Source organism: Coregonus lavaretus (genome assembly GCF_964263955.1).
Source record: "Coregonus lavaretus genome assembly, chromosome: 36".
NCBI classification, from domain to species: domain Eukaryota; kingdom Metazoa; phylum Chordata; class Actinopteri; order Salmoniformes; family Salmonidae; genus Coregonus; species Coregonus lavaretus.
Window position 1 is genome coordinate 21,850,087 of NC_140023.1, and position 72,089 is coordinate 21,922,175.

Consider the following 72,089-nt stretch of genomic DNA (forward strand, 5'->3'; position numbering starts at 1 on the left):
AAATTATTTTTTACTCATCAATCTACACACAATACGCCATAATAACAAAGCAAAAACAGTTTTTTAGACATTTTCAGACCCTTTGCTATAAGACTCGAAATTGAGCTCAGGTGCATCCTGTTTCCATTGATCATCCTTGAGATGTTTCTATAACTTGATTGGAGTCCACCTGTGGTAAATTCAATTGATTGGACATGATTTGGAAAGGCACACACCTGTCTATATAAGGTCCCACAGTTGACAGTGCATGTCAGAGCAAAAATCAAGCCATGAGGTTGAAGGAATTGTCCGTAGAGCTCCGAGACAGGATTGTGCAGAGAAACAGATCTGGGGAAGGGTACCAACAAAAGTCTGCAGCATTGAATGTCCCCAAGAATACAGTGGCCTCCATCATTCTTAAATGGAAGAAGTTTGGAACCATCAAGACTCTTCCTAGAGATGGCCGCCCAGCCAAACTGAGCAATCGGGGGAGAAGGGCCTTGGTCAGGAAGGTGACCAAGATCCCGAGTTCTTCTGTGGAGATGGGAAAACCTTCCAGAAGGACAACCATTTCTGCAGCACTACTCCAATCAGGCCTTTATGGTAGAGTAGCCAGAAGAAGCCACTCCTCAGTAAAAGGCACATGACAGCCCGCTTGTAGTTTGCCAAAAGCCACGTAATGACTCTGACCATGATAAACAAGATGCTCTGGTCTGATTAAACCAAGATTGAACTCTTTGGCATGAATGCCAAGCGTCACTTCTGGAGGAAAGCTGGCACCATCCCTAAGGTGAAGCATGGTGGTGGTAGCATCATGCTGTGGGGATGTTTTTCAGCGGCAGGGACTGGGTGACTAGTCAGGATTGAGGGAAAGATTAATGGAGAAAAGTACAGAGAGATCCTTGATGAAAACCTGCTCCAGAGCGCTCAGGACCTCAGACTGGGGTGAAGATTCACCTTCAAACAGGAGAACGACGCAGGAGTGGCTTCTGGATAAGTCTCTGAATGTCCAGCCAGAGCCCGAACTTGAACCCGATCTAACATTTCTGGAGAGACCTGAAAATAGCTGTGCAGTGACACTCCCCATACAACCTGACAGAGCTTGAGAGGATCTGCAGAGAAGAATGGGAGAAACTCCCCAAATACAGGTGTTCCAAGTTTGTAGTGTCATACCCAAGACGACTCGATGCTGTAATCGTTGCCAAAGGTGTTTCAACAAAGTACTGAGTAAAGGGTATGAATACTTATGTAAATGTATATTATAATATTACAGTTTTTTTATTTGTACAAAACCAGTTTTTGCTTTGTCAATTTTATCCATTTTAGATTAAGGCTGTAATGTAACAAAATGTGGAAAAGTCAAGGGGTCTGAATACTTTTCGAATGAACTATATAACACTAGGTTGAAGGTAGTTTTGTGTTATATAACACTAGGTTGTTTTGTGATATATAAAACTAGGTTGAAGATTGCCATTTCTGAGACTCACTTAGATAATTCATTTGATGATACAGCAATACAAGGATAATACATCTATACAGCGAGGGGAAAAAAGTATTTGATCCCCTGCTGATTTTGTACATTTGCCCACTGACAAAGAAATGATCAGTCTATAATTTTAATGGTAGGTTTATTTGAACAGTGAGAGACAGAATAACAACAACAAAAATGTTATAAATTGATTTGCATTTTAATGAGGGAAATAAATATTTGACCCCCTCTCAATCAGAAAGATTTCTGGCTCCCAGGTGTCTTTTATACAGGTAACGAGCTGAGATTAGGAGCACACTCTTAAAGGGAGTGCTCCTAATCTCAGCTTGTTACCTGTATAAAAGGCACCTGTCCACAGAAGCAATCAATCAATCAGATTCCAAACTCTCCACCATGGCCAAGACCAAAGAGCTCTCCAAGGATGTCAGGGACAAGATTGTAGACCTACACAAGGCTGGAATGGGCTACAAGACCATCGCCAAGCAGCTTGGTGAGAAGGTGACAACAGTTGGTGTGATTATTCGTAAATGGAAGAAACACAAAATAACTGTCAATCTCCCTTGGCATGGGGCTCCCTGCAAGATCTCACCTCGTGGAGTTGCAATGATCATGAGAATGGTGAGGAATCAGCCCAGAACTACACAGGAGGATCTTGTCAATGATCTCAAGGCAGCTGGGACCATAGTCACCAAGAAAACAATTGGTAACCCATTACGCCGTGAAGGACTGAAATCCTGCAGCGCCCGCAAGGTCCCCCTGCTAAAGAAAGCACATATACAGGCCCGTCTGAAGTTTGGCAATGAACATCTGAATGATTCTGAGGAGAACTGGGTGCAAGTGTTGTGGTCAGATGAGACCAAAATCGAGCTCTTTGGCATCAACTCAACTCGCCGTGTTTGGAGGAGGAGGAATGCTGCCTATGACCCCAAGAACACCATCCCCACCGTCAAACATGGAGGTGGAAACATTATGCTTTGGGGGTGTTTTTCTGCTAAGGGGACAGGACAACTTCACCGCATCAAAGGGACGATGGACGGGGCCATGTACTGTCAAATCTTGGGTGAGAACCTCCTTCCCTCAGCCAGGGCATTGAAAATGGGTCGTGGATGGGTATTCCAGCATGACAATGACCCAAAACACACGGCCAAGGCAACAAAGGAGTGGCTCAAGAAGAAGCACATTAAGGTCCTGGAGTGGCCTAGCCAGTCTCCAGACCTTAATCCCATAGAAAATCTGTGGAGGGGGCTGAAGGTTCGAGTTGCCAAACGTCAGGCTCGAAACCTTAATGACTTGGAGAAGATCTGCAAAGAGGAGTGGGACAAAATCCCTCCTGAGATGTGTGCAAACCTGGTGGCAAACTACAAGAAACGTCTGACCTCTGTGATTGCCAACAAGGGTTTTGCCACCAAGTACTAAGTCATGTTTTGCAGAGGGGTCAAATACTTATTTCCCTCATTAAAATGCAAATAAATTTATAACATTTTTGACATGCGTTTTTCTGGATTTTGTTGTTGTTATTCTGTCTCTCACTGTTCAAATAAACCTACCATAAAAATTATAGACTGATCATGTCTTTGTCAGTGGGCAAACGTACAAAATCAGCAGGGGATTAAATAATTTTTTCCCTCACTGTATTAAAATCAGATCCAACAATAATATCAAGGGATTAGAAATCCAGGGCTTTAAAACAAAGGTGTCATTGTACGCTGATGATTCATGTTTTCTTTTAAATCCACAACTTGAATCCCTCCACAGCCTCATAGAGGATCTAGATACATTTTCTAACCTCTCTGGATTACAACCAAATTATGATAAATGTACTATATTATGTATTGGATCACAAAAAAAATACAATTTTTACATTACCATGTAGTTTACCAATAATATGGTCTGATGGTGATGTGGATATACTCGGAATACATCTCCCAAATGAAATAAATGATCTCACTCCAATACATTTTAATAGAAAGTTAGCAAAAATAGATAAGATCTTGCTACCATGGAAGGGTAAATACCTGTCTATTTGTGGAAATATCACCCTGATTAACTCTTTAGTATTATCCCAGTTGACCTATTTGCTTATGGTCTTGCCTACGCCTAGTGATTTTTTTGTAAAAATTATATGAGAAAAAACATTCCATTTTATTTGGAACGGCGAGCCAGACAAAATTAAACGGGCCTATTTATATAATGAATATGAATTCGGAGGACAGAAATTATTAAATATTAAAACATTAGACCTATCACTAAAAGCTACAGTTGTACAAAAATTATACTTAAATCCGAACTGGTTCTCTAGCAAATTAGTAAGATTGTCTCACCCCATGTCCATAGAAAGTTGGTTGCAATTTCAATGTAATCCTCCAGAAACGACAGAACAAATAATGCAACAAATATTGTGGTTAAACTCAAATATACTAATTGAACCGGTATAATCTTCGTAAAAGATATCAAAGGTAGGACTGGTGGAGTCATGTCGCACAAAAACAAAAACATATGGAAAAGTCTGCTCTACCCAAAATTACAACCAAATAATTGCAGCATTTCCGCAAAAATGGAAGAGGAAAGTGGGAAGGGGAAAAAGTAAGGAACTTGTCTGTCGGCCCTGCATTAAAGAACATATTTGGTTGGGATATGACCTCAATCCTATAGAACATTTGTGGACAGAACTGAAAAAGCGTGTGCGAGCAAGGAGGCCTACAAACCTGACTCAGTTACACCAGCTTGTGGAAGGCTACCCAAGTTAAGCAATTTAAAGGCAATGCTACCAAATACTAATTGAGTGTATGTAAACTTCTGACCCACTGGGAATGTGATGAAATAAATAAAAGCTGAATAAATCATTCTCTCTACTATTATTCTGACATTTCACATTCTTAAAATAAAGTGGTGATCCTAACTGACCTAAGACAGGGAATTTTTACTAGGATTAAATGTCAGGAGTTTAAATGTATTTGGCTAAGGTATATGTAAACTTCCGACTTCAACTGTATGTGTGTGTGTATATACAGCTGCGGAAAAATTAAGAGACCACTGCAAAATTATCAGTTTCTCTGGTTTTACTATTTATAGGTATGTGTTTGGGTAAAAATAAAAAAATTGTTTTATTCTATAAACTACTGACAACATTTATCCCAAATTCCAAATAAAAATATTGTCATTTAGAGCATTTATTTGCAGAAAATGACAACTGGTCAAAATAACAAAAAAGATGCAGTGTTGTCAGACCTCGATTAATGCAAAGAAAATAAGTTCATGTTCATTTTTAAACAACACAATAGTAATGTTTGAATTTAGGAAGAGTTCAGAAATCAATATTTGGTGTAATAACCCTGATTTTCAATCACAGCTTTCATGCGTCTTGGCATTGTGACGACCCTCCCACTCTGTCTGCCGTATTCTCTCTTTGCTCTTGTTTCCTTATTAGGATGCCGGTGGGCGGAGTTGGGAGGGTCGTCAGCTACATGGGAAACACCTGGGCCGGGTGTGTCCCAGCATAAATGGACCTCTTCCACATTCATTGACGAGACTCTCTCACATTTACATTTACGTCATTTAGCAGACTCTCTCCAGGCAGATACTTTGACTTTGGTTGTGGTATTTTTTGTGGCTTTTTGGTTGTTGCTTTGGCACCTCTCAACACCTTTCCATATTACATTTATGCATGCAAACACTCACTTACACTACTGATTACTGATTACACACACCATTGTTATTTGATTTAGTTTACTTTAGTTAATAAATATATACTTTGAGTATTCCTTGTCTCCACGTGTCTCCCTTTTGTTACGAACTTGAGCCGGTTCGTGACAAGTGGGGGCTCGTCCGGGATCTTGAACTGGTTGTGTTTGGGAGAACGTGGAGTTAATGTCAAATTCTGTAGGGTCTTTCTTTGTAAATTTTGTTAGTTTGTTTGAGTTTGATAGGCCCAGTATTGGTTGCCTTTGGGTTGTGTACTGCGTTGGAGAGAGTACATTGGTTAGTTTCCAGGCCCTGCCCAGCCTGGAAACTCTTGCTCTACTCGCTGTTGGGACATCGGTCGGAGGTGAGTACAATCGGCTGTGTACCTCAGTGGGAGATTGGGTAGGGTAGTGACATTTTCTACCCGGAGCTATAGCTTTTTCCCCTGATAGGCTTAGTGACGTGTTTTGTTTTGGGATACATTGGGCATGGTTAAATGTTTGTTATTTTTATGTGGTGTCTGTGGACTGAGCAGTTGTCTCGGGGGCACATCCGTGGCTTGGGGGAATCTACCAGCGTGCTGGGGGGGTTAATTCCTTGCCAGCGGGCTACAATGTGTAATTACCCACAGAGAATCTGCACGAAGACTAGGGTTGAGTTATTGTAGGTTTTGGGGAAGCTCCATATCCCATCTTTCTTCTGTGGTGCTCGGTGTGATTGTCATTTCTCTTGTGTCTGGTGTGCTCAGCAGAGGGGTTGAGCGAGATTATTATGATATATATATATATTTTTTATTATGGCGTCTAATGTAGACGAGTTCATTCGCTTTCCATCAGAAGAACTGTTAGAATTATGTACTAAAGAACAGCTGTTGAATGTTGCTGAACACTACAAGGTTGAAATTAGTGATAAACGTCTAAAAAAATTATATTAGGTTAATATTGAAGGCCAATTTGATAGAAAGTGGTATTCTGGATGTTACCACTGGGGCAGCCTCTGCTGAGGACACGTTGTCTCCCCGATATGTTACAATGACCGCTCCATTGGTTAGTCATAGTAGTCTTCTTTTTGAACAGCAGAAAGAACTGCTTCTGTTACAGCTAGAGCATGAACAAAATGGACAAAAAGCTAAAATGGAGCATGAACAAGCTAGAATGGAGCATGATCGTGTAAAATATGAAAGGGAATTGGAATTTAAACAGGATATGGAGCGTGCTAAAATCAAGCTGCAACAAGAGCGACTAGAGTTGGTTAGGGAAGGAAAGCTCTCAGGGGAGAGTTTGCTCTGGGAAAGTGATCCAGAGTTACCTAGGGGTCGTTCCTCTTTTGGTCGTAATCCAGACACATTTGATATTGTTGGGAATTTACGGTTGTTGCCCCAGTTTAATGAAAAGGACCCGGAGACATTCTTTTCGTTGTTTGAGCGTGTTGCTAACACTAGGAGTTGGCCTGATTCTGATCGCACTTTGATGTTGCAGTGTGTGCTGACTGGTAAAGCGCAAGAAGCATATTCAGCTCTTAGTGTAGCCGACAGTGTTAGTTATGATAAGGTTAAAACGGCTGTGTTACAGAGTTACGAATTGGTCCCTGAGGCTTACCGCCAACGATTTAGAACTTTAAAAAGGGATGATCAGCAGACTCATGTTGAGTTTGCGAGAATATTATCTTCACAGTTTAATCGCTGGTGTTCCGCCTCTGCAGTTATGACTTTCCAAGGGTTGTGTGATCTGATTATGTTAGAACAATTTAAGGACACAATCCCTGATCGTATAGCGACGTACATTAACGAACGAAAAATAAAGACTGTCGCTGAAGCTGCGGTTTTGGAAGAATATGTGTTGACTCACAAAAATGTTTTTGCAGAACCCCGTATTCGGAGTGAGTGGGGGCGTTCGCAGAGATTTGGGCCTCGCTCGCCGAGATACTTCGGTTCCCGGGCAGAGTTTCATTCAACTAGGGTTGAGCCTGATCCCCGTCGTAAAACTGACTTTGGTCAAGAGTGTCACTACTGTCAAGAATTAGGTCATTGGAAAAATGAATGTCCGATTCTTAGGTCTAGGGGTAAATTCAGTACAGGTGCTTATGGTAAATCGAGGCCTACAGCGTTAGCAGCGCCTGTTCCACATCAGTTCACTCCTGACGCATTGTCTCATGCACAGAGCCATGTGAAAGTCTATATTGATCCCGACTATTTACCTTTCGTTACGGAGGGTTTTGTGTCTATGTTAGGAAGTAAGAACCTAGTGCCAGTAAAGATCCTAAGAGACACAGGTGCCTCTGAATCATTTGTGTTGGAATCTGTGTTACCCTTCTCTGCGGAGACTGATTCTGGGAATAGTGTTCTAATTAGGGGAATAGGTTTGAACACTCTGTCAGTTCCGTTGCATAAACTGATGTTGGATTGTGGACTGGTGAAAGGTGAGGTTGTTGTGGGGGTGCGTCCTTCATTGCCTATTGAGGGTATTGACGTGATCCTTGGAAATAACTTGGCTGGGGAGCGTGTGTGGCCTATCGTGTTTCCATCTTTAGTGGTTTCCACTAAGCCTTCAATTGTAGGGATTCCTGATGAGAGTGCGCAGAATTTCCCAGAGGTGTTCTCTGCGTGTGCAGTGACGCGTTCTATGATCCATGATGACTTGGTCACGGAACTGGCTAACGAGAATACCACAAAGAAGTCTGTTACTGTTTTCCCTGTTATCCCGTTATCTGTATCCCACTCCGATTTAATCGAGGCGCAACGGACTGACCCTACATTAGAAGAGTTGCGGGACCAAATTGTGCCTGTGGAACAGTTGGGAGATGTCGCACAGGGCTATTTTCTCCAAGAGGAGGTCCTGATGAGAAAGTGGATGTCTCATGGTAGTTGTTTTCTGGGGGAGGCGATTAGTCAGGTTGTGGTACCAGTTAAGCTTCGTCAGTTGGTGCTGACAACTTCTCACAACGACGTTGCTGGGCATATGGGTGTGAGAAAAACCTACAATCGCATATTACGACATTTCTTTTGGCCAAGATTAAAGAGGGATGTTTCTGATTTCATCAAAACTTGTCACACCTGTCAATTAACTGGTAAACCTAATCAAGCTATTAAGCCGGTACCACTGTTTCCTATTCCTGTACTCGGTAAACCTTTTGAATATCTGATTATTGACTGTGTTGGTCCTCTGCCTCGTTCTAGAAAGGGTAGTAATTATTTGTTGACTGTGATGTGTCAGACCACTAGGTTTCCTGCTGCCTATCCTCTCCGGTCTATCACGACTAAGTCTGTGTTAAAAGCTTTGACTCAGTTTCTCTCACTGTTTGGAATCCCTAAGGTCATTCAAAGTGATCAAGGATCTAATTTCACCTCTAATCTCTTTGGTCAGGTTCTCCAACAACTCCATATTAAACACAACTTGTCTAGCGCCTATCATGCCCAAAGTCAAGGAGCACTGGAACGTTTCCATCAAACACTTAAGTCTTTGTTGAGAGCTTATTGTACTGAGATGGATAAGAATTGGGAGGAGGGGTTGCCTTGGTTACTGTTAGCTGCTAGGGAGGTTTCACAGGAGAGCACAGGTTTTAGCCCAAATGACCTAGTGTTTGGACATAGGGTCCGTGGGCTTTTATCTGTTCTCCAGGATGACTGGAAGTCTCCCGAGCCTCCTCAGTCCCTGTTATCATATGTGTGTGATTTTCGGCGACGCTTGTATGCCACTAGTGAAATGGCTAAAGAGAAGCTATCATCTTCACAGGACAGGATGAAGAGCATATATGATCGCCGAGCTGAGCCTCGTCACTTTAGTCCAGGTGATCAGGTTCTGGCTCTGCTGCCAATTGTTGGTTCTCCTTTTCAAGCCAAGTTTCAAGGTCCATATACAGTGGTGCACCAGTACACTGAGCAAAATTATGGAGGAAATTATGGAGGAAAGCACACCAACTGTGCCATGTAAATTTGTTAAAACCCTATTATTGACGTTCCTCTGAGACTGAACAGGGGGGGGGGGGGGGGGTCTACAGAGGACGGTAAGGCTGTTCTTTTGGCTGATACTGTTTATTCCCTGGGTTCTGGTCATGCTAGGTCTGTGCAGGAGCAGGAAGATGTTTCTGGACCCGACGATTGCATACTGCAGGGTAGATTGAACAATTCAGAGACACTGGAGATTTTAGATAGCCTTCTTACTCATCTACCTGTTGATGGGCGGAAAGAGATGGTTGGTTTGATTCTGAAATTTCCAGGGTTTTTTTCTGATACACCTACACGTACAAACTTAATAGAACATGATATTGACATTGGAGATGCTGACCCCAATCGTCAACGGTTCTATAGAGTTTCTTCAGAGAAACTGCGTTGTCTGGATGCTGGAAACTGCAGGTACATGCTGGAGAGTAAAATAGCAGAGCCTTCTTTCTCCAGTTGGGCTTCTCCCTGTATCTTGGTCAGTAAATCGGATGGAACAAACAGATTTTGTACGGACTACCGTAAGGTAAACGATGTCACTAAGCCGGATTCATTTCCTCTTCCTCGGATGGAGGACTGCGTTGATCAAGTCGGCGCAGATAAGTTTGTGAGCAAATTTGACCTGTTAAAGGGCTATTGGCAGGTGCCACTGACGAGTAGGGCACGTGAAATCTCTGCCTTTATTACACCTTTTGGTCTGTACTCGTATTCGGTTATGAGTTTCGGACTGCGTAATGCGCCTGCCACTTTTCAGCGACTTATGAACAGGGTTGTCTCTGGTCTGGCCGGGCGCTCTGTTTATCTGGACGATGTTGTCATGGAGACCGCCGAGGCTGCTCCTCCTCCTTGCTCGGGCAGGCTTCGGCATTCGTCGTCCCCGGAGTACTAGCTACTACCGCTTGATGTTTTCGATGTTTGTTTGGTTATGTCTAGTTGGTGCACCTGTCTCGTATTCTGTCTTGATTATGTCTCCTATAAGTTCCCCTGTGTTAGGTTTGCATTTTGTGTGTTATTGACGCCTGTCTTGTATGTATAGGTTCTGTGACCTTGGCTTTTGTGGGTTTTACGCACTCGCGTATTTTGTTACGCCTCTTGTGTTTTTGGAGGCTGTTATTTTGTGTGTACCTTGAGAGGTATTAGTAAAGTCGTCTTGACTATTCCTCTGTGTCCTGCGCTTGACTCCACCACCGCATCCACATCAGAACCATGACAGAATAACACACCACCTATGGAGTCAGCAGGAGCAGCAGCGGCGGTGACCGAGTCACTGGAGGAGCGGGTCAGCAGCCAGGACGCCATGATCCAGCGACTCGGCGCCGCCATGCAAGAAGTCATGAACACCCTGCGCCGATTGGAGAGAGGAGGCTTGCCCACACCTCCTCCTACCGTACCACCACCATCGGCCAGCCCCATCATACCAGCTCCGGAGTCCAGTGGGATTCGGCTCTCGCTCCCGAGGGCATATGATGGCACCGCAGCCGGGTGTCAGGGGTTCCTCCTTCAGGTGGAGCTCTACCTGGCAACCATACACCCGGCGCCCTCGGGATACGAGAGTGTTTCCGCCCTCATCTCCTGTCTCTCCGGCAAGGCTTTGGAGTGGGCCAATGCCGAATGGAGGGGAATAGACACCGCCACCATCAGCTACGCGGAGTTCTCCCGCCGCTTCAGGGCTGTTTTCGATCATCCTCCAGAGGGTAAAGCGGCGGGGGAACGTCTGTTCCACCTCCGACAGGGGAAGAGGAGCGCACAGGAGTTCGCCCTGGACTTCCGGACTCTAGCGGCAGATGCGGGGTGGAATGAGAGGGCCCTCATCGACCACTATCGGTGCAGCCTGCGAGAGGACGTTCAACGAGAGTTGGCCTGCAGGGACACCAATTTAACCTTCGACCAGTTGGTGGACATGTCAATCCGTCTGGATACCCTGCTGGCTACCCGCGGACGTCCGGAGTTGGGGTCGTCCATTCCATCCCCCAGCACCTCCGAGCCGAGCCCTATGGAGCTTGGGGGTGCTGGCGCTAGAGAGAGGAGGAGAGAGATCTGGAGGGAGGCCGTACCCTGCACCAACTGTGGCCGTAGAGGACACACTGCGGTTCGGTGCTGGGGAGGGTCTCCAGGGGATCGAGGCAACAGGTCATGCACTGGGAAGTCATTCCAGGTGAGTAGGCGCCCAACTCACCCAGAGCTCTCTGTTGGTCACGTGTAAACCTGTAGTATTCCCCCAGGTTGCATCTCATTCCCAGCATAAGGCGCTAGTCGATTCAGGCGCAGCTGGGAATTTTATTGATCGTAATTTTTGTGTTAAGTTAGGGATTCCCCTCCGACCAGTAGATGTGCCTTTCCCGATTCATGCCTTAGATAGCCGTCCGTTGGGATCTGGGTTGATTAGGGAGGTCACAGCACCACTAAAGATGAAGGCACAGGGGGGTCATAAGGAGATCATTCAGTTATATCTGATCGACTCTCCTGCGTATCCCGTGGTGCTGGGGCTTCCTTGGTTAATCGCCCATGACCCCACCATTTCGTGGCAACAGAGGGCTCTCAAGGAGTGGTCTGCCCAGTGTGTTGGGCGATCTCTAGGTGTTTCCGTAGGGGCGACCACGGTGGAGAGTCCGAACCAATTGCCCGCACTGCACATTCCTCCTGAGTATGATGATTTGGCACTAGTGTTTAGCAAGACTAGGGCGACGCGATTACCACCTCATAGACAGGGGGATTGTGCGATAGACCTCCAGGCAGGTGCTGCACTTCCGCGTAGTCATGTGTATCCTCTGTCTCAAGAGAAGGTGGCTATGGAGACATACATAGCAGAGTCTCTGAGACAGGGATACATACGGCCCTCCACTTCCCCTGCGTCCTCAAGTTTATTTTTTGTGAATAAGAAGGATGGAGGGTTGCGCCCGTGTATTGATTACCGTAGTCTCAATCAGATCACTGTGAAATACAGTTATCCACTCCCTCTGATTGCGAGTATGACGGAATCATTACACGGAGCGCGTTTCTTCACAAAACTGGATCTCAGGAGCGCCTACAACTTGGTGCGCATTAGGGAGGGAGATGAATGGAAGACAGCATTTAGTACCACCTCGGGTCACTACGAGTATCTCGTCATGCCATACGGGTTAATGAATGCTCCTTCAGTCTTCCAATCCTTTGTGGACGAGATCTTCCGGGATTTGCATGGGCAGGGTGTAGTAGTGTATATTGACGACATACTAGTTTACTCTTCTACACGAGCCGAGCATGTAGCCCTGGTGCGTCGAGTGTTGGGTAGGCTATTGGAGCATGACTTGTATGTCAAGGCAGAGAAATGTCTGTTTTTCCAGGAGTCCATCTCCTTCCTGGGCCATCGATTGTCCGCGTCAGGAGTGGAGATGGAGATTGACCGCGTTTCAGCCGTGCGTAATTGGCCGACTCCAACCACGGTTAAGGAAGTGCAGCGGTTTTTGGGTTTTGCCAATTACTACCGGAGGTTTATCCGGGGTTTTGGACAGGTGGCAGCTCCCATCACCTCCCTGCTGAAGGGGGGCCCGGTGCGTTTGCAGTGGTCAGCTGAGGCGGACAGGGCGTTTGGTAAACTGAAGGACCTGTTCACCTCTGCTCCGGTGCTGGCGCATCCGGATCCCGCTTTAGCGTTCCAGGTGGAGGTGGACGCGTCAGAGGCCGGTATTGGGGCTGTACTGTCTCAACGCTCAGGCACCCCCCCTAAACTCCGGCCCTGCGCTTTTTACTCTAAGAAGCTCAGCCCGGCGGAACGTAATTATGACGTGGGGGACAGGGAGCTGCTCGCCGTGGTTCAAGCCCTAAAGGTGTGGAGGCATTGGCTTGAGGGGGCTCAACACCCTTTTCTCATTCTGACTGACCATCGTAACCTGGAGTACATCCGGGCAGCTAGGAAACTGAACCCTCGTCAGGCTAGGTGGACCATGTTTCTGGCACGGTTTGTGTTTAAGCTCACTTACATCCCAGGGTCCCAGAACGGTAAGGCAGACGCCCTGTCCCGGCGTTATGATGCAGAGGAGAGGTCCATTGAGCCCACGCCCATACTGCCGGAGTCTTGTCTGGTGGCACCGGTGGTGTGGGAGGTCGATGCGGAGATCGAGTGGGCGTTGCGCACCGACCCTACTCCTCCAGATTGTCCGGTGGGGCGGACGTACGTTCCGCTCGAGATCCGTGATCGTCTCATATATTGGGCTCATACGTCAACCTCCTCTGGACACCCTGGTATCGGCCGGACAGTGCACTGCCTTAGTGACAAGTACTGGTGGCCAACATTGGCTAAGGACGTGAGGGTTTATGTCTCCTCCTGCTCGGTGTGCGCTCAGTGTAAGGCGCCTAGACACCTGCCCAGGGGGAAGTTACAACCCCTACCCGTTCCACAATGGCCGTGGTCTCACCTCTCGGTAGACTTTGTCACGGACCTTCCCCCCTCCCAGGGGAATACCACTATTCTGGTCGTTGTGGATCGGTTCTCTAAAGCCTGTCGTCTCATCCCAATGCCAGGTCTCCCTACTGCCCTACAGACAGCTGAGGCTTTGTTTACCCACGTCTTCCGGCACTACGGGGTACCCGAGGATATAGTGTCTGATCGGGGTCCCCAATTCACCTCTAGAGTCTGGAGGGCGTTCATGGAACGCTTGGGGGTCTCGGTTAGCCTTACCTCGGGTTTCCACCCTGAGAGTAATGGACAGGTGGAGAGAGTGAACCAGGATGTGGGTAGGTTTCTGAGATCATATTGCCAGGACCGGCAGGGGGAGTGGTCGGGATATATTCCCTGGGCAGAGATAGCCCAGAACTCCCTCAGTCATTCATCTACTAACCTGACACCTTTCCAGTGTGTGTTAGGTTACCAGCCGGTTCTGGCACCTTGGCATCAGAGCCAGATCGAGGCCCCTGCGGTGGACGAGTGGTTTCGGCGCTCGGAGGAGACGTGGAATGCTGCGCACGTTCATTTACAGCGTGCCATCAGGCGGCAAAAGGCGAGCGCCGATCGCCACCGCAGTGAGGCTCCGGTGTATGCACCAGGAGACCGGGTCTGGCTCTCGACTCGAAACCTGCCCCTTCGCCTGCCCTGCCGGAAGCTGGGTCGGCGGTTTGTGGGGCCATTTAAAGTCCTGAGGAGATTGAACGAGGTTTGTTACAGGTTACAACTGCCTAATGATTATCGCATTAACCCCTCGTTCCATGTGTCTCTCCTCAGGCCGGTGGTAGCTGGTCCACTCCAGGACAGTGAGATACGGGAGCCTCCTCCGCCCCCACTGGACATCGAGGGGGCTCCGGCGTACTCAGTCCGGTCCATCGTGGATTCGGATGGGGGGTCTGCAGTATCTCGTGGAGTGGGAGGGGTACGGACCGGAGGAACGGTGCTGGGTGCCTAGGAGGGACATTTTAGATCCCTCCCTCCTGACGGAGTTCCACCGGAGTCATCCTACGCATCCTGCTCCGCGTCCTCCTGGCCGTCCCCGAGGTCGGGGTCGGCGCACGGCTGGAGCCGCGCGTCAAGGGGGGGTACTGTCACGGAGACCGCCGAGGCTGCTCCTCCTCCTTGCTCGAGCAGGCTTCGGCGTTCGTCGTACCCGGAGTACTAGCTACTACCGCTTGATGTTTTCGATGTTTGTTTGGTTATGTCTAGTTGGTGCACCTGTCTCGTATTCTGTCTTGATTATGTCTCCTATAAGTTCCCCTGTGTTAGGTTTGCATTTTGTGTGTTATTGTCGCCTGTCTTGTATGTATAGGTTCTGTGACCTTGGCTTTTGTGGGTTTTACGCACTCGCGTATTTTGTTACGCCTCTTGGGTTTTTGGAGGCTGTTATTTTGTGTGTACCTTGAGAGGTATTAGTAAAGTCGTCTTGACTATTCCTCTGTGTCCTGCGCTTGACTCCACCACCGCATCCACATCAGAACCTTGACAGATGTAGTGATATATGCAGATACTTGGGAGGAACATCTGTCCCGTATTCAAGCCTTGTTCGGCTGCGGGTCGCCTCACGATAAATTTGGCTAAATGTGAGTTTGCTCAGGCGACTGTTACATACCTTGGAAAGGTGGTTGGGCATGGTGAAGTGCGTCCTGTTCGGGCTAAAGTGGTAGCTATTGATGCTTTTCCACTACCATCTACTAAAAAGGAACTGATGCGTTTCTTGGGAATGATTGGGTTTTATCGTGGTTTTTGTAGGAACTTCTCTACTGTGGTCGCTCCCTTGACAGATTTGCTGAAAGCTAAGGCTGTGTAGGTATGGTCTTCTCGTTGTCAACAGGCTTTCGAAGATTCAAAGAGGTTGCTTACCTCAACTCCGGTACTGGCTGCTCCTTGTGTGGTTTTGTCATTTACCTTGCAGGTGGATGCTAGTCATGTGGGGGCAGGTGCAGTTTTGCTGCAAGCAGATGTCGCTGGGGTTGAGAGGCCTGTTAGTTTATTTTCCAAAAAGTTTAACCATTATCAGTTGAACTATTCGGTCATTGAAAAAGAAGCATTAGGACTCATATGGGCGCTACAACACTTTGAAGTGTATGTCGGGTCGGGAGTAGTACCTATTGTGGTCTACACCGACCATAACCCTCTCACCTTTTTGAGGTCCATGAGGTGTCCTAATCAGAGGATAATGAGATGGTGTTTATTTTTACAATCCTTCCATCTAGATGTGCGGCACATCCGGGGGACTGATAACGTGATTGCTGATGCGCTCTGTCGTGCGCCCTGTTCCTGAATATAGATGTGACCGACCATTGTTTGATTTTGTCATGTTCTATCCCTCCTAGTCTTGTGTTCTTCTTTCCTCTTAAAGGTTGCTTCCTGTGTAAAGGTTGCTGAGGTCTGGAGAGGAGGATGATGGTTGGGGCAAGTGGAGGTGTGAACGGGTACAATTTGTCGGTTTGGGACGCAGGGGCTGGTACGTTGGTCCGGGGTCCTTGTTGGTCCCCGGTTTTATGGGGGGGGGGGGGGTATTTTTTGTGGCTTTTTGGTTGTTGCTTTGGCACCTCTCAACACCTTTCCATATTACATTTATGCATGCAAACACTCACTTACACTACTGATTACTGATTACACACACCATTGTTATTTGATTTAGTTTACTTTAGTACTTTGAGTATTCCTTGTCTCCACGTGTCTCCCTTTTGTTACGAACTTGAGCCGGTTCGTGACAGCATGCTCTCCACCAGTCTTCCACATTGATGTTGGGTGACTTTATGCCACTCCTAGCGCAACAATTCAAGCAGCTCGGCTTTGTTTGATGGCTTGTGACCATCCATCTTCCTCTAGATCACATTCCAGAAGTTTTCATGTGGTTCAGTTCTGGAGATTGGGCTGGCCATGACAGGGTCTTGATCTGGTGGTCCTCCATCCACACCTTGATTGACCTGTCTGTGTGACATGGCGCATTGTCCTGCTGGAAAAACCAATCCTCAGAGTTGGGGAACAATGTCAGAGCAAAAGGAAGCAAGTTTTCTTCCAGGACAACCTTGTACGTGAATTGCTTCATGCGTCCTTCACAAAGACACATCTGCACGATTTCAGCCTTGCTTAAGCACCCCCAGATCATCACTGATCCTCCACCAAATTTCACAGTGGGTGCGAGACACTGTGGCTTGTAGGCCTCTCCAGGTCTCCATCTAACCATTAGACGACCAGGTGTTGGGCAAAGCTGAAAATTTGACTCATCAGAGAAGATGACCTTACTCCAGTCCTCTATGGTCCAATCCTTATGGTCTTTTGTAAACCTCAGCCTGGTTCTTCTTTGCTTCTCATTGATGAAGGGCTTTTTTCTAGCTTTGCACGACTTCAGTCCTGCCCCTAGGAGCCTGTTTCGAACCGTCCTCGCCGTGCACTTCACCCCAGCTGCCGTTTGCTATTATTTTTGTAGGTCACTTGATGTCATCCTACGGTTGTTGAGTGACAATCAAATGAGTTGGCGGTCATCCCAGTCAGTAGAGAGTCGTTTTCGCCCTCTGCCGGTCTGTAGCTTTGTTGTCCCCAATGTTTGCTGCTTGACCTTGTTCTTATGAACTGCCGTCTTTTGACATTTTAAGGATGTAAGCAACCTGACGCTCACTGTATCACTCTGTCAGTAAAGCCAGAATGGATTTCCTCACTCTCACTGTGGTGCAACGTGGCGTTGGTGGATGGAGCGAGACATGATGTCCCAGATGTGCTCAATTGGATTCAGGTCTGGGGAACGGGCGGGCCAGTCCATAGCATCAATGCCTTCCTCTTGCAGGAACTGCTGACACACTCCAGCCACATGAGGTCTAGCATTGTCTTGCATTAGGAGTAACCCAGGGCCAATCGCACCAGCATATGGTCTCACAAGTGGTCTGAGGATCTCATCTCGGTACCTAATGGCAGTCAGGCTACCTCTGGCGAGCACATGGAGGGCTGTGCGGCCCCCCAAAGAAATGCCACCCCACACCATGACTAACCCTCCGCCAAACCGGTCATGCTGGAGGATGTTGCAGGCAGCAGAACGTTCTCCACGGCGTCTCCAGACTGTGTCACGTGCTCAGTGTAAACCTGCTTTCATCTGTGAAGAGCACAGGGCGCCAGTGGCGAATTTGCCAATCTTGGTGTTCTCTGGCAAATGCCAAACGTCCTGCACGGTGTTGGGCTGTAAGCATAACCCCCACCTGTGGACGTCGGGCCCTCATACCACCCTCACGGAGTCTGTTTCTGACCGTTTGAGCAGACACATGCACATTTGTGGCCTGCTGGAGGTCATTTTGCAGGGCTCTGGCAGTGCTCCTCCTGCTCCTCCTTGCACAAAGGCGGAGGTAGCAGTCCTGTTGCTGGGTTGTTGCTTTCCTACGGCCTCATCCACATCTCCTGATGTACTGGCCTGTCTCCTGGTAGGCCTCCATGCTCTGGACACTACGCTGACAGACACAGCAAACCTTCTTGCCACAGCTCGTATTGATGTGCCATCCTGGATGAGCAGCACTACCTGAGCCACTTGTGTGGGTTGTAGACTCCGTCTCATGCTACCACTTGAGTGAAAGCACCGCCAGCATTCAAAAGTGACCAAAACATCAGCCAGGAAGCATAGGAACTGAGAAGTGGTCTGTGGTCATCACCTGCAAAAACAGTCCTTTATTGGGGGTGTCTTGCTAATTGCCTATAATTTCCACCTGTTGTCTATTCCATTTGCACAACAGTATGTGAAATGTATTGTCAATCAGTGTTGCTTCCTAAGTGGACAGTTTGATTTCACAGAAGTGTGATTGACTTGGAGTTACATTGTGTTGTTTAAGTGTTCCCTTTATTTTTTTTAGCAATATATCTATATATATATATTATCAAAGACACACAAATTTAAACAAATTGTGGCCTGCAGGTCAGCTGTAGGGCACAGATTGTGTTCAGTCAGTGTGCAGTAAGTACATGGTGTAAGCAGTGAGGGTTCAAACGTAGATCCCAGCTGCTCCCCACTCAGTCCTCAGTGTGAAATAGAGTCATCTAGTGCTTCAGGTCCTCATGAATATTCATTTACAGCTTTTGAGGGGAGATAATTTAAATGAGCCCAAATATGAGAGAGGGCAGCAACTGTTGAGCCGCCAATGACATATACAGTAGGTAGTCAAATTAAAGAAGGTTGGAAATGTAAATATTGGATGGTGATAATAAGTTTGAGCTTTGGGTCAGAGACTTACAAGACATATATTTTAAGTCACATGTACTTATTCACAGTTTACTCCTCAATAAAATATCAGAATTAAATAAGTATTAGGTTATTTAAGATAAAATGTGCTATCAGAATACATTTTGTACATTCTGGTTTTGTTGCTCAGATGAGCAATATTCGAATGAGTCTACAATATGTCACAACTTCCGCCAACATCTTTCATGCACCTAATGTGTTGTTTTCCTCTGATTGTAAATGCACTGTTTTTCTTGGGCGGTCTGGAGGGCAGAGAGCAATGATTGGGAAGTCACCGGTCCGATCAGGTCTGCAGACTCAACACAATGACAGGATGTGACGTCAGAGTGCCAGTGGGTAGCTGGGTAGTTGGCAGTCATGCTCCGGTTTCCAATCTGCAGCGTGGCATTTTGCTCCACACTGGGCTGCTTTATTGCTGCCTGGTAACCAGGCTCGACGTGGTAACCAGGCCCCAGTAAATTAAAAGGTAGGGAAAGTTCAGGCTCAAGTACTATTGGATGGAAGTAAATGTGGGGTCACTTGGGTTTTTATTTTGTTCCTTTTTTGTTGAGCACCGCCATGCTACTGAGCAAGTTCCTTCGTGTTTGTGCTTTAGGAGCTCAGATGTTTTGTGGATTGGTTGCTGCACTGCATGTCCTTACCCAGAGGGTAAAAAACATAATTTTATGACTTTAACTTCTGTTCCCTGAAGGAGGGAAACAAGGTACAACATACTGTGGGGAGACGAACTCTCGTGACTTCAGTTGAAGGATATAATCAGGCCAATAAAATCTGTGCCTTGCTGGAAGCTCTGCCTTCCACAGGTGATAAGCATGAGGCTCTGATTAATTCCTTCAATTTAAAACAGCTCTTCACCGAGCCCAGGAACGGGCGGCATGGTTTCCCTGCTTCAGGGAACAGTAGTTATAGTCATAACTTTACGTTCCCTTTCAGTCAGTCAACTTCAGTACAACATATTATGGGGAATTATAATCACGCCCTAAGTCGACCCCAATGGATACTAAATTAAACGGCCCATGGTAGACCACCCAGATCTGACCCCCGCCAGATGCGGCAGTCTGGGTATTAAGCACACGGCACGCAGCGTATTTACTTTACCCTGTCCCAGCTGTAAGCACACTTAAAAGGTAAGGACCTGAGAATGCCAGCCCCTGCTCGGAAAGCTCCTGTAGGAACATAAGGATGTCCCTCAGTCCTTTATCTTGGCACCAGAGCTCAAACGCTTGCCAACTATACGCATACAGCCCTCTCGTGGAGGGTGCCCTTGCAGACTGAATGGTAGCAATAACATTCTGAGGTAAACCTCTAGCCATCAGATTGGCCCTCACAGTGGCCAGGCCCATAGGAACCAAATCTCCGGCCTCGCTTGCCAATCCTACCCATGTGCCTGGGACAAGAGGTCCCTGCACAACGGGAGTTGCCACAGGTCCCTGCATGAAAGGCGAATGAACTCTGTGAACCAAGGCTGCCTGGGGCAATGGGAAGCCAAAATAATGAATGATAAGCCCTCACGGGGCACTCACACCAACGTGGGCTAAATCAGAACAACTGGCGGAAATGTTTAAAGGACGGTACGACGCCACTGGGGCACCAGAGCATCTGTTCCCAATGGAGCACTCGGGACCCTCATTGAAAAAATAGACGACACTACACATTTTCTCACTATACGTAAAGATACATACAGTTGAAGTTTACTTACACCTTAGCAAAATACATTTAAACTCAGTTTTTCACAATTCCTGACATTTAATCCTAGTAAAAATGCCCTGTCTTAGGTCAGTTAGGATCACCACTTTATTTTAAGAATGAGAATTGTCTGAATAATAGTAGAGAGAATGATTTATTTCAGCTTTTATTTAATTTATCAAATTCCCAGTGGGTCTGAAGTTTACATACACTCAATTAGTATTTGGTAGCATTGCCTTTAAATTGTTTAACTTGGGTCAAACGTTTCGTGTAGCCTTCCACAAGCTTCCCACAATAAGTTGGGTGAATTTTGGCCCATTCCTCCTGACAGAGTTGGTGTAACTGAGTCAGTTTTGAAGGCCTCCTTGCTCGCACACGCTTTTTCAGTTCTGCCCACAAATCTTCTATAGGATTGAGGTCAGAGCTTTGTGATGGCCACTCCAATACCTTGACTTTGTTGTCCTTAAGCCATTTTGCCACAACTTTGGAAGAATGCTTGGGGTCATTGTCCATTTGGAAGACCCATTTCCGACCAAGCTTTAACTTCCTGACTGATGTTTCGAGATGTTGCTGCAATATATCCACATAATTTTCCTTCCTCATGATGCCATCCACCAGTCCCTCCTGCAGCAAAGCACCCCCACAGCATGATGCTGCCACCCCCATGCTTCATGGTTGGGATGGTGTTCTTCGGCTTGCAAGCTTATCCCTTTTCCCTCCAAACATAACGATGGTCATTATGGCCAAACAGTTCTATTTTTGTTTCATCAGACCAGAGGACATTTCTCCAAAAAGTATGATCTTTGTCCCCATGTGCAGTTGCATCATCTCTAGGAGACAGAACGATTCTCATTCCTGAGCGGTAAGACGGCTGCGTGGTCACATGGTGTTTATACTTGCGTACTATTGTTTGTACAGATGAACGTGGTACCTTGAGGCGTTTGGAAATTGCTCCCAAGGATGAACTAGACTTGTGGGGGTCTACAATTGTTTTTCTGAGGTCTTGGCTGATTTCTTTTGATTTTCCCATGATGTCAAGCAAAGTGGCACTGAGTTTGAAGGTAGGCCTTGAAATACATCCACAGGTACACCTCCAATTGACTAAAATAATGTCAATTAGCCTATCAGAAGCTTCTAAAGCCATGACATCATTTTCTGGAATTTTCCAAGCTGTTTAAAGGCACAGTCAACTTAGTGTATGTAAACTTCTGACCCACTGGAATTGTGATACAGTGAATTATAAGCTAAATAATCTGTCTGTTAACAATTGTTGGAAAAATGACTTGTGTCATGCACAAAGTAGATGTCCTAACCGACTTGCCAAAACTATAGTTTATTAACAAGAAATTTGTGGAGTGGTTGAAAAACGAGTTTTAATGAGTCCAACCTACGTGTATGTAAACTTCCAACTTCAACTGTAGATAGATACATACACGTTTACGTATTGCGAAAAAACCTGCAGTGTCTATTTTTCTCAATGAGGGACCAGAGTGCCCCATTCGGAACCGATGCTCTGGCGCACCAGTGGCCTCAGACCCTCCTTTAACCCTGCCTAAATGTTCATACCTGGTAAACCACCCATGGGTGTAGCCTCCACTCCTGAGAGAGAGGGTCCCACCTGGATAAAAGATCTGCACCGCGGACATGCGTTGCCCAAAGCAAGATCATTGTGCACTGCTCCCCAGCAATAGAGAGTGAGCCAATGCACACCACCACTGACACATTGTCGGTTCTGACCAGCAAAAGCCGGGCCGGCAAATGTAGGGGTGAGCTCCTGTGCACCAGATACATTGTTAGGAGCTCCGGGTAATTTATAAGCAGTGCGCTCCGCACCAGAGCGGGACTCTTAACCCGGACGCTTATAAGAAATCCCGCTATGCCCTCCGACGAACCATCAAACAGGTAAAGCGTCAATAGATGACTAAGATTGAATCGTACTACACCTGCTCTGATGCTTGTTGGATGTGGCAGGGCTTGCAAACTATTACGGACTACAAAGGGAAGCACAGCCGCGAGCTGCCCAGTGACACGAGCCTACCAGATGAGCTAAATTACTTCTATGCTCGCTTCGAAGCTTGCAATACTGAAGCATGCATGAGAGCATCAGCTGTTCCGGACAACAGTGTGATCACACACTCCGTAGCCGATGGGTGTAAGACCTTTAAACAGGTCAACATTCACAAGGCCGCAGGGCCAGACGGATTACCAGGACGTGTACTCCGAGCATGCAGTGAAAAACTGGCAAGTGTCTGCACTGACATTTTCAACCTGTCCCTGACTGAGTCTGTAATACCAACATGTTTCAAGCAGACCACCATAGTCCATGTGCCCAAGAACACTAAGGTAACCTGCCTAAATGACTTCCAACCCGTAGCACTCATGTCTGTAGCCATGAAATGCTTTGAAAGGCTGGTAATGGCTCACATCAACACCATTATCCCAGAAACCCTAGACCCACTCTAATTTGCATACCGCCCCAATAGATCCACAGATGATGCAATCTCTATTGCACTCCACACTGCCCTTTCCCACCTGGACAAAAGGAACACCTACGTGAGAATGCTATTCATTGACTACAGCTCAGCGTTCAACACCATAGTGCCCTCAAAGCTCATGACTAAGCTAAGGACCCTGGGACTAAACACCTCCCTCTGCAACTGGATCCTGGACTTCCTGACGGGCTGCCCACATGTGGTAAGTGTAGGTAACAACACATCTGCCACACTGATCCTCAACACGGGGGCCCCTCAGGGGTGCGTGCTCAGTCCCCTCCTGTACACCCTGTTCACCCATGACTGCATGGCCAAGCACGACTCCAACACCATCATTAAGTTTGCCAACGACACAACAGTGGTAGGCCTGATCACCGACAACGATGAGACAGCCTATAGGGAGGAGGTCAGAGACCTGGCAGTGTCGTGCCAGGATAACAACCTCTCCATCAACGTGATCAAGACAATGGAGATGATTGTGGACTACAGGAAAAGGAGGACCGATTACGCCCCATTCTCATCGACAGGGCTGTACTGGAGCAGGTTGAGAGCTTCAAGTTCCTTGGTGTCCACATCACCAACAAACTATCATGGTCCAAACATACCAAGACAGTCGTGAAGAGGGCACGACAAAGCCTATTCCCCCTCAGGAGACTAAAGAGATTTGGCATGGGTCCTCAGATCCTCAAAACGTTCTACAGCTGCACCATCGAGAGCATCCTGACTGGTTGCATCACCGCCTGGTATGGCAACTGCTCGGCCTCCGACCGCAAGGCACTACAGAGGGTAGTAAGTACGGCCGAGTACATCACTGGGGCCAAGCTTCCTGCCATCCAGGACCTCTATACTAGGCGGTGTCAGAGGAAGGCCCTAAAAATTGCCAAAGACTCCATTCACCCTAGTCATAGACTGTTCTCTCTGCTACCGCACGGCAAGCGGTACCGGAGCGCTAAGTCTACGTCCAAAAGGCTTCATAACAACTTCTACCCCCAAGCCATAAGACTCCTGAACAGATAATCAAATGGCTATGCAGACTACTTAACACTTATTTTTCTTAAAACTGCATTGTTGGTTAAGGGCTTGTAAGTAAGCATTTCACTGAAAGGTCTACACCTGTTGTATTCTGCGCATGTGACAAATAACATTTGATTTGATTTTATCCTGAATTGAGTTGCCTCCATACAGCGCACCCCACCCTCGGGGGGGATGCGTCTGTCGTGATCACCTTGTGGGATACCACTCAGCCCATGGGAGCCCCCTGACCATAGCAGAGGGTCCCACCACTGGGCCATGGCCCGTAGGCCTGACAGGGACACCCAGAGTGACTGGCTTAGGCTGCGAGATGCGTCCAGGTGAGTGGCTAGCACTCGGCCCAGGAAGGGCTGCATCAACAATATTCCCACGGGAACGATTTCCATCACAGAAGCCATTATCTCCAGTAGGCGTAGGCACTGGCGAAAACTTACTGTGTGACCCAGCCGAAATTTGGCAAAGCAGAGTTGGAACCCGGACACCCTCCTTGGGGATAGTAAAGCGCGATACGCCTAGCTTGAGACCCAGAAACGGAATGCGCTGAGATGGAGTCCGACAGCTCTTTTTCTGGTTTCTTATGAAGCCTAGAGTGAATACAGGACAGTAGCATGGAGGTGTGTAACAATGCTTGCCCCCTCAACTCTGCCGCCACCAGCCAGTCGGCTGTAATAGCCAGCGGCTCGTGAGCATTCTAGTTTGTAGAATCTGAGGTGCTTGCCGAGGGCACGTAGGTCTAGAGTGGGACGCAAAGTCCCGTTGCTTTTCTAAACCAGCAATTACTGGCTGTACCAGCCGTCCTAGATCTTTGACATAGGAACCACTCCGATTGCCTGCTTCTGGAGACGGGAGGATATTTCCTCCCTCAAAACGGGCACTGAGGCCTCAGGAACAGTCAACGTAATGATGCTGCAGACGCATGGAGGACGCACAACAAATTGTTGCCTGTACCCTCACGTCCCTGTTCGCATGATCCAGGGCGACACTGTGCATGCATGCCATTGGTCGGAGCAGACAGCAAACTTCCCGTGAAGTGCCATCTGAATGGGCGGGACGCCACTTTGTGGACTGGGAGGGATTGGTTATTTTTCCATTCCCACCACTGTTGACAACCGTGTGTCTGAACGTGGAGCAGAGACACTTTTCATCGCACGCGGGATACACAACACTTTTGACACCCGTGAACACTGTGGGGCTGAAAAAAATGTGTTTATGTGCCAAGGTTTGCCTAAAGCCCGGCCCACTTTGGGTACAAGGGCTCCGGAAATCAGTGACATACTCCGATTGGCAGTGCCACCTTGGGGTACTGTTGTCACAACAAGCCTCACTTGGTTTAGGCGGTAAGATGCGTTCCGGTAAACGGCTGTCACCCAAGGCTGGACCGCACGCATTAAGAATAGACCCAGGGGAAAAAAACATATCATGGAGGTTACCCTACCGACCAGTCATAGGTAGCCTACTGCATCTTGTAACCTAGCTGGGAATGAGACAGACAGCTCTGAAAAATGGACCACTTCTGTGGTAACAGACAGGAACGATTTGTAATCAAATCTAATTTCCAGGAATGAAAAGCGCAGAGCTGGAGAAAGACAGCTAATTTCAGGGTTTATATGAACCACAGAGACTGTGTGGGGGATAATAGCATGGTCGTGTCCAACCCTGCTTGTTCCCTCAACTATGCTACCAACCACCAATCGCCTACAGGGCCCATAATCTGTATCACTAGACACCTCATAGGGACTAGTGCGCTACAGGCAGGAATCAGCCATGAATCCCAGTAATGTGCCACCAATGGGGGAGGGGTGCCTCCTTGTGGACAGAGAGCGAATTGCCCAATTTATTACTCCCACCTTGGGGAGATTAATATACCCCTTGAACCCTGTGAACACCATGAAACGTGGGGTATCAGAGGGGCATTAAACATGGACAAACTTCCAACAAACGTGCTTCCGTGAGACTTTATAGCATGCACGAAGCCCGGGCCAGTTATGGGCACAGAGGGCTGACGTATTACCCTGTTTGCTGTAACAAAACTTTTTGGGGAGCAGCACAGCTGCTCAAGGGTTACTTCCTCATTGGAGGAGCACGCAAGTCCCGCTTTCTCTACTCCCTCCAACTTTAGGAATCGAAAATAGGAATGGGGTTGCCAAAGCACCAGGGGGACACTAGTAGGCTTCATTCAACAGAAGTTATGCATGCTAGCCAAAGTTAGCCAGGAGGCTCTTTATTATAAGCTAGGCTAGCTAGCATCTTTGACCGCAGCACGGTCCGTTTAGAATAACCAAGCGACTTAACGCTACATATACTAAACAAGAGAGCTACCCAAGCAACTCCACCGTGGGGAAGCAGGAATAGCTAGTAGTAGCTAGCTCGCCTCTGCGTGCTTTAGATGCACGATTAAGCATGGGGGAGACATGTTAGAAAATATATTTAAATATATATATATATTTTTTTTAGGGGGTAGATCAGCTTTAATATTGCAGATAGATTGTAACTTCCATCAATGTAATTGTCTGCATCACTTCCAATCCCCCATATGTTTTTTTTTCTCGCAAATATATATATATACATACATACACATATATACATATATATGTACATACACATACATATACATACACATATACATATCCTTTTCAAAAATATATTTCCCTTTATTACTTTCCAACCCCACCACCCCTTCCCTAATTGGAGTAAACTAGTGAACAACAATGCTTAGGCCTCTACTTCCAGCTTATACATACTATATACATTTTATGGACACAGTCAATTTTACAATAATTCTATTTTGTTTGTTTTTACTACTGAACTTCCTCTACCCTCAACCTCTCTGATTACTTTCATGATGTCCATCCGGTTTGCTTCTTTATGCCATATCTTTCTAACTGTGCTCTTTCACAAAAGATCTCAACCTATAACCTAAATGTATATACTTATTATGAACACAGTATGCTTTACATTAGTTATCTTGTTGTTGTTATTAGTTGTTGTTAGTTGTTATTAGTGCCATCCTTCAACTCCATTCAACACCAGCCATCTATCTCTTAACACCATCCATATTTATTTTCAATTTACAATCTGTAAAAACAATGAGAATAGAAAGGTTCAGAACTTTTGTAAAACATCACAGTACAGTTGAAAAATATATGGCAAATAGAAATCCAATATTTTTGCTAAAAGTATTATTATATTATTGATCGACTTTTCAGATCACCCAGTAGTGCTATCTGCAGGGTTTGCTCCAGGTAAATATTGCAATCCTTTAGCCATTCCTGGACCTGTGTCCAAAAACAAGCTAGAAATGGACAGTACCAAAACAAATGATCTAATGAGAGTAGCTATTAGCAACGGTAGCAACTAGATACAATATCCTTTTAGCCAGCTACATTTGTTCGCAGCGCCGCCGTTTTTCAAACAAAGTCAACACAGCAGCCATTGCTAGCTAGCCAACACGACCAGCTAGCTGTACTGTAGCAGCTAAATACAATATATTTGTGCTAGCTAGCCAACGTTTAATTATTGCTGCGTTATGAAAGGAACTAGACACGGACACGAATTATCTGTTTAGTGTGTTAACACACTATTGGTAGTTTGTTGTAACCAAGTATTGGTGCTAAACTGTGTGTTATTGGATGCTAGCATGCTAGTTAGCTATGGCGTCATAGGTAGCTAGCTGAATAAAGTAAGTTGAGTCTATTCCTTGAAACATTGAACCGCTGTAGTTCACAACAATTCTAATTTCTAAAGTGGAAGTTGGGAGAGTTTTTATTCGGGTGGTTCAGTGAAACAATTATAGTTTCTGAGGTGGAAGTTGGGTGAGTTATATTTGGGAGTTTTGGTGAGGGAGGCCCTACTCTCTCCTTTCCCAGATGTTTAGTTCATTTCATTCCGATCGCCTCTGCATTATTGTAGCCATTTGCTACAGCCTGTCAAATATGCCTCTGCCTATCCCTGTTCTCTCCTCTCCGCACAGGCTACACAAACGCCTCACACCGCGTGGCTGCTGCCTCTCTAACCTGGTGGTCCCTGCACGCACCTCAGGCAGCCTCTGGAACTGCCGTTCTGCTGCCAACAAGGCAGACTTCATCCCAGCCTATGCTACCCTCCAGTCCCTCGACTTCCTGGTGCTGACGGAAACATGGATTACCACTGAAAACACTGCTACTCCTACTGCTCTCTCCTCGTCTGACCATGTGTTCTCGCATACCCCGAAAGCATCTGGTCAGAGGGGTGGTGGCACAGGAATCCTCATCTCTCCCAAGTGGACATTCTCAATTTTTCCCCTAACCCATCTGTCTATCTCCTCATTTGAATTCCATGCTGTCACAGTCACTAGCCCATTTAAGCTTAATATCCTTGTCATCTATCGCCCTCCAGGTTCCCTTGGAGAGTTCATCAATGAGCTTGACGCCTTGATAAGTTCCTTTCCTGAGGATGGCTCACCCCTCACAGTTTTGGGGGATTTCAACCTCCCTACGTCTACATTTTACTCATTTCTCTCTGCCTCCTTCTTTCCACTGCTCTCCTCTTTTGACCTCACCCTCTCACCGTCCCCCCCTACTCACAAGGCAGGCAATACGCTTGACCTCATCTTTACTAGATGCTGCGCTTCTACTAATCTCACTGCAACTCCCCTCCATGTCTCCGACCACTACTTTGTATCCTTTTCTCTCTCGTTCTCCTCCAACACTACTCACTCTGCCCCTACACAGATGGTAATGCGCCGCCGCAACCTTCGCTCTCTCTCTCCCACTACTCTCTCCTCTTCCATTCTATCATCTCTTCCCTCTGCTCAATCCTTCTCCCTCCAATCTCCTGATTCTGCCTCCTCAACCCTCCTCTCCTCCCTTTCTGCATCCTTTGACTCTCTGTGTCCCCTATCCTCCCGGCCGGCTCGGTCCTCCCCTCCAGCTCCGTGGCTTGATGACTCATTGCGAGCTCACAGAACAGAGCTCCGGGCAGCGGAGCGGAAATGGAAGAAAACTCAACTCCCTGCCGACCTGGCATCTTTTCACTCCCTCCTCTCTACATTTTCTTCATCTGTTTCTGCTGCTAAGACCACTTTCTACCACTCTAAATTCCAAGCATCTACCTCTAACCCTAGGAAGCTCTTTGCCACATTCTCCTCCCTGCTGAATCCCGCCCCCCTCCTCTCTCTCTGTGGATGACTTCGTCAACCACTTTGAAAAGAAGGTTAACGACATCCGATCCTCGTTTGTTAAGTCTAATGACACTGCTGGTCCTGCTCACACTGCCCTACCCTATGCTTTGACTTCTTTCTCCCCTCTCTCTCCAGATAAAATCTTGCGACTTGTGACTGCAGGCCGCCCAACAACCTGCCCGCTTGACCCCATCCCCTCCTCTCTTCTCCAGACCATCTCCGGTGACCTTCTCCCCTACCTCACCTCGCTGATCAACTCATCCTTGACCGCTGGCTATGTCCCTTCCGTCTTGAAGAGAGCGAGAGTTGCACCCCTTCTCAAAAAACCAACACTCGATCCCACTGATGTCAACAACTACAGACCAGTATCCCTTCTTTCTTTTCTTTCCAAAACTATTGAGCGTGCCGTCTTTAGACAACTCTCTTGCTATCTCTCTCAGAATGACCTTTTTGATCCAAACCAGTCAGGTTTCAGGACTGGTCATTCAACTGAGACTGCTCTTCTCTGTGTCACGGAGGCTCTCCGCACTGCTAAAGCTAACTCTCTCTCCTCTGCTCTTGTCCTTCTAGACCTGTCTGCTGCCTTTGATACTGTGAACCATCAGATCCTCCTCTCCGAGCTGGGCATCTCCGGCGCGGCTCACTCCTGGATTGCGTCCTACCTGACCGGTCGCTCCTACCAAGTGGCGTGGCGAGAAGCTGTCTCCGCACCACGTGCTCTCACCACTGGTGTCCCCCAGGGCTCAGTTCTAGGCCCTCTCCTATTCTCCCTATACACCAAGTCACACTGCCCGTTCCATGATCTCGCCATCACGGTTGACAACTCCGTTGTGTCCTCCTCCCAGAGTGCAAAGAGCCTTGGCGTTACCCTGGACAACACCCTGTCGTTCTCCGCTTACATCAAGGCGGTGACCCGATCCTGCAGGTTCATGCTCTACAACATTCGGAGAGTACGACCCTGCCTTACACAGGAAGCAGCACAGGTCCTAATCCAGGCACTTGTCATCTCCCGTCTGGATTACTGCAACTCGCTGTTGGCTGGGCTCCCTGCCTGTGCCATTAAACCCCTACAACTCATCCAGAATGCCGCAGCCCGTCTGGTGTTCAACCTTCCCAAGTTCTCTCACATCACCCCGCTCCTCCGCACACTCCACTGGCTTCCAGTTGAAGCTCGCATCTGTTACAAGACCATGGTGCTTGCCTATGGAGCTGTGAGGGGAACGGCACCTCTGTACCTTCAGGCTCTGATCAGTCCCTACACCCAAACGAGGGCATTGCGTTCATCCACCTCTGGCCTGCTGGCTCCCCTTCCTCTGCGGAAGCATAGTTCCCGCTCAGCCCAGTCAAAACTGTTCGCTGCTCTGGCACCCCAATGGTGGAACAAGCTCCCTCACGACGCCAGGACAGCGGAGTCACTCACCACCTTCCGGAGACATTTGAAACCCCACCTCTTTAAGGAATACCTGGGATAGGATAAAGTAATCCTCCTACCCCCCCCCCCCCCCCCCCCCCCTAAATTAAAAAAATAAATAATAATAATAATATTGTAAAGTGGTTATCCCACTGGCTATAGGGTGAATGCACCAATTTGTAAGTCGCTCTGGATAAGAGCGTCTGCTAAATGACGTAAATGTAAATGTAATGATTCTGTCTCTTCGCAGCAAAATCTGCAGAGCTGGGAAGATTGTATCCCCCATATAAATAACATTATATTGGTAGCAAGAATTTTATATAATAATTTAAACTGAAAAATTCTAAGTTTTGAATCCGGCGTCGTTTTGCGTATCAGTTCATAAACACTATGCCATGGAATCGGTACGTCAAAAATCTCTTCCCAACTATTTTGCAATCTATATGGGACGGCTTTCAATCCTTTGGTCCTCAAATGAAACTGGTATACTTTTTTATTTATCACAGTTTTCTTTAACCAATTATGTTCTTTAATGCAAGGCCGACAGACAAGTTCCTTACTTTTTCCCCCTTCCACTTTCCTCTTCCATTTTTGTGGTAATGCTGCAATTATTTGGTTGTAATTTTGGGTAAAGCACACATTTCCATATGTTTTTGTTAGCTGCCTAACTCCACCAGTCCTACCGATGATATCTTTTACGAAGATTATACCTTTTTTAAACATTTTGTCAAAAAATAATAGTTTTTTATCAATTAGTATATTTGAGTTTAACCATAATATTTGTTGCATTATTTGTTTTGTAGTTTCTGGAGGATTAAATTGAAATTGTAACCAACTTTCTATGGCTTGTTTTAGAAATAGTGATATTTGGGAGATGATTTCCTTTTCAAATAACTGAAAGTGAGAGGTTGTAATCTGAATAAAGGGAAAAAGGCCATTCCTGAACATGGGGTGAGACAATCTTACTAATTTGCTAGAGAACCAGTTCAGATTTAAGTATAACTTTTGTATGACTGAAGCTTTTAGTGATAGGTCTAATGCTTGAATATTTAATAATTCATATTCATTATATAAATAGGCCCATTTAATTTTGTCTGGCTTGCCATTCCAAATAAAATGGAATCTTTTTTTCTCATATAATTAAAAAAACTGTTCGCTAGGCGTAGGAAAGACCATAAGCAAATAGGTAAACTGGGATAATACTAAAGAGTTATTCAGGGTGATATTTCCACAAAATGGTAGCAAGATCTTATCTATTTTTGCTAACTTTCTATAAAAATGTATTGGTGTGAGATCATTTATATCATTTGGGATATGTATTCCGAGTATATCCACATCACCATCAGACCATTTTATTGGTAAACTACATGGTAATGTAAAAATGGTATTTTTTAGTGATCCAATACGTAATATAGTACATTTATTATAATTTGGTTGTAATCCAGAGAGGTTAGAAAATGTATCTAGATCCTCTATGAGGCTGTGGAGGGATTGAAGTTGTGGATTTAAAAGAAAATATGAATCATCAGCGTACAATGACAGCTTTGTTTTTAAGCCCTGGATTTCTAATCCCTTGATATTTTTGTTGGATCTGATTTTAATAGCTAACATCTCGATGGCCATTATATATAGATATGCCGATAGTGGACAACCTTGTTTCACTCTTGACAGTTTAAAACTTTCAGAGAAATAGCCATTATTTACTATTTTACACCTATGGTTACTATACATGTTTTAACCCGATTTATAAGAGATTCTCCAAAATTGAAATGCTCCAGGCATTTAAATATAAACCCCAGTCGTAATTTATCAAATGCCTTTTCGAAGTCTGCTATGAATAGCAGGCCTGGTTTCCCAGATTTTTCATAGTGTTCTATTGTTTCCAGTACTTGCCTTATATTATCTTCCATGTAAAAAAAAACCTGTTTGATTAGAATGAATAATGTCCGACAATACCTTTTTTAATTCTATGCGCTATACATTTTGCTAGAATTTTTGCATCACAACACTGAAGTGTAAGGGGCCTCCAATGTTTTAAATGGACTGGATCTTTATATTTTCCACTTGTATCCTGTTTCATTAATAATGAAATCAGACCTTCTTCTTGAGTGTCTGATAATCTACCATTTACATAGGAGTGGTTAAAACATGCTAATAACGGTCCTCTGAGTATATCAAAAAAGGTTTGGTATACCTCGACTGGTATGCCATCCAACCCTTAGTTTTCCCGGACTTAAAGTCTTTAATTGCATCCAGAAGTTCCTCCTCTGTAATTTCACCTTCACACAAGTCTTTCTGTATGGCTGTTAATTTTACATTATCAATAGAAAAAAACTCTACAATTAGCTTCAGTTAGAGGAGATGGAGGCGACCGAAACGAAAACATATGCTTAAAGTACTTTGTTACCTCCTTCAAAATATAATTAGGTGAATCATGGGTGACTCCGTCATTTGTAACCAGTTTCAGTAAATTCTTTTTGGTAGCATTCCTATGTTGAAGATTAAAAAATAATTTGGTGCATTTTTCCCCATATTCCATCCAGTTTGCTTTATTTTTATAATATATTACACTTGATCTTTCTTGAATAATTTTCTCAATTTCTTTTTGTTTTTCCTCTAATTTATTCTGAGCCTCTATGTTACAGTTTTTATTGCTATCTATCTGTTCTGTTAGACCTTCCATTTCCTTTGTTAGTATGGACTCTTTTGATATAAATTGCTTTTGTTTTCGAGATGAGTACTGAATTGCATGGGCTCTAAAGGCACATTTGAAGGTGTCCCATACAATAAGGGGATTTGCTGTACCTATGTTATGTCGGAAAAAAATCAGTTATACATTCCTCTGTCCTAGATAAAAACAAGTTATCATCCAAAAGGCTTTGATTACATTTCCAATATCCTCGTCTACGTGGAAATTCAGTAAGAGTAATGTATATGCCAATTATACACTGCTCAAAAAAATAAAGGGAACACTAAAATAACACATCCTAGATCTGAATGAATGAAATAATCTTATTAAATACTTTTTTCTTTACATAGTTGAATGTGCTGACAACAAAATCACACAAAAATTATCAATGGAAATCAAATTTATCAACCCATGGAGGTCTAGATTTGGAGTCACCCTCAAAATTAAAGTGGAAAACCACACTACAGGCTTATCCAACTTTGATGTAATGTCCTTAAAACAAGTCAAAATGAGGCTCAGTAGTGTGTGTGTGTGGCCTCCATGTGCCTGTATGACCTCCCTACAACGCCTGGGCATGCTCCTGATGAGGTGACGGACGGTCTACTGAGGGATCTCCTCCCAGACCTGGACTAAAGCATCCGCCAACTCCTGGACAGTCTGTGGTGCAACGTGGCATTGGTGGATTGAGCGAGACATGATGTCCCAGATGTGCTCAATTGGATTCAGGTCTGGGGAACGGGCGGGCCAGTCCATAGCATCAAAGCCTTCCTCTTGCAGGAACTGCTGACACACTCCAGCCACATGAGGTCTAGCATTGTCTTGCATTAGGAGTAACCCAGGGCCAATCGCACCAGCATATGGTCTCACAAGGGGTCTGAGGATCTCATCTCGGTACCTAATGGCAGTCAGGCTACCTCTGGCGAGCACATGGAGGGCTGTGCGGCCCCCCAAAGAAATGCCACCCCACACCATGACTGACCCACCGCCAAACCGGTCATCCTGGAGGATGTTGCAGGCAGCAGAATGTTCTCCACGACGTCTCCAGACTCTGTCACGTCTGTCACATGTGCTCAGTGTGAACCTGCTTTCATCTGTGAAGAGCACAGGGCGCCAGTGGCGAATTTGCCAATCTTGGTGTTCTCTGGCAAATGCCAAACGTCCTGCACGGTGTTGGGCTGTAAGCACAACCCCCACCTGTGGACGTCGGGCCCTCATACCACCATCATGGAGTCTGTTTCTGACCGTTTGAGCAGACACATGCACATTTGTGGCCTGCTGGATGTCATTTTGCAGGGCTCTGGCAGTGCTCCTCCTGCTCCTCCTTGCACAAAGGCGGAGGTAGCAGTCCTGCTGCTGGGTTGTTGCTCTCCTACGGCCTCCTCCACGTCTCCTGATGTACTGGCCTGTCTCCTGGTAGCGCCTCCATGCTCTGGACACTACGCTGACAGACACAGCAAACCTTCTTGCCACAGCTCGCATTGATGTGCCATCCTGGATGAGCTGCACTACCTGAGCTACTTGTGTGGGTTGTAGACTTCGTCTCATGCTACCACTAGAGTGAAAGCACCTCCAGCATTCAAAAGTGACCAAAACATCAGCCAGGAAGCATAGGAACTGAGAAGTGGTCTGTGGTCACCACCTGCAGAACCATTTCTTTATTGGGGGTGTCTTGCTAATTGCCTATAATTTCCACCTGTTGTCTATTCCATTTGCACAACAGCATGTGAAATGTATTGTCAATCAGTGTTGCTTCCTAAGTGGACAGTTTGATTTCACAGAAGTGTGATTGACTTGGAGTTACATTGTGCTGTTTAAGTGTTCCCTTTATTTTTTTGAGCAGTGTATGATGGTCCGACCGCATTCTGTCCCCTATCAACACTTTTTAAAACTTTGACATAAGAAAGAAGTCAAGACGAGTCTCCGCCATGAATATCTCACTAGATCAGGATATTTAAGCCTCCATATGTCTACAAGTTCTAATGTATCCATGACATTCCTGATTTCCTTAAGAGCATGAGGGTGATTGTTTGTAGTGTGATTTCCTTTACGGTCCATTGAGCTATTTAAAACAGTATTATAATCTCCCACCATAATAATAGAGTCTTGAATTGCATGCAGGGTTGATCATTTATTATATATATATTGTCAAAGAAGTGTGGATCATCATTATTTTGTCCGTAAAGGTTAATGAGCCATATCTGTTTATGGTCCAATAACATATTTAAAATAATCCATCTACCTTGCGTATCTGTTTGGACAATTTGCACATTCGGATCGAAATTACTGTTAATTAATATCATCACCCCTTTTGAGTTTCTTTGCCCAAGGGAGAAGTATATTTGCCCCCCCCCCCATTCCTTTTTCTACGCAACTTCATCTAGAATTGTTGAATGAGTTTCCTGTAAACAATAGATATTATATTCCTTCTCTTTAAGCCTTGTAAATATTGTTCTTCTTTTGTTATTATCTGCTAAGCCATTACAATTATAACTGGCTATATCTATTTCACCACATACCATAATGAGATACAAGTTTCAAATCTATTTATCATTGTATATGTTTGTAAATTTACCAATAAAAAATACCATAGTGATTGAGTGTCCATATACAGTGGGGGAAAAAAGTATTTAGTCAGCCACCACTTGTGCAAGTTCTCCCACTTAAAAAGATGAGAGAGGCCTGTAATATTCATCGTCAACGTCAACTATGACAGACAAAATGAGAAAAAAAAATCCAGAAAATCACATTGTAGGATTTTTAATGAATTTATTTGCAAATTATATGGTGGAAAATAAGTATTTGGTCAATAACAAAAGTTTCTCAATACTTTGTTATATACCCTTTGTTGGCAATGACATAGGTCAAACGTTTTCTGTAAGTCTTCACAAGGTTTTCACACACTGTTGCTGGTATTTTGGCCCATTCCTCCTTGCAGATCTCCTCTAGACCAGTGATGTTTTGGGGCTGTCGCTGGGCAACACGGACTTTCAACTCCCTCCAAAGATTTTCTATGGGGTTCAGATCTGGAGATTGTCATGCTGAAAGACCCAGCCACGTTTCATCTTCAATGCCCTTGCTGATGGAAGGAGGTTTTCACTCAAAATCTCACGATACATGGCCCCATTCATTCTTTCCTTTACACGGATCAGTCGTCCTGGTCCCTTTGCAGAAAAACAGCCCCAAAGCATGATGTTTCCACCCCCATGCTTCACAGTAGGTATGGTGTTCTTTGGATGCAACTCAGCATTCTTTGTCCTCCAAACACGACGAGTTGAGTTTTTACCAAAAAGTTATATTTTGGTTTCATCTGACCATATGACATTCTCCCAATCCTTTTCTGGATCATCCAAATGCACTCTAGCAAACTTCAGACGGGCCTGGACATGTACTGGCTTAAGCAGGGGGACACGTCTGGCACTGCAGGATTTGAGTCCCTGGCGGCGTAGTGTGTTACTGATGGTAGGCTTTGTTACTTTGGTCCCAGCTCTCTGCAGGTCATTCACTAGGTCCCCCCGTGTGGTTCTGGGATTTTTGCTCACCGTTCTTGTGATCATTTTGACCCCACGGGGTGAGATCTTGCGTGAAGCCCCAGTTCGAGGGAGATTATCAGTGGTCTTGTTTGTCTTCCATTTCCTAATAATTGCTCCCACAGTTGATTTCTTCAAACCAAGCTGCTTACCTATTGCAGATTCAGTCTTCCCAGCCTGGTGCAGGTCTACAATTTTGTTTCTGGTGTCCTTTGACAGCTCTTTGGTCTTGGCCATAGTGGAGTTTGGAGTGTGACTGTTTGAGGTTGTGGACAGGTGTCTTTTATACTGATAACAAGGTCAAACAGGTGCCATTAATACAGGTAACGAGTGGAGGACAGAGGAGCCTCTTAAAGAAGATGTTACAGGTCTGTGAGAGCCAGAAATCTTGCTTGTTTGTAGGTGACCATCATCCCAGTGATCGGCATACCACCCCCGTCCCCCCGGATCCCTAGGCCCCCGAGAGGCCAGGACCCATCCATCGTAAACAGCACACAGTGCCACCCACAAAACAGAAGCAGGTCAACCGCCAAAAGCATTTCCAATGCTCTCACCTCAATATAAATATATATATATATATATATATATATAGCTATTTTATATACATATATCTATTCAAATATCTTGGATATCTTATTTTCCATCATTATCAATTAATATGCATAATAATGTTGGCAGTTCATGCGTAGGATTTTAACCTATAACCCGGATTGCCATTGTATTACATTACATTTTTGACAAGCAAATGTTATTTTAGCAAACAATTATTGTGGTTCATGCTATATTCTCCCTAACATCCTTACCGCCTTGCAACAGATGTGGGATAAACACACACGCACATACTCTAACACACTCAACCCCTTTCCTCCACAATCAACCATAAGATCAGATGCCTAACAGTTGTTACATCCCAGAGCCCAACTCAAGATAGGACCTGATTTACGAATGCATATACAGTTACAGCTGTTTGAGAAAGCATGCAAGATTGAGCAAAAATTGACAACAATGTGAGATTTGTTTAATCTATTTAATCTATGTCAAATCCTAGGTGATGGAGATCAGATCCATCCTCTTCACCTGAGACACAAACACTCTGGTCCCCTGTTGTAACCATTTTTCCCAAGCCTATCTGTGCAGTCAGACCTTTGATTATTTTGTGCCACCTGGGCCACAATAATAAGCCCCCTCTCTGATTGTCCGAGTGTGACCCCCTCCCCAAGGGTTACTGCAGCCAGTGTTGCCAGAACTGCCACTACCTGGGTGGGGGTACCCCACCCGAATCCCCACCGGCTAGGTACAAGGTCATCAAGGTTCTCATTAGCAGCTTTGAGAATTTCCTTGTATATTATGCTCTCCCATCAGGGGGCTCTGGCTTTGTAGGCCCAACCCTTACAAGGCAGGCTCAGATTCTTGAGGGGGCGGTGCTGCTCAAGTAGGTCCCTGACCGCATTTATTTTTCTGTTTTGGCTGCATATAGGCAACTCACAGCAGGTCCATAAAACAGATGGGGACTTCTCTTTGGTGTATGGGTCGCTCAGGTGGGTGTCTAGGATATAGGGTTGGGGATTGTTCCATAGAAAATATATTAACAAGATTAGCGAAGTCTGCACTCCTTTAAACAGAAACTCTCAGCCAGTTTTGGGCAAGTCTATGGGCAAAATGTCCCCTCCCCTGCAGAAATTAGAAAAATCAGAGTACCGGAAACAAAGTTCCTCGTTAGTCGTCGCATCACACAGTCTGTCGACAGACGCTACTACCATTAATGTTACGTGCATCCGTCCACGAGATTACCATTGCACTGATTTGATGCGTCATGGATAGTTTGTTGAACTCTCTGCCACAGCATGTGAGCCAATCCCATGAGCCCATTTAACTGCCTGCCACTGTTTGACAGCCAATCACAGGACAGTACTGCCTGTGGGCTGCGGAAACTGAGGGCCAGGGCAGAGGCCCTGCAGAAAGGGGAGTCTGCTCTGCGACTGAATCGACCCCATGGAATCGGGGTCAGAGTTTTGCTTGGCAGGCTTCCAAGCAAAACGGGGGGCGGGGGGGGGGACTGGGGAAGGGAAGGGAAGGGAATGGAATGAGGTGTAAAAAGAGAACAGGAAGACAGCAGTATTTTTAACTGCTGCTGTGCGTCATTGAGATGTATGGAGCACTGCACTGGGACTGAAGGGGGGCCAGAGAGAAGCCTGTCCTGGGGTAGGACCCTCCCTGCTGTCCATCTCACCAACGTCTGAAGTCCATCAAAAATACAGTCTTTAATAACGTGCATGGAGAGATGTAAATATTTATTTCCCTTTCCTTTCTCTCTTCCTGACTTTCTACAGTACTGTGCATCCACACACTTACTATTCAATTTTCCTTCCTGTGTCCCCCTTTCTTTCCCTCTGACTCTCCCCCCCGCCTGTGTGCGTGCGTGCATATGTGTGTGTACCAGTGGAGGCTGCTGAGGGGAGGACACCTCATAATAATGGTTGGAATGGAGCGAATGGAATGGCATCATGAGTTTGATTTATTTGATACCATTCCACTATTCCGCTCCAGCCATTCCCATGAGCCCGTCCTCCCCAATTAAGGTGCCACCAATCTCCTGTGGTGTGTACATATGCCAGCATTTGTGCGTGTGTGTGTGCTTGCATACATGTGCATGTGTGTATGGACCACTCTCTGAGCCTAGTGTTGATTCAACTAGAGCCTCCCTGAATGCCTGACAGCCAACTGACAGCGTAATCATGACTTAATAAGGCCAGGAAATAAGGAGGGAAAGAGAAAACACACTTTTGGTCAGAGTGGAGGGAGTACAGCAGAGCAGATGTGCTCAGGGAATGAAGAAGGGGAATATGGGTTCTGGGCTCAGGGTTTGGTTTCATCCAGCTCTCCCTCCAAGGCCCCTTCAGAGACAGAGTGTGAAGATGAGAAATAATTTGGCCTGTGTTAACTTTAACCAGAGGAAGCATGATCTGAAAATAGAGGGACAGGGTTGGGGGACTTACAAAGTCACGTGGGGGCCCTTGCTGCCCTATTCCTATTACAAAGAGAAGCCGTATTTTCCACTGACCTTACCTCCTACTGAACCCATCCTTTTGTTTCTCAGTCCGGGTCTAATATTTATATGTTCTCAAACAACAGGGCTGTCTGAAGTAAGAGCTTCAATGAGGTTTAATTTCCCTAATTTATCTCACACCATTTTCAAACCGCACAGTCATCCTTAAGAACTTTCTGTGCACCCTCTATGGCACTTTCAGTGGTAACAAACTTTAAAGGCTAACAAACTCTCTGAACCTTAACCCAACCCACCCCCTCTGAGAGAAACATGTTTATTTCAAACCTCCTCCATTAAAAATGTAGTTTAATGACGGCAAAGAAATTGTGCAATGCCTGGTAATTACAGCAAAAAAACTGTCATTAAAATCTCTCTGTGTATGGCTGAGACGCAACTTCAAGATTCACCATCCAAAAGCAGAGGGACTGAAATGTATTTTGCCTTGTCAATTGTGTAATAATGTTAATCAATTCCCAATTTACTCATGTATTACAGCTATAAAGCAATTTTCCATAAAAGTTGCATATAAAATAAAGCAGTTGAGTAGGAACATTTACATATAGCACATTTCCAATTGACCACTTCAGTAGTATATTTTCCGAAGGGACAAAAGTGAGAGTGATAACGAATGGAAAAACATAGAGGGTCCATGTGCTAAACATAGTGAGTGTGGTGGCCATTATACTGGTGGGTGTATGTCCTGATGTGAAGAGTTTCATTCCAAAACCCTATTTATCCATTTTCAGAAATGTTATTAAATAAGCTTATGAAAGAGATTGGTGTGAGATTGGTGTGTTTTTTCAACATCTAATCAAGGCATTGTTCAAAAACAGACATGTACAACAGTGAAATAATCAAGATCTAAAATAGTATAACTAATACAAAAATATATATACTATATATACAGTTGAAGTCGGAAGTTTACATACACCTTAGCCAAATATATTTAAACTCAGTTTTTCACAATTCCTGACATTTAATCCTAGTAAAAATCCCCTGTTTTAGGTCAGTTAGCATCACCACTTTATTTTAAGAATGTGAAATGTCAGAATAATAGTAGAAAGTGATTTATTTCAGCTTTTATTTCTTTCATCACATTCCCAGTGGGTCAGAAGTTTACATACACTCAATTAGTATTTGGTAGCATTGCCTTTAAATTGTTTAACTTGGGTCAGAAGTTTTGGGTAGCCTTCCACAAGCTTCCCACAATAAGTTGGGTGAATTTTGGCCCATTCCTCCTGACAGAGCTGGTGTAACTGAGTCAGGTTTGTAGGCCTCCTTGCTCGCACACGCTTTTTCAGTTCTGCCCACAAATGCTCTATAGGATTGAGGTCAGGGCTTGTGATGACCACTCCATTACATTCACCTTGTTGTCCTTAACCCTCCCGTTGTCCTAGGGTCAAAATGACCCGCCACTGTGTTGAACCAACTTTATTTAATTTTTATATTTTTGGGATCATTTGTGAGAAGGAGGCAGTGAGACTTTAAAGAAAGTATCACTGCCTCCTTCTCACAAATGATCCCAAAAATAAAACAAATAAATAAAGTTGGTTTAACACAGTGGCGGGTCATTTTGACCCTAGGACAACGGGAGGGTTAAGCCATTTTGCCACAACTTTGGAAGTATGCTTGGGGTCATTGTCCATTTGGAAGACCCAATTTCGACCAAGCTTTAATTTCCTGACTGATGTCTTAAGATGTTGCTTCAATATATCCACATAATTTTCCTTCCTCATGATGCCATCTATTTTGTGAAGTGCACCAGTCCCTCCTGCAGCAAAGCACCCCCAAAGCATGATGCTGCCACCCCCGTGCTTCACGGTTGTGATGGTGTTCCTCTGCTTGCAAGCTACCCCCTTTTTCCTCCAATCATAACGATGGTCATTATGGCCAAATAGTTCTATTTTTGTTTCATCAGACCAGAGGACATTTCTCCAAAAAGTAGGATCTTTGTCCTCATGTGCAGTTGCAAACCGTAGTCTGGCATTTTTATGGCGGTTTTGGAGCAGTGGCTTCTTCCTTCCTGAGCGGCCTATTGTTTGTACAGATGAACGTGGTACCTTCAGACATTTGGAAATTGCTCCCAAGGATGAACCAGACTTGTGGAGGTCTACACATTTTCTTCTGAGGTCTTGGCTGATTTATTTTCATTTTCTCATGATGTCAAGCAAAGAGGCACTGAGTTTGAAGGTAGGCCTTGAAATACATCCACAGGTACATCTCCAATTGACTAAAATGATGTCAATTAGCCTATCAGAATCTTCTAAAGCCATGATCCTTTTCTGGAATTTTCCAAGCTGTTTAAAGGCACAGTCAACTTAGTGTATGTAAACTTCTGACCCACTGGAATTGTGATACAGTGAATTATAAGTGAAATAATCTGTCTGTAAACAATTATTGGAAAAAATGACTTGTGTCATGCACAAAATAGATGTCCTAACCGACTTGCCAAAACTATAGTTTGTTAACTAGGAATTTGTGGAGGGGTTGAAAAACAAGTTTTAATGACTCCATCCTAAGTGTATGTAAACATCCGACTTCAACTGTACATATACACACATTATCAATGGTGGTTAGGTGAATTCCAGGACAGATATTATTCCCAGCTAGTACATTTAGTTACTTGGAAGGTGTGGGAACATATGTTTTTGGTTTCCCATTGGTTCTGGGAACAGAACCATACGTTTCCTGACCGGTAAAACTGAATATTTTCTAAACATTCTGAGAACGGAAGTAAAAATGTTGCCTGTTCTGGAAATGTAAATGTTTTGGTTGTAGGGAGGTTCTGAGAACGTTTTACTATGGTTCCCTGAAAGTTTTCCTGGGATGTTTTATTAATGATCTGCGAACGGAAATTATAAATTATTTGAAGGTTTTTTAATAACTTCCTTAAAACTTTTACTGAATGTTTCAACAAGACTTTTAATAACACTGCTAGTTTAGTTTGGGTTAACTCTTTCGAATTCCAAGAACATATAGGACACATGAAAATATATTTGCTTTAAATCATGCAAACACAATTCTTTTTTATTCTGGCACGGCATCAGTGAGATTCAAACCTATGATCTTCTGTTCTCTATCCATGGGATTATTCCACTGCAACACCAGGATGGAGCTAGAATGTCATGTTTTTTAAAAACTCATACAAAGCTATTCTTTTTAGTCTTAAAACAGACCCCATTTTAAAGGAAACAAACTCATTAAGATCAGGTGTGGCCACTTAGTGGGTGCGGCCAACATACCTGAACACACTTAACAAGCTAAAGGATAGAGAGTTTTGTTGACGCTGAGAACGGAATGTATGTTTTTAAATAACATTCTTAGAACGTTCTTTGAACATTACTAATGTTTTCTTGTAGATTTTACGGAAAGTTTTCTTAATGTTCTGAGAACATGACTAAATAGAACCATGAGGAAACCTGCAGAAAATGTTATGCTGTGGTACTGAAATTCCCACAGAAGAACGTTTTCTTAACATTCTTAGATCAATTTGAGAACATTACTTTAAATAGAACCATGAGGAAACCCGTAGGAAAAGTTATGCTCAATTACCGAAATTCCCACAGAAAAACGTTGTTTCTTAACGTTCTCTGGACTATTTGAGAACATTCCCAATGTCAAACCAGTTGGAGAACGTTCCTAGAACATTACCAAAATTGAAATGAAATCTAAACATGTTTGACATTTTAGGAAATGTTCTGTTAAAGTAATGAAATACCAAGAATATAAAGATTTTTTGACAAGTTCCTTAAATGTATATAGGTGTGGGACGGTTGTATGCAAAATAACCATGGGAAAACTACACTCTCACCAAGCTCTAAGAAACATATGTTTCTCAGAACGTTATGCGCTAGCTGCGTTTTGACCATTGACCAGATCAAATGTGTTGTGACGTGCCTTTCATTATTGTGATTACTATTATTTATCGAATAATTACCTACAATTTTTAATTGTTACTAGATTAAATTAATAATGTAACAATTAACTCATTAGGAATTTGGGGCACCACGGGAAAAGTTGTTTAAGAGAGTAACCGTTTCCCAAATTAACTCTAAAGATTTCTAGATATCTCTTATCATTTAACAATCATTTATTAATAATTTACCTTATCTCTGCCTATCCCTGTTCTCTCCTCTCCGCACAGGCTACACAAACGCCTCACACCGCGTGGCTGCTGCCTCTCTAACCTGGTGGTCCCTGCACGCACCACACACCTGGAGTTCCAGGTCTCAGGCAGCCTCTGGAACTGCCGTTCTGCCGCCAACAAGGCTGACTTCATCCCAGCCTATGCCACCCTCCAGTCCCTCGACTTCCTGGCACTGACGGAAACATGGATTACCACTGAAAACACTGCTACTCCTACTGCTCTCTCCTCGTCTGACCATGTGTTCTCGCATACCCCGAGAGCATCTGGTCAGAGGGGTGGTGGCACAGGAATCCTCATCTCTCCCAAGTGGTCATTCTCAATTTTTCCCCTAACCCATCTGTCTATCTCCTCATTTGAATTCCACGCTGTCACAGTCACTAGCCCATTTAAGCTTAATATCCTTGTCATCTATCGCCCTCCAGGTTCCCTTGGAGAGTTCATCAATGAGCTTGACGCCTTGATAAGTTCCTTTCCTGAGGATGGCTCACCCTTCACAGTCTTGGGGGATTTCAACCTCCCCACGTCTACATTTGACTCATTTCTCTCTGCCTCCTTCTTTCCACTCCTCTCCTCTTTTGACCTCACCCTCTCACCATCCCCCCCCACTCACAAGGCAGGCAATACGCTTGACTTCATCTTTACTAGATGTTGCTCTTCTACTAATCTCACTGCAACTCCCCTCCATGTCTCCGACCACTACTTTGTATCCTTTTCTCTCTCGCTCTCCTCCAACACTACTCACTCTGCCCCTACACAGATGGTAACGCGCCGCCGCAACCTTCGCTCTCTCTCTCCCACTACTCTCTCCTCTTCCATCCTATCATCTCTTCCCTCTGCTCAATCGTTCTCCCTCCAATCTCCTGATTCTGCCTCCTCAACCCTCCTCTCCTCCCTTTCTGCATCCTTTGACTCCCTGTGTCCCCTATCCTCCCGGCCGGCTCGGTCCTCCCCTCCAGCTCTGTGGCTTGATGACTCATTGCGAGCTCACAGAACAGAGCTCCGGGCAGCTGAGCGGAAATGGAAGAAAACTAAACTCCCTGCCGACCTGGCATCTTTTCACTCCCTCCTCTCTACATTTTCTTCATCTGTTTCTGCTGCTAAGGCCACTTTCTACCACTCTAAATTCCAAGCATCTGCCTCTAACCCTAGGAAGCTCTTTGCCACATTCTCCTCACTGCTGAATCCTCCCCCCCCCCCCCTCCTCCCTCTCTGTGGATGACTTTGCCAACCACTTTGAAAAGAAGGTTGACGACATCCGATCCTCGTTTGTTAAGTCTAATGACACTGCTGGTCCTGCTCACACTGCCCTACCCTATGCTTTGACTTCTTTCTCCCCTCTCTCTCCAGATAAAATCTTGCGACTAGTGACTGCAGGCCACCCAACAACCTGCCCGCTTGACCCCATCCCCTCCTCTCTTCTCCAGACCATCTCCGGTGACCTTCTCCCCTACCTCACCTCGCTGATCAACTCATCCTTGACCGCTGGCCATGTCCCTTCCGTCTTCAAGAGAGCGAGAGTTGCACCCCTTCTCAAAAAACCAACACTCGATCCCACTGATGTCAACAACTACAGACCAGTACCCCTTCTTTCTTTTCTTTCCAAAACTATTGAGCGTGCCGTCTTTAGCCAACTCTCTTGCTATCTCTCTCAGAATGACCTTCTTGATCCAAACCAGTCAGGTTTCAGGACTGGTCATTCAACTGAGACTGCTCTTCTCTGTGTCACGGAGGCTCTCCGCACTGCTAAAGCTAACTCTCTCTCCTCTGCTCTTGTCCTTCTAGACCTGTCTGCTGGCTTTGATACAGTGAACCATCAGATCCTCCTCTCCACCCTCTCCGAGCTGGGCATCTCCGGCGCGGCTCACTCCTGGATTGCGTCCTACCTGACCGGTCGCTCCTACCAAGTGGCGTGGCGAGAAGCTGTCTCCGCACCACGTGCTCTCACCACTGGTGTCCCCCAGGGCTCAGTTCTAGGCCCTCTCCTTTTCTCCCTATACACCAAGTCACTTGGCTCTGTCATATCCTCACATGGCCTCTCCTATCATTGCTACGCTGACGATACACAACTAATCTTCTCCTTTCCCCCTTCTGATAACCAGGTGGCGAATCGCATCTCTGCATGTCTGGCCGACATATCAGTATGGATGACGGATCACCACCTCAAGCTGAACCCTGGAAAGACGGAGCTGCTCTTCCTCCCGGGGAAGGACTGCCCATTCCATGATCTCGCCATCACGGTTGACAACTCCGTTGTGTCCTCCTCCCAGAGTGCGAAGAGCCTAGGCGTGACCCTGGACAACACCCTGTCGTTCTCCGCCAACATCAAGGCGGTGACCCGATCCTGCAGGTTCATGCTCTACAACATTCGGAGAGTACGACCCTGCCTTACACAGGAAGCGGCACAGGTCCTAATCCAGGCACTTGTCATCTCCCGTCTGGATTACTGCAACTCGCTGTTGGCTGGGCTCCCTGCCTGTGCCATTAAACCCCTACAACTCATCCAGAATGCCGCAGCCCGTCTGGTGTTCAACCTTCCCAAGTTCTCTCACGTCACCCCCCTCCTCCGCACACTCCACTGGCTTCCAGTTGAAGCTCGCATCCGTTACAAGACCATGGTGCTTGCCTATGGAGCAGTGAGGTGAACGGCACCTCCGTACCTTCAGGCTCTGATCAGTCCCTACACCCAGGCGAGGGCATTGCGTTCATCCACCTCTGGCCTGCTGGCTCCCCTTCCTCTGCGGAAGCATAGTTCCCGCTCAGCCCAGTCAAAGCTGTTCGCTGCTCTGGCACCCCAATGGTGGAACAAGCTCCCTCACGACGCCAGGACAGCGGAGTCACTCACCACCTTCCGGACACATTTGAAACCCCACCTCTTTAAGGAACACCTGGGACAGGATAAAGTAATCCTTCTACCCCCCCCCCCCCCCCCAAAAAAAAAAAGTATAATTGTAAAGTGGTTATCCCACTGGCTATAGGGTGAATGCACCAATTTGTAGTCACTCTGGATAAGAGCGTCTGCTAAATGACGTAAATGTGCCCTTGAGCAAGGCACTTAACCCTAATTGCTCCTGTAAGTCGCTCTGGATAAGAGCGTCTGCTAAATGACTAAAATGTAAATGTAAATCTCAGTCTCATTCTGAAAGTCGTAGGCTCTTTAAGTCTGCACGAACCCGGGTCTTACTGATCATTCCGTACCACACAAATTGATTTAATTATTTATTTACTAACTAATTAAAAATGATAACACAAGATACAAACACATACACAGTATAGGTAGGGATTAGAAACGTAATACAATGAAAATGGGTCCCTAGCGGACAAACACAATATGACACTTGTTACAGAAGATTGCGAGTTAAAGAGAGAGAGAGAGAAAAACACTTGGATACACATGGACCTATGCTCATAGTAATCCTAATATTTTGGCCAGAACTGCCGCCCGTTTGGTAAGAAGTAATGCATATATTTACGTGTTTCTCTTCGTCTCTGTTGGACCCAGGCCTTCGTGGGAAGGGTCGATTGGGCCTTCTCTTTTCGGATGGCCTTTTAGATGTAAGGCTCAGATGTAAGGCTCAGATTGTCCACAAGAGGTCACAATGTCCTTCTTCTTAGTTGTCTGGTCTTCTGAGGAAGGCTAATCAGCCGTGTCGATGATCCCGTGGAGTGATGAGAGCAGTGTAGTAGACGATGCTTTGAAGAGAGTAACAGGATGGTCCCAGTTAAATTCACCTTCTTAGATACAGCCCTTAGAACAGCTACTCAGCCGGAACATTGATTGTTAGTGGAGGCAACTTTGTCGTCTTCACCTCATGTTGATTTTCAGGGTCGGGTCCAATATGGACAACAGCTGCAGCTTGAGGTCCGACTAGTCTGATCTGATCATTCTTATCTCAGTCTTTTATACACTCTGGTAAAGAAGGGCGTTTCCGTCATACTGACACGCTCTCTGAGCTCCCTCGGGCGTGGCTAGTTACGAGGCAAAAGTATTATTATCACTATGATTTTGTTAGAAAGCTAAAATCACATTCCTATCTTCAGGAAAACATTGTCTTCCTCCTTGATATTTTCTACACAAAGTATAGGATGTAAGCCTGATATCCACAGTGTAAAAGCTCTTCAAGTCACAATGTTTTCATTATAACGCCTTTATACAATTTTTAATAACATCACAAAATATACATACATTTTCCATATTCCACTTCTCATCATTCCCAACGTTTGGATGATGAAATATATTGTCCCAATGTTAGATGTTGAAGTTTTGGGCGGCAAAAGTCTCTGAAACAAAGGACATTCCTTTCACCATACTAGAGGGCCTGAGATAGATTATTCTATCTCTAATTTATGGCAGTTTTAAGGTGTCAAGACCGGCACAGCCCCCCCAATATGGGCCGGTCAATATGGGCCAATTGACCGGCCCATATGAGGCCTTTGATCCTCATCCAGGGAGAGTCATGACAAATGTGACCATCCTGATTCAAGTGTCCTCCATTACTCTGAAGCGGGACTGTTGTCTGGCCACTGCGTCAGCCTTCTGTAACAGCGCCTCATATGGTAGGGGGTTCCCACAATGCTGCTGAACAACAAATCCACCAGGTTTTGTGCGTAGCCTATGAATGAAATAAAATATTGTCACTCAACAAACATATAGTGAGAAACATAACTTTCTCTAGTTTGGAAGTAATTTACACTGAGTATACCAAACATCTTCCAAGATGGCGCAGCAGTGCGGTCGTGTACTCTGTTGTGTGTCCGTGTAAATAGCCTGTTTTTTCATTTTTTGTCTTTTGTTCTATATATTTCCCCTATCACACTTTTCATCCTTCTACTAAATATACTTTCCTGCAACCCGCCTCACTCAATGTGGAACGGATTCTATTATTTACTTAACTTTTATCTAGAATCTCCAGTTGAAACTAGCTAGCCCGCTAACTAGCTACTTGCTATTAGCCACCGTTAGCGGTTTTCACACAGAACATCAGATTTTCTGCCGGAATAACTGAATCACTGGCCTTAACACCAGATCGCAACCAGCTAGCCACAACCGAATGGATGTTGCTGTTGGCTAATCACCACTGCCCCCGAAGCAAGCACCAGTTAGCCTTGAGCTAGCCTCGAGCCATGCCCATATCCCGGCTATCTACCTCTCTGTCTACTGGACTGGAGTAGCCAGCTAACTAGCTACTTGCTATTAGTCACCGTTAGCGGTTTTTTTCACCATTGTCCGTGGCCTGCACTACCTACCAGCCAGCTCTAGCCTGGACTATTATCGGCCAGTCTGCACAGCGCGTTATCGACCCAGAACTTTTTGGAATTTCTGCCGGAATCACTGAATCACTGGACCGTTAACACCGGATCATCGCAACTAGCTAGCTGCAACCGAATGGATGTTGTGGTTGGCTAATCAGCCTTGAGCTAGCCTCGAGTCAGGCCCATCTCCCAGCTATCTACCTCTCTGTCAACCGGACGGGACCTCCTAGTGTCGAAACGGTGCCCCGCCGATCCATCACGACTGGTCTGCCGACGTAATCGTCTGTGGTTTCAACAGGCTTCCCGTTGCGATGACCACGAAGATCCATCTGCTAGCCCCGGCCCGCTAGCACATGCAATTCAACAGCCGTGCTTCCTGATCGTCTGTGCTGTAGCAACAATTCGAACTGCTCTCGGACTCACATTGCTGTTCACTGGACCTTATGATCACTCAGCTGCACAGCTGATACCTGCTGGACTGTTCCTTTACACGGAACCCTGTCCTGTTTTATCTGTTTAGCCTCAGCCCAAACTTTCATCGCCATTACCAGTTGTTGTCTTAGCTCTCTCGAATAACACCTGTGATTGCTTTATGCCTCTCTCCCATGTCAATATGCCTTGCCTATTGCTTTTCCAGTCAGTTCTTATTATACAATTTCACTGTAGAGCCCCAAGTCCCGCTCAAACTGCCTCAAATAGCTCCTTTGTTCCACCCCCCATACACGCGGAGACCGGCTCAATCGGTGCCTCCGGTGATGCTATCTCTTTCATTGTTACCCAACGCTTAGGTTTACCTCCACTGTACTCATATCCTTCCATATCCTTGTCTGTACATAATGCCCTGAATCTATTCTACAATGCCCAGAAATCTGCACCTTTTATTCTCTGTACCCTACGCACTAGAAGACCAGTTCTTAAAAGTTTAGCCGTATCCTTATTCTAGTCCTCCTCTGTTCCTCTGGTAATGTAGAGGTTAACCCAGGCCCTGCAGCCCCCAGTATCACTCCTACTCCCCAGGCGCTATCATTTGTTGACTTCTGTAACCGTAAAAGCCTTGGCATTTTGCATGTTAACATCAGAAGCCTCCTTCCTAAGTTTGAGTTATTCACTGCATTAGCACACTCCGCCAACCCTGATGTTCTAGCAGTGTCTGAATCCTGGCTTAGGAAGGCCACCAAAAATTCAGAAATGTCCATCCCCAACTACAACATTTTCCATCTAGATAGAACTGCCAAAGGGGGTGGAATTGCAATCTACTGTAGAGATAGCGTGCAGAGTTCTATCATACTATCCAGGTCTGTGCCCAAACAGTTTGAGCTCCTACTTCTAAAAATCCACCTTTCCAGAAATAAGTCTCTCACTGTTGCCGCTTCCTACAGACCCCCCTCAGCCCCCAGCTGTGCCCTGGACACCATATGTGAATTGATTGCCCCCCATCTATCCTCAGAGTTCGTACTGCTTGGTGACCTAAACTGGGATATGCTTAACACCCCGGCCATTCTACAATCCAAACTAGATGCCCTCAATCTCACAGAAATTATCAAGGAACCTACCAGGTACAACCCTCAATCCGTAAACATGGGCACCCTCATAGATATCATCCTGACTAAATTACCCTCTAAATACACCTCCGCTGTCTTCAACCAGGATCTCAGCGATCACTGCCTTATTGCCTGCGTCTGTAACGGGTCCGCGGTCAAACGACCACCCCTCATCACTGTCAAACACTCCCTAAAACACTTTAGCGAGCAGGCCTTCCTAATTGACCTGGCCCAGGTATCCTGGATGGATATCGATCTCATTCCGTCAGTAGAGGATGCCTGGTTGTTCTTTAAAAGTGCTTTCCTCTCAATCTTAAATAAGCATGCCCCATTCAAAAAATTCAGAACTAAGAACAGATATAGCCCCTGGTTCTCCTCAGACTTGACTGCCCTTGACCAGCACAAAAATATCCTGTGGCGTACTGCATTAGCATCGAATAGCCCTCGCGATATGCAACTTTTCAGGGAAGTTAGGAACCAACATACACAAGCATTTAGGAAAACAAAGGCTAGCTTTTTCAAACAGAAATTTGCATCCTGTAGCACTAACTCCAAAAAGTTTTGGGACACTGTAAAGTCCATGGAGAATAAGAGCACCTCCTCCCAGCTGCCCACTGCACTGAGGCTAGGAAACACTATCACCACCGATAAATCTACAATAATCGAGAATTTCAACAAGCATTTTGCTACGGCTGGCCATGCATTCCACCTGGCTACCACTACCCCGGCCACCAGCTCTGCACCCTCCGCTGCAACTTGCCCATGCCCCCCCCCCCCCCCGATTCTCCTTCACACAAATTCAGACAGCTGATGTTCTGAAAGAGCTGCAAAATCTGGACCCCTACAAATCATCTGGGCTAGACAATCTGGACCCTTTCTTTCTAAAATTAGCAACCGAAATTGTCGCAACCCCTATTACTAGCCTGTTCAACCTCTCTTTCGTAATGTGTGTGATCCTCAGAGCTTGGAAAGCTGCCGCGGTCATCCCCCTCTTCAAAGGGGGTTACACTCTAGATCCAAACTGTTACAGACCTATATCCATCCTGCCCTGCTTTTCGAAAGTTTTTGAAAGCCAATTTAACAAACAGATCACCGACCATTTCGAATCCCACCGTACCTTCTCCTCTATGTAATCCGGTTTCCGAGCTGGTCATGGGTGCACCTCAGCCACACTCAAGGTCCTAAATGATATTATAACCGTGATCGATAATCGACAGTACTGTGCAGCCGTCTTCATTGACCTGGCCAAGGATTTCGACTCAATTCTTATTGGCAGACTAAATAGCCTTGGTTTCTCAAATGACTGCCTCGCCTGGTTCACCAACTACTTCTCAGATAGAGTTCAATGTGTCAAATTGGAGGGCCTGTTGTCTGGACCTATGGCAGTCTCTATGGGGGTGCCACAGGGTTCAATTCTCGGGCCGACTCTTCTCTCTGTGTATATCAATGATGTCGCTCTTGCTGCTGGTGACTCTCAGATCCACCTCTACCCAGACAACACCATTTTGTATACATCTGGCCCTTCATTGGACACTGTGTTAACAAACCTCCAAACGAGCTTCAATGCCATACAACACTCCTTCCGTTGCCTCCAACTGCTCTTAAACACTAGTAAAACTAAATGCATGCTCTTCAATCGAACGCTGCTGGCACCCGCCCACCCGACTAGAATCACTACTCTCGGCGGGTCTGACCTAGAGTATGTGGACAACTACTAATACCTAGGTGTCTGGTTAGACTGTAAACTCTCCTTCCAGACTCACATTAAGCATCTCCAATCCAAAGTTAAATCTAGAATCGGCTTCCTATTTCGCAACAAAGCCTCCTTCTCTCATGCTGCCAAACATGCCCTCGTTAAACTGACTATCCTACCGATCCTTGACTTCGGCGATGTCATTTACAAAATAAACTCCAACACTCTACTCAGCAAATTGGATGTAGTTTATCACAGTGCCATCCGTTTTGTCACCAAAGCCCCATATACTACCCACCACTGTGACCTGTACGCTCTTGTTGGCTGGTCCTCACTACATATTCGTCGTCAAACCCACTGACTCCAGGCCATCTATAAATCACTGCTAGGCAAATCCCCACCTTATCTTAGCTCATTGGTCACCATAGCAACACCCACCCGTAGTATGCCCTCCAGCAGGTATATCTCACTGGTCATCCCCAAAGCCAACACCTCCTTTGGCCGCCATTCCTTCCAGTTCTCTGCTGCCAAAGACTGGAACGAACTGCAAAGATCTCTGAAGCTGGAGACTCTTATCTCCCTCACTAACTTTAAGCATCAGTTGTCAGAGCACCTTACCGATCACTGCACCTGTATATAGCCCATCTGAAATTAGCCCACCCAACTACCTCATCCCCACATTGTTATTTATTTTGCTCATTTGCACCCCAGTATCTCTATTTGCACATAATCTCTTGCACATCTATCATTCCAGTGTTAATACTAAATTGTAATTATTTTGCACTGTGGCCTATTTATTGCCTTACCTCCATAACTTGCTATATTTGCACACACTGTATATATATCTTCTGTTGTATTTTCTTGTCTTTATGTTTTGTTTACCCCATATGTAACTCTGTGTTGTTGTTTTTTATCGCACTGCTTTGCTTTATCTTGGCCAGGTCGCAGTTGTAAATGGTTCTCAACTGGTTTACCTGGTTAAATAAAGGTGAAATAAATAAAAATAAATAAAAAACATTGGGAACACCTTCTTGATACACACAGGAAACTGTTGAGCGTGAAAAACCCTGCAGCGTTGCAGTTCTTGACACAAACCGGTGTGTGCCTGACACATACCACCATACCAACCTCCTGTGCATACCCTGTTCAACAAAGGCACTTAAATATTTTGTCTTGCCCATTCACTCTCTGATTGGCACACATACACAATCCATGTCTCAATTGTCACAAGGCTTAAAAATCCTTCTTTAACCTGTCTCCTCCCCTTCATCTACACTGATTGAAGCGGATTTAACAAGTGACATCAATAAGGGATCATAGCTTTCACCTGGACTCACCTGGTCAGTTTATGTCATGGTAGGAGCAGGTGTTCTTAATGTTTGTATACTCAGTTTATATGCTAATAGAGGGACTGTAACTACAGAATATATTCAGTCCGGTGACACTTACGCCGTTACAATGCAACCAGCTGTGTACGTTGCTGAATGCTTGCTGATACATTTTGCTATTTGCTGCCAATAGCCATTGCTATATTTGTAGTACACAAGTACCATCTTTCATTTATTTTTGCCCTAAAAAATACACAATAAGCTTTTATGAGAACTGGCATGTTGTTTTGGGTTAGCAGACGAAGCCCCCGAATGCTAGCTAACTAGCTACCTAACTTGCAAATCCGGGTTAATTATCATTCATTCGCATTCATTCATCATGCATTTGCTAAAAGGCTTAAGGTTTGGGTTAGGGGAAGGGTTAGCTAACATGCTAAGTAGATGCAAAGTAGCTAAAAAAGTAGTAAGTAGTTGAAAACGTGCTAATTAGCTAATGTTGTCCATGATGAGATTTGAACCTGCAACATTTGGGTTGCTAGATATTCGCGTTATACGCCCACCCAACCACCCTCCTTTCATTTTTGCCTTAAGTAAGCATCTGCTTATGTAACCATATGCAACATAACATATTGTATTGTACGTTTTGCAAATTCGTAACATATCATACGAAATGGATGGTGGACATACACAAATTAATACATACCATACGAAACGTAACATATGATACTAAATGTAGTGTCTCGGACTTACATACAGAATAATACGAAATGCTCTGAGACCAGGTTGGAAGACAGAACCAGTGTGTGGTTTGACAAATCCTTAGAATTGGCCAAATAGACAAATAGATTGTCATTCTAGTTCTGGTTAGACAGCTGAAGTTATTCTCTACACACAATGTATTTTTATTTGCTAGGTAAGTGTAGGCATAGTGTCTTTATATGCACATCAATATGATACACTATTTACAGCATAAAATGTTTGGTCTTTGTTACACGAACACACCGATTTGTTGTTGATAAATGTATCTACACTCAAGCTGGCCAATGTTTGTGCAATATCCACATGTAGCCTACACCTGTTGTAGGGATATTAGTAGTTCTGGGATTTGTCCCCCAGGAAAGATTTAACAGCAGATATAAGGAGAGACAAGATGAGACAGACCTAGCCAGTTATAGAATATTGTGTTTTAGGACAGCTGAGCTGACTCAAGACTGGGCATTCAACTTGCAGTTGATGCCGTTTCCGCGGTAATATGTAACATGTATTTACATGACCTGATGAAACGTTGAAACTAATTTGCAAGCTACTTTTGTAGCAAGGTGTTGTAGAACGAGTGTTTTATGAAACACATTCCAGACTCTGGCTCTTGCTATCTTGCCATAACTGATTTGACAGAGAAATATCAGCTAGATAGGATAGCCAGCTGCAGCGATCACCAAGCTATGCTAGCTAGCTGCTGTCAGCGCAGGCTTTAGCCTACACATAGAACTGAATAAGCTGACCATCTTGAGATGGCGAGTCAGTCAGGAGGGGAGAAGTCTTCAACTTCAAAACTTTGTTCTCTCCATAGCAAAGCTAGCTTAGCTTACCTCGCTGTACTCACTACTGGCCTTGTTTGTTGTGATTGAATGGCAAAGAAACACCCAAGAAACACCCACATCAAACCATACCCCCAAGACAACACTTGTTTGCTTTCAGTCATGTCCGCTAGCATTTCTAATGAGCATTGATGAAAAACAAGACCAAATCAGGAAGTGCAGTCGCCCTTTAACACAAAGGATAAAATGGATATTGATGTTCCCACCCTTGAAAGCTAGGAGGAAGAGAAGCATGTAAAGGACTAGTGGAGGCCCGTTGAATTAAAGATTGAACAAAAATACTCTCTTTACAGGGCATGAGAGCTGTAGTGGAGACAGAGCAGCAGTAGGAACAAGGGCCTGTTTGCGCACATCCCCAGGAGGCTAGACTGAAGCTCCTCTCCTCTGCTGTTATGAGGAAGACATCTCTTCTCTTCTAAAAGAGCTAAAGCGTGTCCTTTTAATAGAGAAAGCACATGTAAGGGTAGAGAGCTTTACCGACAGTCAGATAGCATGGCGTGAAATCTCTGCAGTGGAGAGTGGGAGAGCTCTAGGCTGACTTCATGATGACCCATCTCACTACAGAGAACAAGCACCAATTATTCTGCAGTGATGGGTGGAGAAGATATACTGTACAAAGCTGTAGCCTTTGCATGGCATCTGTGCCATTTTAGCTTTGTGGCCACCAGGGTCAAAGTTCACACAGCAAACAACCTCAGGGGATTGTTTTAGTATCACGTCCTTAGACAATATGTCTTTGTTTAAAATTGTTTTAAAATAAACCTTTCAATAGTTATATTGATATAATATATATTATATATATGTTACCCGTCCATTTGCCTTTTTGGTACAGTATATAAACAGGGACTAGTATTTGAAATGAATCACCATTATTGCTGACTGTGAATAAAGAACGTGTTCGAGTTGCTGTTGCGATTATGAATACTTTTGGCATGGACCTCTACGTGGAACACCGTAAACCCCCCCACAGTATTGTGGATTCATTCCCATGTTGCTGTCATAGGCCACACGGGTGGTGACTGGAGACTGCTGTGCTTGTGTCCGACTTTCTGTCTGTCTGGGACTGTGGCCTCATGTTTGGGGGGATACTGTATATGTGTTGCCCTTTCCCAGCCCTATGGAGCCTTGCTTAGACTGGGAGACAGGGTGACTGGGGAAGACATCTCTCTGTGATAACTCAGACAGAGGACATGTAAAGGACAGCAGAGAAACACTCTCTATCCACCCCCCCTCCGAGGAAATGTTCCCTGTTCTCATGGGACTTCATCGCCTCATTGGGTCCCTGCTCACGCAAGCCGGATTACTGCAAGGGATCGGAATACTTATGAGGGCAAGTTGACTGCTGCACCGCTCACAGCACTAGGATATGGATTCCCTGTCTCCTGTGAGCCCTGTCACTGCTACACTACATCAAACAACACACAACAGACAGAGACAACATCAGCCAAGAGGAATTCTGAGCTAAAATCGTTTTTATTATCATCAGAATTATTGCTGATGTTGGAGAATCACAGAAAATGCTATTTACATCAAACTGTGACTGTAGTTTGCAGTGAGTGCTAATGATGATAACTGCTAACGATTAACTTAGTAAACATTTATTATGCCACTTTTTAGTCACCAGAGAGGAGTTGATATTGAAGACAAAATCATTTTAAGAAGTTCAAAATGACAAGCAAATTCTGCACAAATACAGTCAATGCAGAAACTGACGGTCTATCATGTTTTCAGGCCAATAAGTAGTAACTACTATATACTAGGCAACAGATTCATAGGCCTTGCTGTTCTATTGGCGTCAGTGTATAGAGTACCACAGTATGAGTCATAATACCCATAAAACCTAGCGGTTAAACAGGGAAATGGTTCCAATCGTTTTTCCACCATTCATTTTTCACATAGGAGATTTTAGAAACACTTAAAATAATGGATATGTTTCAAGTAGGCTTACTCTGGTGTGACGTTTTGATATCCGTGAAATCTCTCTAGGACAAGGTGACTTTTATCAATATATTTGATTTAAAAAATGAAATGCTAACAAGCTGCTAATGTGGCTATCATAAAGAACTACAAATGCCATGATGATCTGAATGAGACTGCCGAAGCAAGGCAAAGGTAAGAATCTCTGGATTAACTATCTAATGTTAGCTAAATGTAGTAATTAATAAATTGGCAACATTTCTTTAAATGGACAATTCTGTGAACTGTCTTGTGCAAGTTTTAAATTGACACAATACCTGTTAGCAAAGGTGTCAGCTAGAGATGATGTGCAGGAACTTGCAGGGATTTGTAGCTTTGCATGATGCTAAGTAGCATTTTCGAATCTGAGAGTAAATAGAGCTGAATATATTGATAAAAGTAACCTTGTCCGAGAGAGATTTACATGGTTATCAAAACGTAATACCAGAGTAAGCCTACACAAAACAAATCCCTTATTTTAAGTGTTTCTAAAATCCCCTATGGTAAAAATGAAGGGTGGAAAAACCATTGGAACCATTTCCCTGTTTGACTGCTAGATCTTATGGGTATTATGACACCCCCACTGTGGGGCTCTATAGCAGTATGGTGTGTGATTCTGTATCAAACACCTATACGGATCATACAACACAGGACACCTAATAAACAAACTGATCGTTTCCTTATACAATTTGTGTGATGCAACGATCATATAACCTCATGAAATAGATTTGTCAAACAAATGCCTAGCTTACCCCTTTATCGGGCAAACAACCAATGTAGCATATTGAACTTCATAAAATGACCTAAAAATAAGTAACTTAGGCATCCTATGGTCTCTGTTTTTAACATTATGCCCGGGCCAAACCTTCAGTGAGGGTTAAGCAGTAATCAGGTGGCTGGTGGTCAATGGTGGTTAGTGGATCGGCCGGTTCCGCCCTGCCACTGGAACACTGTGGGTATATGGTGGGTACATCAGCCGGCCAGCTCACACAGGCCAGATCACTTGACATGCTGGAAGTTTGAAAGTAACTCTGGTTTTGTCCTCTGTTTCCTCTTGGCACCATGGGTCCCGTACACAGATTATGCCTAGTTCTGTGCTTTTTAGTCCAGGACTAGTCTTAAAGACTATAGACCTTAGGTTGTCTACCCATGGCATTAAAGTAGGTACTGTCTGGGTATTTTTGGGATCAACATTCCATAATATGCATGATTTCACCCTGGACGAGGTTATAAATTAATGTCTTCTAGCCCTAATTATGCAGATTAGTAGTATACAATATGCAGGTTAGACAGATACATTTTACTGAACATGTGAAAGATAGAAATCCTCACATCATCAGTTCTTCACTTCGTGTTACTCTCCATATAGCCTTATCATATCTGTGATCTTTTCTAATGTGGCAGTGACTTTGAGCCTTCTGTGCTTTATAGCTAAGGCCTGCCCACTCACATTTGTGTGCCCGTCAAAACATATTTATCAAACTTATTTATCACAGGTGCCTTGTGCCCTTTCTTATTTGATAATTGCATTCCCTTAGATACTGTCCATGTGCATAGCCTACATGAGATGCCAGAAATGCAGTTTCATTCAAAATCCTTATACTGTACAGCACACTAGTACAGTACACGGGCAGGTTTAGGGTCATAAAATATTGAGTGGATGAAGGGCGGGTGAATAAAGAGAAAACAATGCATTAAAAATGTATAATTCTTGTGCAGTTCATATCTATAGGCTACATGGAGGTTTTCTTTCATTATTTGTATCTGGCATTAGCCTAAGCCGAAGCTTTAGGGTCTAACTGTAAGCTCGCCGAATACATGCCAATTGCCAAACACTTTTGGGAACTCGGGCAGAAAAAGTTAATGTCAATCCACTGAGGCAAAAAGGACAATGCTGAGTTTAATTCAATAAGAGAATAGCTGTGAAATATATTAGCCTAAACGGATGTATACTGAACAAAGATATAAATGCAACATGCAACAAATTCTACGATGTTACTGTGTTACAGTTCATATAAGGAAATCTGTCAATTGAAATAAATTCAATAGGCTCTAATCTATGGATTTCACATGACTGGGAGCCATGCCCACACACTCGCTGGTCTCAGACGATCCTGCAGGTGAAGAAGCCGGATATGGAGGTCCTGGGCTTGCGTGGTTACACGTAGTCTGCGTATGTGAGGCCTGTTGGACTTATTGCCAAATTCTCTAAAACGACGTTGGAGGCGGCTTATGGTAGATATATGAACATTAAATTATCTGGAAAGCTCTGGTGGACATTCCTGCATGCCAACTGCACACTCTCTCAAAACTTGAGACATCTGTGGCATTGTGTTGTGTGACAAAACTGCACATTTAAGAGTTGCCTTTTATTGTCCCCAGCACAAGGTGCACCTGTGTAATGATCATGCTGTTTAATCGGCTTCTTGATATGCCACACCTGTCAGGTGGATGGATTATATTGGCAATTTGAGAGAAATAAGATTTTTGTGCATATGGAACATTTCTGGGATCTTTTATTTCACCTCATGAAACATGGGAACAACACTTCACATATATTTTTGTTCAGTATAATTTTGAAATTTTGCATGGAAAATCGTTCCTTTTTTATTTATTTTTTATTGCATTTTCTCCCCGGTCCCAAAACGTCTTTGCTACATAGTGCGCGAGAGAAGCTTCAACTATATGAACTAGATCAGGGGTGTCAAACTCATTCCATGGAGGGCCGAGTGTCTGCGGGATTTTGGTTTTTCCTTTCAATTAAGACCTAGACAACCAGGTGAGGGGAGTTTGTTACTAATTAGTGACCTTAATTCATCAATCAAGTACAAGGGTGGAGCGAAAACCCGCAGACACTTGGCCCTCCATGGAATGAGTTTGACACATGAACTAGATTGACGCATTCATTCTATCAATTTATGACATTCTGGTGAGCAAGGGTTTATTTAGTATTGTAGGGCAACAGAGAAGCTGCATGTAGGCCTATCTAATTATAGACAAGCTGACTATGAAATAGCCTACCAAAATGTCGGATATTCGCCATCTCTGAGCATATTTTCTGTATTTGTGGGTTAGGGTCTGGTGCGGACTTCAGATTTTCACTTTATCACATATAGTCAGGCAGTTGCGGATGGGTAATTAGCAATTGCAGGTGGGTGCGAGTGAACAAACAGCTGACCCGCGCACCACTACAGTACACATATGTCTGGACCATTCAGACCACATGACAACCTCATCTTCACAGGAAGTCGACTTCCTATGTGATTAAATAATGGCCGGAACGGAGTGAATAGAATGGCATCAAACACATGGAAACCATGTATTTAATACCAGTACACTCATTCCGCTCCAGACATTACCACGAGCCCATCCTCCCCAATTAAGGTGCCACCAACCTCCTGTGAAAGTCAACTGCTTTAGCAGTGTGTGCCACCGAGAAGCGATGGTGACAATGATAGCCTACATGACTGCTATTTGACAATCCATAAGGCTGTTCTTTTTAAAAATCTTTTAAATGTTGTAAGGACCTCATTTTCCCATAAAAGCAGATGGATATGTGTGACACTGATAAACAACGACAGTGCTGTAGTGGAGCATGTCGAGAGTTTCAAGTTCCTTGGTGTCCACATCACCAATAAACTATCATGGTCCAAACACACCAAGACAGTCGTGAAGAGGGCACGACAACACCTTTTCCCCCTCAGGAGACTGAAAAGATTTGGCATGGGTCCCCAGATCCTCAAAAAGGTCTACAGCTGCACCATCGAGACCATCCTGACCGGTTGCATCACCGCCTGGTATGGCAACTGCTCGGCATCTGACCGTAAGGCGCTACAGAGGGTCGTGTGTACGGCCCAGTACATTACTGGGGCCAAGCTTCCTGCCATCCAGGACCTATATACTAAGCAGTGTCAGAGGAAGGCCCAAAAAATTGTCAAAGACTCTAGTTAACTGTTCTCTCTGCTACCGCACGGCAAGCGGTACCGGAGCACCAAGTCTAGGTCCAAAAGGCTCCTTAACAGCTTCTACCCCCAAGCTATGAGAATGCTGAACAATTAATCAAATGGCCACCCAGACTATTTAAATTGACCCCCCCCCCCCCCCCCTTTGTTTTTACACTGCTGCTACTCGCTGTTTATTATCTAAGCATAGTCACTTTACCCCAACCTACATGTACAAACTACCTCGACTAACCAGTACCCACGCACATTGACTTGGTCCTGGTACCCCCTGTATATTACCTCATTATTGTTATGTAATTTTATTATGTTAATTTTAATTTGATACTTTAGTATATTTAGTAAATATTTTCTAAACTGTATTTCTTGAACTGCATTGTTGGTTAAAGGCTTGTAAGTAAGCATTTTACAGTAAGGTCTACACCTGTTGTATTCGGTGCATGTGACAAATTAAATTCTATTTGACTTGAAATAAGGTTATCCAAACAAGAATTATATCCTAGAGCAGTAAAATAATATACATACAGTTGAAGTCGGAAATATACATACACTTAGGTTGGAGTCATTAAAACTTGTTTTTCAATCACTCCACAAATTTCTTGTTAACAAACTATAGTTTTGGCAAGTCGGTTAGGACATCTACTTTGTGCATGACACAAGTAATTGTTCCAACAATTGTTTACAGACAGATTATTTCACTTATAATTCACTGTATCACAATTCCAGTGGGTCAGAAGTTTACATACACTAAGTTGACTGTGCCTTTAAACAGCTTGGAAAATTCCAGAAAATGATGTCATGGCTTTAGAAGCTTCTGATAGGCTAATTGACATCATCTCTACAACATTCGGAGAGTGCGACCCTGCCTTACACAGGAAGCGGCGCAGGTCCTGGTCCAGGCACTTGTCATCTCCCGTCTGGACTACTGCAACTCGCTGTTGGCTGGGCTCCCTGCCTGTGCCATTAAACCCCTACAACTCATCCAGAATGCCGCAGCCCGTCTGGTGTTCAACCTTCCCAAGTTCTCTCACGTCACCCCCCTCCTCCGCACACTCCACTGGCTTCCAATTGAAGCTCGCATCCGCTACAAGACCATGGTGCTTGCCTTTGGAGCAGTGAGGGGAACGGCACCCCTGTACCTTCAGGCTCTGATCAGTCCCTACACCCAAACGAGGACATTGCGTTCATCCACCTCTGGCCTGCTGGCTCCCCTTCCTCTGCGGAAGCACAGCTCCCGCTCAGCCCAGTCAAAACTGTTCGCTGCTCTGGCACCCCAATGGTGGAACAAGCTCCCTCAAGACGCCAGGACAGCGGAGTCACTCACCACCTTCCGGAGACATTTGAAACCCCACCTCTTTAAGGAATACCTGGGATAGGCTAAAGTATTCCTTCTAACCCCCCCCCCCCAAATTGTAAAGTGGTTATCCCACTGGCTATAGGGTGAACGCACCAATTTGTGAGTCGCTCTGGCTAAGAGCGTCTGCTAAATGACGTTAATGTGCCCTTGAGCAAGGCACTTAACCCTAATTGCTCCTGTAAGTCGCTCTGGTTAAGAGCGTCTGCTAAATGACTAAAATGTAATGTAAATGTAATTGGATGTGTACCTGTGGATGTACTTCAAGGCCTACCTTCAAACTCAGTGCCTCTTTGCTTGACATCATGGGAAAATCATCCAAGACCTCAGAAAGAAAATTGTAGACCCCCACAAGTCTGGTTCATCCTTGGGAGCAATTTCCAAACGCCTGAAGGTACCACGTTCATCTGTACAAACAATAGTATGCAAGTATAAACACCATGGGACCACGCAGCTATCATACCGCTCAGGAAGGCGACGCGTTCTGTCTCCTGGAGATTAACGTACTTTGGTTACAAAATCAATCCCAGAACAACAGCAAAGGACCTTGTGAAGGTGCTGGAGAAAACTGGTACAAAAGTATCTATATCCACAGTAAAATGAGTCCTATATCGACATAATCTGAAAGGCCGCTCAGCAAGGAAGAAGCCACTGCTCCAAAACCGCCATAAAAAAGCCAGACTACGGTTTGCAACTGCACATGGGGACAAAGATCTTACTTTTTGGAGAAATGTCCTCTGGTCTGATGAAAGAAAAATAGAACTGTTTGGCCATAATGACTATCATTATGTTTGGAGGAAAAAGGGGGTACTTGCAAACCGAAGAACACCATCCCAACCGTGAAACACGGGGGTGGCAGCATCATACTGTGGGGGTGCACTTCACAAAATAGATGGCATCATGAGGAAGGAAAATTATGTGGATATATTGAAGCAACATCTCAAGACATCAGTCAGGAAGTTAAAGCTTGGTCGCAAATGGGTCTTCCAAATGGACAATGACCCCAAGCATACTTCCAAAGTTGTGGCAAAATGGCTTAAGGACAACAAAGTCAAGGTATTGGAGTGGCCATCACAAAGCGCTGACCTCAATCCTATAGAACATTTGCGGGCAGAACTGAAAAAGCGTGTGCGAGCAAGGAGGCCTACAAACCTGACTCAGTTACACCAGCTCTGTCAGGAGGAATGGGCCAAAATACACCCAATTTATTGTGGGAAGCTTGTGGAAGGCTACCCGAAATGTTTGACCCAAGTTAAACAATTTAAAGGCAATGCTACCAAATACTAATTGAGTGTATGTAAACTTCTGACCCACTGGGAATGTGATGAAAGAAATAAAAGCTGAAATAAATCATTCTCTCTACTATTATTCTGACATTTCACATTCTTAAAATAAAGTGGTGATCCTAACAGACCTAAGACAGGGAATGTTTACTAGGATTAAATGTCAGGAATTGTGAAAAACTGAGTTTAAATGTATTTGGCTGTCACGTTCGTTGAAGGACGGGTCAGACCAAGGCGCAGCGTGATATGCGTACATGTTTATTGAACTTAATAAACACACGACAAAGGAAACGAAACGTGAAGTCCTAAGGTAGAATACACAACTAACCTTACCAGGAACAAGATCCCACAACTAGACAGTGCCAATAGGCTGCCTAAGTATGGTCTCCAATCAGAGACAACGAGCGACAGCTGCCTCTGATTGGGAACCACACCGGCCAACATAGATCCACACATACTAGATCGACAACCTAGAATAAACACAACAAAGAATATACACACCCTGACTCAACATATAAGCGTCCCCTGAGTCAGGGCGTGACATTGGCTAAGGTGTATGTAAACTTCCGACTTCAACTGTACATACAGTTGAAGTCAGAAGTTTAAATACACTTAGATTGGAGTCATTAAAAATCGTTTTTCAAACACTCCACAAATGTCTTGTTAACAAACTATAGTTTTGGCAAGTCGGTTAGGACATCTACTTTGTGCATGACACAAGTAATTTTTCCAACAATTGTTTACAGACAGATTATTTCACTTATAATTCACTGTATCACAATTCCAGTTGGTCAGAGGTTTACATACACTAAGTTGACTGTGCCTTTAAACAGCTTGGACAATTCCAGAAAATGATGTCATGGCTTTAGAAGCTTCTGATAGGCCAATTGACATCATTTGAGTCAATTGGTCGTGTACCTGTGGATGTATTTCAAGGCTTACCTTCAAACTCAGTGCCTCTTTGCTTGAAATCATGGGAAAATCAAAAGAAATCAGCCAAGACTTCAGAAAAAAATGGTAGACCTCCACAAGTCTGATTCATCCTTGGGAGCAATTTCCAAACGCCTAAAGGTACCACGTTCACCTGTACAAACAATAGTACGCAAGTATAAACACCATGGGACCACGCAGTCATCATACCGCTCAGGAAGGAGACGCGTTCTGTCTCCTAGAGATGAACATACTTTGGTGCGAAAAGTGCAAATCAATCCCAGAACAACAGCAAAGGACCTTGTGAAGATGCTGGAGGAAACAGGTACAAAAGTATCTATATCTGTCACGATCGTTTACGAACGAGAACGACCAAGGTGCAGCGTGATAAGCATACATGTTTATTCAAACTTAAACACCGCGACAAAAACAACAAACGAAACGTGAAGTCCAAGGTAGCACACTAACATACCTTACATGGAACAAGATCCCACCAAAATAGGACCAAGCAGCGTGTTCAGGAGCAAACGCCGGGTATTAAACAGGAGGTTACTTTAGTAGATGTCCTCCTCGGTTGGGGGAGAATCACGGAGGAGGAGGCCATCCGCTACCGGAAGGCGATGAAGACAGCTGCCCCTGATTGGGAACCACACAGGCCAACATAGATCTAGACATACTAGAATCTAACATAGACAATCAACATAGCCAAACACAACACAGAAAATACACACCCTGACTCAACAAATACAAGTCCCTTGAGTCAGGGCGTGACAATATCCACAATAAAACGAGTCCTATTTCGACATAACCTGAAAGGCCGCTCAGCAAGGAAGAAGCCACTGCTCCAAAACTGCCATAAAAAAGCCAGACTACGGTTTGCAACTGCACATGGGGACAAAGATCGTACTTTTTGGAGAAATGTCCTCTGGTCTGATGAAACAAAAATAGAACTGTTTGGCCATAATAACCATCAATGTGTTTGGAGGAAAAAGGGGGTTGCTTGCAAGCCGAAGAACACCATCCCAACCGTGAAGCACGGGGGTGGCAGCATCATGCTGTGGGGGTGCTTTGCTGTAGGAGGGACTGGTGCACTTCACAAAATAGATGGCATCATGAGGAAGGAAAATGATGTGGATATATTGAAGCAACATCTCAAGACATCAGTCAGGAAGTTAAATCTTGGTCGCGAATGGGTCTTCCAAATGGACAATGACCCCAAGCATACTTCCATAGTTGTGGCAAGATGGCTTAAGGACAACAAAGTCAAGGTATTGGAGTGGCCATCACAAAGCCCTGACTTTAATCCTATTGAAAATATGTAGGCAGAACTGAAAAAGCATGTGCGAGCAAGGAGGCCTACAAACCTGACTCAGTTACACCAGCTCTGTCAGGAGGAATGGGCCAAAATTCCTCCAACTTATTGTGGGAAGCTTGTGGAAGGCTACCCGAAACGTTTGACCCAAGTTAAACAATTTAAAGGCAATGCTACCAAATACTAATTGAGTGTATGTAAACTTCTGACCCACTGGGAATGTGATGAAAGAAATAAAAGCTGAAATAAATCATTCTCTCTACTATTATTCTGACATTTCACATTCTTAAAATAAAGTGGTGATCCTAACTGACCCTTAGACAGGGAATTTTTTACTAGGATTAAATGTTAGGAATTGTGAAAAACTGAGTTTAAATGTATTTGGCTAAGGTGTATGTAAACTACCGACTTCAACTGTACATACATACATACATAGATACATACACACTGTATATACACTGCTGCTCAAAAAAATTAAGGGAACACTAAAATAACACATCCTAGATCTGAATGAATGAAATAATCTTATTAAATACTTTTTTCTTTACATAGTTGAATGTGCTGACAACAAAATCACACAAAAATGATCAATGGAAATCAAATTTATCAACCCATGGAGGTCTGGATTTGGAGTCACCCTCAAAATTAAAGTGGAAAACCACACTACAGGCTGATCCAACTTTGATGTAATGTCCTTAAAACAAGTCAAAATGAGGCTTAGTAGTGTGTGTGGCCTCCACGTGCCTGTATGACCTCCCTACAACGCCTGGGCACGCTCCTGATGAGGTGGCGGATGGTCTCCTGAGGGATCTCCTCCCAGACCTGGACTAAAGCATCCGCCAACTCCTGGACAGTCTGTGGTGCAACGTGGCGTTGGTGGATGGAGCGAGACATGATGTCCCAGATGTGCTCAATTGGATTCAGGTCTGGGGAACGGGCGGGCCAGTCCATAGCATCAATGCCTTCCTCTTGCAGGAACTGCCGACACACTCCAGCCACATGAGGTCTAGCATTGTCTTGCATAAGGAGGAACCCAGGGCCAACCGCACCAGCATATGGTCTCACAAGGGGTCTGAGGATCTCATCTCGGTACCTAATGGCAGTCAGGCTACCTCTGGCGAGCACATGGAGGGCTGTGCGGCCCCCCAAAGAAATGCCACCCCACACCATCACTGACCCACCGCCAAAACGGTCATGCTGGAGGATGTTGCAGGCAGCAGAACGTTCTCCACGGCGTCTCCAGACTCTGTCACGTCTGTCACATGTGCTCAGTGTGAACCTGCTTTCATCTGTAAAGAGCACAGGGCGCCAGTGGCGAATTTGACAATCTTGGTGTTCTCTGGCAAATGCCAAACGTCCTGCACGGTGTTGGGCTGTAAGCACAACCCCCACCTGTGGACGTGGGGCCCTCATACCATCCTCATGGAGTCTGTTTCTGACCGTTTGAGCAAACACATGCACATTTGTGGCCTGCTGGAGGTCATTTTGCAGGGCTCTGGCAGTGCTCCTCCAGCTCCTCCTTGCACAAAGGCGGAGGTAGCGGTCCTGCTGCTGGGTTGTTGCCCTCCTATGGCCTCCTCCACGTCTCCTGATGTACTGGCCTGTCTTCTGGTAGCGCCTCCATGCTCTGGACACTACGCTGACAGACACAGCAAACCTTCTTGCCACAGCTCGCATTGATGTGCCATCCTGGATGAGCTGCACTACCTGAGCCACTTGTGTGGGTTGTAGACTCCGTCTCATGCTACCACTAGAATGAAAGTACAGCCAGCATTCAAAAGTGACCAAAACATCAGCCAGGAAGCATAGGAACTGAGAAGTGGTCTGTGGTCACCACCTGCAGAACCACTCCTTTATTGGGGGTGTCTTGCTAATTGCCTATAATTTCCACCTGTTGTCTATTCCATTTGCACAACAGCATGTGAAATGTATTGTCAATCAGTGTTGCTACCTAGTTACATTGTGTTGTTTAAGTGTTCCCTTAATTTTTTTGAGCAGTGTACGTACAGTACCAGTCAAAAGTTTGGACACACCTACTCATTCAAGGGTTTTTCTTTATTTTTACTATTTTCTACATTGTAGAATAATAGTGAAGACATCAAACTATGAAATAACACATATGGAATCATGTAGTAACCAAGAAAGTGTTAAACAAATCAAAATATATTTTATATATGAGATTATTCAAATAGCCACCCTTTGCCTTTATGACAGCTTTGCACACTCTTGGCATTCTCTCAATCAGCTTCACCTGGAATAATTTCCAACAGTCTTGAAGGAGTTCCCACATATGCTGAGCACTTGTTGGCTGCTTGTCCTTCACTCTGCCGTCCGACTCATCCCAAACCATCTCAATTGGGTTGAGGCCAGGTCATCTGATGCAGCACTCCATCACTCGCCTTCTTGGTCAAATAGCCCTTACACATCCTGGAGGTGTGTTGCATCATTGTCCTGTTGAAAAACGAATGATAGTCCCACTAAGCCCAAACCAGATGGGATGGCGTATCGCTGCAGAATGCTGTGGTAGCCATGCTGGTTAGGTGTGCCTTGAATTCTAAATAAATCGCAGACAGTGTCACCAGCAAAGCAACCCCACACCATAACACCTCCTCCTCCATGCTTTACGGTGGGAACTACACATGCGGTGATCATCCGCTCACCCACACCGCGTCTCACAAAGACACGGCGGTTGGAACCAAAAATCCTCTGCAGCAGAGGTAACTCTGGGTCTTCCATTCCTGTGGCGGTCCTCATGAGAGCCAGTTTTATCATAGCGCTCAATGGTTTTTGCGACTACACTTGAAGAAACTTTCAAAGTTCCGTATTGACTGACCTTCATGTCTTAAAGTAATGATGGACTGTCGTTTCTCTTTGCATACTTGAGCTGTTCTTGCCATAATATGGACTTGGTATTTTACCAAATAGGGCTATCTTCTGTATACCCCCTCTACCTTGTCACAACAAAACTGATTGGCTCAAACGCAGTAAGAAGGAAAGAAATTCCACAAATTAACTTTTAAGAAGGTACACCTGTTAATTGAAATGCATTCCAGGTGACTACCTCATGAAGCTGGTTGAGAGAATGCCAAGCGTGTGCAAAGATGTCATAAAGGCAAAGGGTGGCTATTTGAAGAATCTCATATTTAAAATATATTTTGATTTGTTTAACACTTCTTTGGTTACTACATGGTTCCATATGTGTTATTTCATACTTTTGATGTCTTCACTATTATTCTACAATGTAAAAAAATTGTAAAAATAAAGAAAAACCCTTGAATGAGTAGGTGTGTCCAAACATTTGACTGGTAGTGTACATACATACATACATACATAACATTTACAGATAAATAAATACAGAAAAATGAAACAGAAGGCATTTGAATCCAGTCTGGCACAAACAGAAGATTAATGTGGGAGACAAGCCTATACATAATCTTTATACACACGTACCATTTACCACATAGAAGCTAATTATAGGTAGCCCTTTTTCTTTTATTCCAGGCTTTATCTAAATATTCCGCAAACAGAAATACACAATGGACAAAAAAACATTTCAGTTTCTCCTCATCGCTCAGCCACATAATGCCAGGGTATATCTGGTGTGCTTTCCGGAATAAGAGCAAGCGTATATCGTGGTAGAAAGGGCAATAGAGGATAAAATTAGTTTCATTCTCTATTTCTTCGAGGTCACAATAGTTACATAGTCTTTCCTCTTCCATTTCACCACAATACCGACCTGTTTCAATACGCAGAGGCAATATCCCTGATCTTTCCTGTGCACATAATGATCTCTTGATTTTAGGTAGGTTATATATAATATATCTCTCACACACTAATTCACCCTTAATCAAACAAAATGTTGTCAATTTGGGTTTATGATTAATCACCTCCACCCATTTTTTTTTCATATTGCATCAACAGTTGTTTTTCAATAATATCTATGTCTCCCTTAATTTGGTTTTTGTACAGATGTTCACAGTCAGACTGCTGAAAAAGGTCAGAAGTTTCAGTTGCCCAGGCTCCCCCTATGGATAGATCCCATTGAAATACTTTACTAGCTATTCTGGCAGTTGGCATATCCAACAGTCTGTTCCAAATTCTCACCATACACACCTTCCATCTCACCTCACAGGGTTCACAGCCCATGTCCACAGTTATTAAAAGTATAGGTGCAAACTTGTGGACACCTAAAAAGTAACGTACTGCTCTATTATGGACATGTTCATTTTTGAGATACCTCTTAGCACCCCACACTCATTTAGCAGACACTCTTACCCAGAGTGACTTACCGGAGCAATTAGGGTTAAGTGCCTTGCTTAAGGGCACATCAACAGATTTTTCAACTAGTCGACTCGGGTATTAGAACCAGCTACCTTTCGGTTACTGGCACAACGCTCTTACCCACTAAGCTACCTGCCACGCTCCTGCTGAATAGTGCAGAACAGGACACATGCATGTCTGATACAGTTTGGAATATGCAGCATAACCAATATCTTTGAGTGTTTTTCTTCTTCCTTTAACTCCCCCAAGAGCACTACTTGCTGAGTATGTTGGATTAATGTTTCCATCTCAACCAATAATCGAAGTTGAAGAACAGAACTAAATCAAATCAAATTTCATTTAAAGTGCAATTAGCGTTTGATTAGATTTAGTCCTATTCTTTAACTTAGATTTTTGGTTGAGATGGAGACGTGAATCCAACATATAAATTATTAATTTGAAGACAATCTGGATATTGAATTGAGTTTGGTTGTCAACGCAACCCAATATCAACATTTGAAGGAGATGTATCTTCTGCTTGGATAGTTCCATCTGTGCCACTGACTTAGTCTGGCTTTAATTCCAGTTTGTCTACAAATTAATAATTTATATGCTTAATTCACGTCTCAATCTTAACCAAAAATCTAAGTTAAAGCATAGGACGAAATCAAATCAAACTTTAAATGCACTTTAAATAAAGTTTGATTTGATTTAGTGATATTCTTTGTCTTTGATTCTTGGTTTAGATGGAGACGTGAATCTAACATAAGAATTATTAATTTGTAGACAAACTGAAATTAAAGCCAGACTAAGTCAGTGGCACAAAAGATTACTCTCCTTCAAATGTAGATTTATGGTTGCATTGACAACCAAACAAAATTCTATATCACTTTTGCAATACAGTAAATAGCCTATTAACAAATTACATATTGGATTCACGTCTCTAACTAAACCAAAAATAATAGTTAGAGAATAGGATTAAGCCAGTGGTTCAGATGAAACTATCCAAGCATTAGATATCCTTTAAATGTTTATATTTGGTTGCTTTGACAACCAAGCAAAATTCAATATAACTTTTGTAATACAGTAAATATCCTAAAGTTAAGGCTATCTTACAAACTCATGTAACAGTACAGTATTTATTCAACCTTAAAATGAGTAACACATCCATGGCCACAGTTTGAGGTTAGCCGACTGTAACTATAAATGTCTTCTTATGTAATCATAGAAAGTGTGCATGTTCAAGATAACATGCAAAGGTTGCAGGTCTGTGGAGATCTTCACAATTGCTATAATAATCTGTGCAGAATCTTGAACAGCATTGATCACTTGCACTATGTGATTTTAATGTAATCTCAACTGCAACCCAGGTCATTTGGTTGTGCTATTAGATGAAGCACAGTGATAACACATTAATTTGTATAAATACAAAATATCTGACATTGTATTCCCATTTGAACTTTGTTGTGCTTTTAAATGGTTGAAAGCGCAGTGATAACACATTTAAATGACAACTAAATGAAAAATCAGACATTGTTTTTCCATTGGAATTTGGTTGTGCTTTTAGATGGTTGAAAGGATAGTGATAACACATTGGGAATTCAACAAACGTCAGGCTGACGTTTTCAGTGGGTGAATAGAGGTTGAAATCTCATTTATTAAGTCTCTAAATAATATTACCCAAATTTCCACATTGAAATGACA